A 72089-nucleotide genomic window follows, 5' to 3' on the forward strand; every position below is an offset into this window, starting at 1 on the left:
TTTCCTGTTGCCGCTTTGAAGTTCCTGCAGTTTTCACTGTAAAACCGAGTTGGAGCTAGTACCTCCCCATATATATGTGTGGATTGGAGTTTGCAACTGAAAAGAAACTTTGTGTTCCCAACAAGCTAGGTGAAGGACGGCTTTCACACACACTTATCTCTCAGAACTGAGCATGTGGAGAGACGTTCGTTCATCTAGCACAAAGGGAACGGGTTGCAGGAGAAACTTTTACTCTGATTTCTCAGTCTGTTTCCTAGTGCCGGTTTGAAGTTCCTGCAGTTTTCACTGTAAAACCGATTTGGAGCTATTACCTCCCCATATATATGTATGGAGTGGAGTTTGCAACTGAAAAGAAACTTTGTGTTCCCAACAAGCTAGTTGAAGGACGACTTTCACACACACTTATCTCTCAGAACTGAGCATGTGGAGAGACGTTCGTTCATCTAGCACAAAGGGAACGGTTTGCAGGAGAAACTTTTACTCTGGTTTCTCAGTCTGTTTCCTAGTGCCGGTTTGAAATTCCTGCAGTTTTCACTGTAAAACCGCGTTGGAGCTAGTGTCTCCCCATATATATGTATGGAGTGGAGTTTGCAAGTGAAAAGAAACTTTGTGTTCCCAACAAGCTAGGGGAAGGACGGCTTTCACACACACTTATCTCTCAGAACTGAGCATGTGGAGAGACGTTCGTTCATCTAGCACAAAGTGAAAGGGTTGCAAGAGAAACTTTTACTCTGGTTTCTCAGTCTGTTTCCTAGTGACGATTTGAATTTTCTGCAGTTTTCACTGTAAAATCGAGTTGGAGCTAGTACCTCGTCATATATTTGTATGGAGTGGAGTTTGCAACTGAAACGAATCTTTGTGTTCCCAAGAAGCTATGTGAAGTACGGCTTTCACACACTCTTATTGCTCAGAACTGAGCATGTGGAGAGACGATCGTTCATCTAGCACAAAGGGAACGTTTTGTAGGAGAAACTTTTACTGTGGTTTCTCAGTCTGTTTCCTAGTGCCCGTTTTAAGTTCCTGCACTTTTCACTGTAAAACCGAGTTGGAGCCATTACCTCCCCATATATATGTATGGAGTGGAGTTTTCAAGTGAAAAGAAACTTTGTGTTCCCAACAAGCTTATTGAAGGGCGGCTTTCACACACACTTATCTCTCAGAACTGAGCATGTGGTGAGGCGTTCGTTCATCTAGCAAAAAGGGAAAGGGTTGCAAGAGAAACTTTTACTCTGGTTTCTCAGTCTGTTTCCTAGTGACGATTTGAATTTCCTGCAGTATTCACTGTAAAATCGAGTTGGAGCTAGTACCTCGTCATATATTTGTATGGAGTGGAGTTTGCAACAGAAAAGAAACTTTGTGTTCCCCACAAGCTAGTTGAAGGGCGGCTTTCACACACACTTATCTCTCAGAACTGAGCATGTGCAGATGCGTTCGTTCATCTAGCACAAAGGAACGGGTTGCAACAGAAACTTTTACTCTGGTTTCTCAGTCTGTTTCCTGTTGCCGCTTTGAAGTTCCTGCAGTTTTCACTGTAAAACCGAGTTGGAGCTAGTACCTCCCCATATATATGTGTGGATTGGAGTTTGCAACTGAAAAGAAACTTTGTGTTCCCAACAAGCTAGGTGAAGGACGGCTTTCACACACACTTATCTCTCAGAACTGAGCATGTGGAGAGACGTTCGTTCATCTAGCACAAAGGGAACGGGTTGCAGGAGAAACTTTTACTCTGATTTCTCTGTCTGTTTCCTAGTGCCGGTTTGAAGTTCCTGCAGTTTTCACTGTAAAACCGATTTGGAGCTATTACCTCCCCATATCTATGTATGGAGTGGAGTTTGCAACTGAAAACAAACTTTGTGTTCCCAACAAGCTAGTTGAAGGACGACTTTCACACACAATTATCTCTCAGAACTGAGCATGTGGAGAGACGTTCGTTCATCTAGCACAAAGGGAACGGGTTGCAGGAGAAACTTTTACTCTGGTTTCTCAGTCTGTTTCCTAGTGCCGGTTTGAAATTCCTGCAGTTTTCACTGTAAAAGAGAGTTGGAGCTAGTACATCCCCATATATATGTATGGAGTGGAGTTTGCAACTGAAAACAAACTTTGTGTTCCCAACAAGCTAGGTGAAGGACGGCTTTCACACACACTTATCTCTCAGAACTTAGCATGTGGAGAGACGATCGTTCATCTAGCACAAAGGGAACGGTTTGCAGGAGAAAGTTTTACTCTGATTTCTCAGTCTGTTTCCTAGTGCCGGTTTGAAGTTCCTGCAGTTTTCACTGTAAAACCGCGTTGGAGCTAGTGTCTCCCCATATATATGTATGGAGTGGAGTTTGCAAGTGAAAAGAAACTTTGTGTTCCCAACAAGCTAGGGGAAGGACGGCTTTCACACACACTTATCTCTCAGAACTGAGCATGTGGAGAGACGTTCGTTCATCTAGCACAAAGTGAAAGGGTTGCAAGAGAAACTTTTACTCTGGTTTCTCAGTCTGTTTCCTAGTGACCATTTGAATTTCCTGCAGTTTTCACTGTAAAATCGTGTTGGAGCTAGTACCTCGTCATATATTTGTATGGAGTGGAGTTTGCAACTGAAACGAATCTTTGTGTTCCCAAAAAGCTATGTGAAGTACGGCTTTCACACACTCTTATTGCTCAGAACTGAGCATGTGGAGAGACGATCGTTCATCTAGCACAAAGGGAACGTTTTGTAGGAGAAACTTTTACTCTGGTTTCTCAGTCTGTTTCCTAGTGCCCGTTTTAAGTTCCTGCACTTTTCACTGTAAAACCGAGTTGGAGCCATTACCTCCCCATATATATGTATGGAGTGGAGTTTTCAAGTGAAAAGAAACTTTGTGTTCCCAACAAGCTTATTGAAGGGTGGCTTTCACACACACATATCTCTCAGAACTGAGCATGTGGAGAGGCGTTCGTTCATCTAGCAAAAAGGGAAAGGGTTGCAAGAGAAACTTTTACTCTGGTTTCTCAGTCTGTTTCCTAGTGACGATTTGAATTTCCTGCAGTATTCACTGTAAAATCGAGTTGGAGCTAGTACCTCGTCATATATTTGTATGGAGTGGAGTTTGCAACTGAAACGAATCTTTGTGTTCCCAAGAAGCTATGTGAAGTCGGCTTTCACACACTCTTATTGCTCAGAACTGAGCATGTGGAGAGACGTTCGTTCATCTAGCACAAAGGAAACGGGTTGTAGGAGAAACTTAACTCTGGTTTCTCAGTCTGTTTCCTAGTGCCGGTTGGAAGTTCCTGCAGTTTTCAGTGTAATACCGAGTTGGAGCTAGTACCTCCGCATATATATGTATGGAGTGGAGTTTGCAACTGAAAAGAAACTTTGTGTTCCCCACAAGCTAGTTGAAGGGCGGCTTTCACACACACTTATCTCTCAGAACTGAGCATGTGTAGATGCGTTCGTTCATCTAGCACAAAGGAACGGGTTGCAACAGAAACTTTTACTCTGGTTTCTCAGTCTGTTTCCTAGTGCCGGTTTGAAGTTCCTGCAGTTTTCACTGTAAAACCGAGTTGGAGCTACTACCTCCCCATTTATATGTATGGAGTGGAGTTTGCTATTGAAAAGAAACTTTGTGTTCCCAACAAGCTAGTTGAAGGGCGGCTTTCACACACACTTATCTCTCAGAACTGAGCATGTGGAGAGACGTTCGTTCATCTAGCAAAAAGGAATAGGATGCAGTAGAAACTTTTACTCTGGTTTCTCAGTCTGTTTCCTAGTGCCGGTTTGAAGTTCCTGCAGTGTTCCCTGTAAAACCGGGTTGGAGATGGTACCTTCCCTTATATATGTATGGAGTGGAGTTTGCAAGTTAAAAGAAACTTTGTGTTCCCAACAAGCTAAGTGAAGGACGGCTTTCACACACACTTATCTCTCAGAACTTAGCATGTGGAGATAAGATCGTTCATCTAGCACAAAGGGAACGGGTTGCAGGAGAAACTTTACACTGGTTTCTCAGTCTGTTTCCTAGTGCCGTTTTGAAGTTCCTGCAGTTTTCACTGTATAACCGAGTTGGAGCTAGTACCTCCCCATATATATGTATGGAGTGGTGCTGCAACTGAAAAGAAACTTTGTGTTCCCAACAAGCTAGTTGAAGGGCGGCTTTCACACACACTTATCTCTCAGAACTGAGCATGTGTAGATGCGTTCGTTCATCTAGCACAAAGGAACGGGTTGCAACAGAAAATTTTACTCTGGTTTCTCAGTCTGTTTCCTAGTGCCGGTTTGAAGTTCCTGCAGTTTTCACTGTAAAACCGAGTTGGAGCTACTACCTCCCCATTTATATGTATGGAGTGGAGTTTGCAATTGAAAAGAAACTTTGTGTTCCCAACAAGCTAGTTGAAGGGCGGCTTTCACACACAATTATCTCTCTGAACTGAGCATGTGGAGAGACGCTCGTTCATCTAGCACAAAGGGAACGGGTTGCAACAGAAACTTTTACTCTGGTTTCTCAGTCTGTTTCCTAGTGCCGGTTTGAAGTTCCTTCAGTTTTCACTGTAAAACCGAGTTGGAGCTAGTACCTCCGCATATATATGTATGGAGTGGAGTTTGCAACTGATAAGAAACTTTGTGTTCCCCACAAGCTGGGTGAAGGGCGGCTTTCGCACACACTTATCTCTCAGAACTGAGCATGTGGAGAGACGTTCGTTCATCTAGCAAAAAGGGAATGGGTTGCAGTAGAAAATTTTACTCTGGTTTCTCAGTCTGTTTCCTAGTGCCGGTTTGAAGTTCCTGCAGTGGTCACTGTAAAACCGAGTTGGAGCTGGTACCTTCCCTTATATATGTATGGAGTGGAGTTTGCAATTTAAAAGAAACTTTGTGTTCCCAACAAGCTAAGTGAAGGACGGCTTTCACACACACTTAACACTCAGAACTGAGCATGTGGAGAGACGTTCGTTCATCTAACACAAAGTGAACCGTTTGCAGGGGAAACTTTTTCTCTGGGTTCTCAGTCTGTTTCCTAGTGCCGGTTTGAAGTTCCTGCAGTTTTCACTGTAAAACCGAGTTGGAGCTAGTACCTCCCCGTATATATGTATGGAGTGGGGTTTGCAACTGAAAAGAAACTTTGTGTTCCCAACAAGCTAGTTGAAGGGCGGCTTTCACACACACTTATCTCTCAGAAATGAGCATGTGGGGAGACGTTCGTTCATCTAGCACAAAGGGAACCTGTTGCAACAGAAACTTTTTCTCTGGATTCTCAGTCTGTTTCCTAGTGCCGGTTTGAAGTTCCTGCAGTTTTCACTGTAAAACCGTGTTGGAGTTAGTACCTCCCCGTATATATGTATGGAGTGGAGTTTGCAACTGAAAAGAAACTTTGTGTTCCCAACAAGCTAGTTGAAGTGCGGCTTTCACACACACTTATATCTCAGAACTGAGCATGTGGAGAGACGTTCGTTCATCTAGCACAAAGGGAACGGGTTGCAACAGAAACTTTTACTCTGGTTTCTCAGTCTGTTTCCTAGTGCCGGTTTGAAGTTCCTGCAGTTTTCACTGTAAAACCGAGTTGGAGCTAGTACCTCCCCATGTATATTTATGGAGTGGAGTTTGCAAGTGAAAAGAAACTTTGTGTTCCCAACAAGCTAGGTGAAGTACGGCTTTCACACACACTTACATCTCAGAACTGAGCATGTGGAGAGACGTTCGTTCATCTAGCACAAAGGGAACGGGTTGCAACAGAAACATTTACTCTGGTTTCTCAGTCTGTTTCCTAGTGCCGGTTTGAAGTTCCTGCAGTTTTCACTGTAAAACCGAGTTGGAGCTAGTACCTCCCCATATATATGTATGGAGTGGGTTTGCAACTGAAAAGAAACTTTGTGTTCCCAACAAGCTAGGTGAAGGACGGCTTTCACACACACTTATCTCTCAGAACTTAGCATGTGGAGAGACGTTCGTTCATCTAGCACAAAGGGAATGGGTTGCAGGAGAATATTTTACTCTGGATTCTCAGCCTGTTTCCTGTTGCCGCTTTGAAGCTCCTGCAGTTTTCACTGTAAAACCGAGTTGGAGCTAGTACCTCCCCATATATATATATGGAGTGGAGTTTGCAAGTGAAAAGAAACTTTGTGTTCCCAACAAGCTAAGTGAAGGACGGCTTTCACACACACTTATCTCTTAGAACTTAGCATGTGGAGAGATGATCGTTCATTTAGAACAAAGGGAACGGGTTGCAGGAGAAACTTTTACACTGGTTTCTCAGTCTGTTTCCTAGTGCCGGGTTGAAGTTCCTGCAGTTTTCAGTATATAACCGAGTTGGAGCTAGTACCTCCCCATATATATGTATGGAGTGGAGTTGCAAGTGAAAAGAAACTTTGTGTTCCCAACAAGCTAGTTGAAGGGCGGCTTTCCACACACTTATCTCTCAGAACTGAGCATGTGTTTAGGCGTTCGTTCACCTAGCACAAAGGAACGGGTTGCAAACGAAATTTTACTCTGGTTTCTCAGTCTTTTTCCTAGTGCCGGTTTGAATTTCCTGCACTTTTCACTGTAAAAACGAGTTGGAGCTACTACCTCCCCATATATATGTATGAAGTGGATTTTGCACCTGAAAAGAAACTTTGTGTTCCCAACAAGCTAGTTGAAGTGCGGCTTCACACACAATTATCTCTCAGAACTGAGCATGTGGAGAGACGTTCGTTCATCTAGCACAAAGGGAACGGGTTGCAACAGAAACTTTTACTCTTTTTTCTCAGTCTGTTTCCTAGTGCCGGTTTGAAGTTCCTGCAGTTTTCACTGTAAAACCGTGTTGGAGCTAGTGCCTCCCCATATATATGTATGGAGTGGAGTTTGCAAGTGAAAAGAAACTTTGTGTTCCCAACAAGCTAGGTGAAGGACGGCTTTCATACACAATTATCTCTCAGAACTGAGCATGTGGAGAGACGTTCGTTCATTTGGCACAAATGGAACGTCTTACAGGATAACTTATACTCTGGTTTCTCAATCTGTTTCCTAGTGCCGGTTTGAAGTTCCTGCAGTTTTCACTGTAAAATCGAGTTGGATCTAGTACCTCGTCATATATTTGTATGGAGTGGAGTTTGCAACTGAAACGAATCTTTGTGTTCCCAAGAAGCTAGGTGAAGTACGGCTTTCACACACTCTTATTGCTCAGAACTGAGCATGTGGAGAGACGTTCGTTCATCTAGCACAAAGGAAACGGGTTGTAGGAGAAACTTAACTCTGGTTTCTCAGTCTGTTTCCTAGTGCCGGTTGGAAGTTCCTGCAGTTTTCAGTGTAAAACCGAGTTGGAGCTAGTACCTCCGCATATATATGTATGGAGTGGAGTTTGCAACTGAAAAGAAACTTTGTGTTCCCCACAAGCTAGTTGAAGGGCGGCTTTCACACACACTTATCTCTCAGAACTGAGCATGTGTAGATGCGTTCGTTCATCTAGCACAAAGGAACGGGTTGCAACAGAAACTTTTACTCTGGTTTCTCAGTCTGTTTCCTAGTGCCGGTTTGAAGTTCCTGCAGTTTTCACTGTAAAACCGAGTTGGAGCTGCTACCTCCCCATTTATATGTATGGAGTGGAGTTTGCAATTGAAAAGAAACTTTGTGTTCCCAACAAGCTAGTTGAAGCGCGGCTTTCACACACACTTATCTCTCAGAACTGAGCATGTGGAGAGACGTTCGTTCATCTAGCAAAAAGGAATAGGATGCAGTAGAAACTTTTACTCTGGTTTCTCAGTCTGTTTCCTAGTGCCGGTTTGAAGTTCCTGCAGTGTTCCCTGTAAAACCGAGTTGGAGCTGGTACCTTCCCTTATATATGTATGGAGTGGAGTTTGCAAGTTAAAAGAAACTTTGTGTTCCCAACAAGCTAAGTGAAGGACGGCTTTCACACACACTTATCTCTCAGAACTTAGCATGTGGAGATACGATCGTTCATCTAGCACAAAGGGAACAGGTTGCTGGAGAAACTTTACACTGGTTTCTCAGTCTGTTTCCTAGTGCCGTTTTGAAGTTCCTGCAGTTTTCACTGTATAACCGAGTTGGAGCTAGTACCTCCCCATATATATGTATGGAGTGGTGTTGCAACTGAAAAGAAACTTTGTGTTCCCAACAAGCTAGTTGAAGGGCGGCTTTCACACACACTTATCTCTCAGAACTGAGCATGTGTAGATGCGTTCGTTCATTTAGCACAAAGGAACGGGTTGCAACAGAAACTTTTACTCTGGTTTCTCAGTCTGTTTCCTAGTGCCTTTTTGAAGTTCCTGCAGTTTTCACTGTAAAACCGAGTTGGAGCTACTACCTCCCCATTTATATGTATGGAGTGGAGTTTGCAATTGAAAAGAAACTTTGTGTTCCCAACAAGCTAGTTGAAGGGCGGCTTTCACACACAATTATCTCTCTGAACTGAGCATGTGGAGAGACGTTCGTTCATCTAGCACAAAGGGAACGAGTTGCAACAGAAACTTTTACTCTGGTTTCTCAGTCTGTTTCCTAGTGCCGGTTTGAAGTTCCTTCAGTTTTCACTGTAAAACCGAGTTGGAGCTAGTACCTCCCCATATATATGTATGGAGTGGATTTTTCAAGTGAAAAGAAACTTTGTGTTCCCAACAAGCTTAGTGAAGTACGGCTTTCACACACACTTATCTCTCAGAACTGAGCATGTGGAGAGGCGTTCGTTCATCTAGCACAAAGGGAAAGGGTTGCAAGAGAAACTTTTACCCTGGTTTCTCAGTCTGTTTCCTAGTGACGATTTGAATTTCCTGCAGTTTTCACTGTAAAATCGAGTTGGAGTTAGTACCTCGTCATATATTTGTATGGAGTGGAGTTTGCAACTGAAAAGAAACTTTGTGTTCCCAAGAAGCTATGTGAAGTACGGCTTTCACACACTCTTATTGCTCAGAACTGAGCATGTGGAGAGACGTTCGTTCATCTAGCACCAAAGAAACGGGTTGTAGGAGAAACTTAACTCTGGTTTCTCAGTCTGTTTCCTCGTGCCGGTTGGAAGTTCCTGCAGTTTTCAGTGTAAAACAGAGTTGGAGCTAGTACCTCCGCATATATATGTATGGAGTGGAGTTTGCAACTGAAAAGAAACTTTGTGTTCCCCACAAGCTGGGTGAAGGGCGGCTTTCGCACACACTTATCTCTCAGAACTGAGCATGTGGAGAGACGTTCGTTCATCTAGCAAAAAGGGAATGGGTTGCAGTAGAAAATTTTACTCTGGTTTCTCAGTCTGTTTCCTAGTGCCGGTTTGAAGTTCCTGCAGTGGTCACTGTAAAACCGAGTTGGAGCTGGTACCTTCCCTTATATATGTATGGAGTGGAGTTTGCAAGTTAAAAGAAACTTTGTGTTCCCAACAAGCTAAGTGAAGGACGGCTTTCACACACACTTAACTCTCAGAACTGAGCATGTGGGGAGACGTTCGTTCATCTAGCACAAAGGGAACCTGTTGCAACAGAAACTTTTTCTCTGGATTCTCAGTCTGTTTCCTAGTGCCGGTTTGAAGTTCCTGCAGTTTTCACTATATAACCGAGTTGGAGCTAGTACCTCCCCATATATATGTATGGAGTGGAGTTGCAAGTGAAAAGAAACTTTGTGTTCCCAACAAGCTAGTTGAAGGGCGGCTTTCACACACACTTATCTCTCAGAACTGAGCATGTGTTTAGGCGTTCGTTCACCTAGCACAAAGGAACGGGTTGCAAACGAAATTTTACTCTGGTTTCTCAGTCTTTTTCCTAGTGCCGGTTTGAATTTCCTGCACTTTTCACTGTAAAAACGAGTTGGAGCTACTACCTCCCCATATATATGTATGGAGTGGAGTTTGCACCTGAAAAGAAACTTTGTGTTCCCAACAAGCTAGTTGAAGGGCGGCTTCACACACAATTATCTCTCAGAACTGAGCATGTGGAGAGACGTTCGTTCATCTAGCACAAAGGGAACGGGTTGCAACAGAAACTTTTACTCTTTTTTCTCAGTCTGTTTCCTAGTGCCGGTTTGAAGTTCCTGCAGTTTTCACTGTAAAACCGTGTTGGTGCTAGTGCCTCCCCATATATATGTATGGAGTGGAGTTTGCAAGTGAAAAGAAACTTTGTGTTCCCAACAAGCTAGGTGAAGGACGGCTTTCATACACAATTATCTCTCAGAACTGAGCATGTGGAGAGACGTTCGTTCATCTAGCACAAAGGGAAAGTCTTACAGGATAACTTATACTCTGGTTTCTCAATCTGTTTCCTAGTGCCGGTTTGAAGTTCCTGCAGTTTTCACTGTAAAACCGAGTTGGAGCTAGTACCTCCCCATATATATGTATGGAGTGGAGTTTGCAAGTGAAAAGAAACTTTGTTTTCCCAACAAGATAGGTGAAGGACGGCTTTCACACACACTTATCTCTCAGAACTTAGCATGTGGAGAGACGATCGTTCATCTAGCACAAATGGAACGTCTTACAGGATAACTTATACTCTGGTTTCTCAGTCTGTTTCCTAGTGCCGGTTTGAAGTTACTGCAGTTTTCACTGTATAACCGAGTTGGAGCTAGTAACTCCCCATATATATGTATGGAGTGGAGTTGCAACTTAAAAGAAACTTTGTGTTCCCAACAAGCTAGTTGAAAGGCGGCTTTCACACACACTTATCTCTCAGAACTGAGCATGTGTAGAGGCGTTCGTTCATGTAGCACAAAGGAATGGGTTGCAAAAAGAACTTTTACTCTGGTTTCTCAGTCTGTTTCCTAGTGCCGGTTTGAATTTCCTGCAATTTTCACTGTAAAACGGCGTTGGAGCTAGTGCCTCCCCATATATATTTATGGAGTGGAGTTTGCAAGTGAAAAGAAACTTTGTGTTCCCAACAAGCTAGGTGAAAGACGGCTTTCACACACAATTATCTCTCATAACTTAGCATGTGGAGAGACGTTCGTTCATCTAGCACAAAAGGAACGGGTTGTAGGGAAAGTTTTACTCTGGTTTCTCAGTCTGTTTCCTAGTGACGATTTGAATTTCCTGCAGTTTTCACTGTAAAATCGATTTGGAGCTAGTACCTCGTCATATATTTGTATGGAGTGGAGTTTGCACCTGAAACGAATCTTTGTGTTCCCAAGAAGCTATGTGAAGTACGGCTTTCACACACTCTTATTGCTCAGAACTGAGCATGTGGAGAGACGTTCGTTCATCTAGCACAAAGGAAACGGGTTGTAGGAGAAACTTAACTCTGGTTTCTCAGTCTGTTTCCTAGTGCCGGTTGGAAGTTCCTGCAGTTTTCAGTGTAAAACCGAGTTGGAGCTAGTACCTCCGCATATATATGTATGGAGTGGAGTTTGCAACTGAAAAGAAACTTTGTGTTCCCCACAAGCTAGTTGAAGGGCGGCTTTCACACACACTTATCTCTCAGAACTGAGCATGTGTAGATGCGTTCGTTCATCTAGCACAAAGGAACGGGTTGCAACAGAAACTTTTACTCTGGTTTCTCAGTCTGTTTCCTAGTGCCGGTTTGAAGTTCCTGCAGTTTTCACTGTAAAACCGATTTGGAGCTACTACCTCCCCATTTATATGTATGGAGTGGAGTTTGCAATTGAAGAGAAACTTTGTGTTCCCAACAAGCTAGTTGAAGGGCGGCTTTCACACACACTTATCTCTCAGAACTGAGCATGTGGAGAGACGTTCGTTCATCTAGCAAAACGGAATAGGATGCAGTAGAAACTTTTACTCTGGTTTCTCAGTCTGTTTCCTAGTGCCGGTTTGAAGTTCCTGCAGTGTTCCCTGTAAAACCGAGTTGGAGCTGGTACCTTCCCTTATATATGTATGGAGTGGAGTTTGCAAGTTAAAAGAAACTTTGTGTTCCCAACAAGCTAAGTGAAGGACGGCTTTCACACACACTTATCTCTCAGAACTTAGCATGTGGAGATACGATCGTTCATCTAGCACAAAGGGAACGGGTTGCAGGAGAAACTTTACACTGGTTTCTCAGTCTGTTTCCTAGTGCCGTTTTGAAGTTCCTGCAGTTTTCACTGTATAACCGAGTTGGAGCTAGTACCTCCCCATATATATGTATGGAGTGGAGTTTGCAACTGAAAAGAAACTTTGTGTTCCCAACAAGCTAGTTGAAGTGCGGCTTTCACACACACTTATCTCTCAGAACTGAGCATGTGTAGATGCGTTCGTTCATCTAGCACAAAGGAACGGGTTGCAACAGAAACTTTTACTCTGGTTTCTCAGTCTGTTTCCTAGTGCCGGTTTGAAGTTCCTGCAGTTTTCACTGTAAAACCGAGTTGGAGCTACTACGTCCCCATTTATATGTATGGTGTGGAGTTTGCAATTGAAAAGAAACTTTGTGTTCCCAACAAGCTAGTTGAAGGGCGGCTTTCACACACAATTATCTCTCTGAACTGAGCATGTGGAGAGACGTTCGTTCATCTAGCACAAAGGGAACGGGTTGCAACAGAAACTTTTACTCTGGTTTCTCAGTCTGTTTCTTAGTGCTGGTTTGAAGTTCCTTCATTTTTCACTGTAAAACCGAGTTGGAGCCTGTACCTCCCCATATATATGTATGGAGTGGATTTTTGAAGTGAAAAGAAACTTTGTGTTCCCAACAAGCTTAGTGAAGTACGGCTTTCACACACACTTATCTCTCAGAACTGAGCATGTGGAGAGGCGTTCGTTCATCTAGCACAAAGGGAAAGGGTTGCAAGAGAAACTTTTACCCTGGTTTCTCAGTCTGTTTCCTAGTGACGATTTGAATTTCCTGCAGTTTTCACTGTAAAATCGAGTTGGAGTTAGTACCTCGTCATATATTTGTATGGAGTGGAGTTTGCAACTGAAAAGAAACTTTGTGTTCCCAAGAAGCTATGTGAAGTACGGCTTTCACACACTCTTATTGCTCAGAACTGAGCATGTGGAGAGACGTTCGTTCATCTAGCACCAAAGAAACGGGTTGTAGGAGAAACTTAACTCTGGTTTCTCAGTCTGTTTCCTCGTGCCGGTTGGAAGTTCCTGCAGTTTTCAGTGTAAAACAGAGTTGGAGCTAGTACCTCCGCATATATATGTATGGAGTGGAGTTTGCAACTGAAAAGAAACTTTGTGTTCCCCACAAGCTCGGTGAAGGGCGGCTTTCGCACACACTTATCTCTCAGAACTGAGCATGTGGAGAGACGTTCGTTCATCTAGCAAAAAGGGAATGGGTTGCAGTAGAAAATTTTACTCTGGTTTCTCAGTCTGTTTCCTAGTGCCGGTTTGAAGTTCCTGCAGTGGTCACTGTAAAACCGAGTTGGAGCTGGTACCTTCCCTTATATATGTATGGAGTGGAGTTTGCAAGTTAAAAGAAACTTTGTGTTCCCAACAAGCTAAGTGAAGGACGGCTTTCACACACACTTAACTCTCAGAACTGAGCATGTGGAGAGACGTTCGTTCATCTAACACAAAGTGAACCGTTTGCAGGGGAAACTTTTTCTCTGGTTTCTCAGTCTGTTTCCTAGTGCCGGTTGGAAGTTCCTGCAGTTTTCACTGTAAAACCGAGTTGGAGCTAGTACCTCCCCGTATATATGTATGGAGTGGGGTTTGCAACTGAAAAGAAACTTTGTGTTCCCAACAAGCTAGTTGAAGGGCGGCTTTCACACACACTTATCTCTCAGAAATGAGCATGTGGGGAGACGTTCGTTCATCTAGCACAAAGGGAACCTGTTGCAACAGAAACTTTTTCTCTGGATTCTCAGTCTGTTTCCTAGTGCCGGTTTGAAGTTCCTGCAGTTTTCACTATATAACCGAGTTGGAGCTAGTACCTCCCCATATATATGTATGGAGTGGAGTTGCAAGTGAAAAGAAACTTTGTGTTCCCAACAAGCTAGTTGAAGGGCGGCTTTCACACACACTTATCTCTCAGAACTGAGCATGTGTTTAGGCGTTCGTTCACCTAGCACAAAGGAACGGGTTGCAAACGAAATTTTACTCTGGTTTCTCAGTCTTTTTCCTAGTGCCGGTTTGAATTTCCTGCACTTTTCACTGTAAAAACGAGTTGGAGCTAATACCTCCCCATATATATGTATGGAGTGGAGTTTGCACCTGAAAAGAAACTTTGCGTTCCCAACAAGCTAGTTGAAGGGCGGCTTCACACACCATTATCTCTCAGAACTGAGCATGTGGAGAGACGTTCGTTCATCTAGCACAAAGGGAACGGGTTGCAACAGAAACTTTTACTCTTTTTTCTCAGTCTGTTTCCTAGTGCCGGTTTGAAGTTCCTGCAGTTTTCACTGTAAAACCGTGTTGGAGCTAGTGCCTCCCCATATATATGTATGGAGTGGAGTTTGCAAGTGAAAAGAAACTTTGTGTTCCCAACAAGCTAGGTGAAGGACGGCTTTCATACACAATTATCTCTCAGAACTGAGCATGTGGAGAGACGTTCGTTCATCTAGCACAAAGGGAACGTCTTACAGGATAACTTATACTCTGGTTTCTCAATCTGTTTCCTAGTGCCGGTTTGAAGATCCTGCAGTTTTCACTGTAAAACCGAGTTGGAGCTAGTACCTCCCCATATATATGTATGGAGTGGAGTTTGCAAGTGAAAAGAAACTTTGTTTTCCCAACAAGATAGGTGAAGGACGGCTTTCACACACACGTATCTCTCAGAACTTAGCATGTGGAGAGACGATCGTTCATCTAGCACAAATGGAACGTCTTACAGGATAACTTATACTCTGGTTTCTCAGTCTGTTTCCTAGTGCCGGTTTGAAGTTACTGCAATATTCACTGTATAACCGAGTTGGAGCTAGTAACTCCCCATATATATGTATGGAGTGGACTTGCAACTTAAAAGAAACTTTGTTTTCCCAACAAGCTAGTTGAAAGGCGGCTTTCACACACACTTATCTCTCAGAACTGAGCATGTGTAGAGGCGTTCGTTCATGTAGCACAAAGGAATGGGTTGCAAAAGGAACTTTTACTCTGGTTTCTCAGTCTGTTTCTTAGTGCCGGTTTGAATTTCCTGCAATTTTCACTGTAAAACGGCGTTGGAGCTAGTGCCTCCCCATATATATGTATGGAGTGGAGTTTGCAAGTGAAAAGAAACTTTGTGTTCCCAACAAGCTAGGTGAAAGACGGCTTTCACACACAATTATCTCTCATAACTGAGCATGTGGAGAGACGTTCGTTCATCTAGCACAAAAGGAACGGGTTGTAGGGAAAGTTTTACTCTGGTTTCTCAGTCTGTTTCCTAGTGACGATTTGAATTTCCTGCAGTTTTCACTGTAAAATCGAGTTGGAGCTAGTACCTCGTCATATATTTGTATGGAGTGGAGTTTGCAACTGAAACGAATCTTTGTGTTCCCAAGAAGCTATGTGAAGTACGGCTTTCACACACTCTTATTGCTCAGAACTGAGCATGTGGAGAGACGATCGTTCATCTAGCACAAAGGGAACGTTTTGTAGGAGAAACTTTTACTCTGGTTTCTCAGTCTGTTTCCTAGTGCCCGTTTTAAGTTCCTGCACTTTTCACTGTAAAACCGAGTTGGAGCCATTACCTCCCCATATATATGTATGGAGTGGAGTTTTCAAGTGAAAAGAAACTTTGTGTTCCCAACAAGCTTATTGAAGGGTGGCTTTCACACACACATATCTCTCAGAACTGAGCATGTGGAGAGGCGTTCGTTCATCTAGCAAAAAGGGAAAGGGTTGCAAGAGAAACTTTTACTCTGGTTTCTCAGTCTGTTTCCTAGTGACGATTTGAATTTCCTGCAGTATTCACTGTAAAATCGAGTTGGAGCTAGTACCTCGTCATATATTTGTATGGAGTGGAGTTTGCAACTGAAACGAATCTTTGTGTTCCCAAGAAGCTATGTGAAGTACGGCTTTCACACACTCTTATTGCTCAGAACGGAGCATGTGGAGAGACGTTCGTTCATCTAGCACAAAGGAAACGGGTTGTAGGAGAAACTTAACTCTGGTTTCTCAGTCTGTTTCCTAGTGCCGGTTGGAAGTTCCTGCAGTTTTCAGTGTAAAACCGAGTTGGAGCTAGTACCTCCGCATATATATGTATGGAGTGGAGTTTGCAACTGAAAAGAAACTTTGTGTTCCCCACAAGCTAGTTGAAGGGCGGCTTTCACACACACTTATCTCTCAGAACTGAGCATGTGTAGATGCGTTCGTTCATCTAGCACAAAGGAACGGGTTGCAACAGAAACTTTTACTCTGGTTTCTCAGTCTGTTTCCTAGTGCCGGTTTGAAGTTCCTGCAGTTTTCACTGTAAAACCGAGTTGGAGCTACTACCTCCCCATTTATATGTATGGAGTGGAGTTTGCTATTGAAAAGAAACTTTGTGTTCCCAACAAGCTAGTTGAAGGGCGGCTTTCACACACACTTATCTCTCAGAACTGAGCATGTGGAGAGACGTTCGTTCATCTAGCAAAAAGGAATAGGATGCAGTAGAAACTTTTACTCTGGTTTCTCAGTCTGTTTCCTAGTGCCGGTTTGAAGTTCCTGCAGTGTTCCCTGTAAAACCGGGTTGGAGATGGTACCTTCCCTTATATATGTATGGAGTGGAGTTTGCAAGTTAAAAGAAACTTTGTGTTCCCAACAAGCTAAGTGAAGGACGGCTTTCACACACACTTATCTCTCAGAACTTAGCATGTGGAGATACGATCGTTCATCTAGCACAAAGGGAACGGGTTGCAGGAGAAACTTTACACTGGTTTCTCAGTCTGTTTCCTAGTGCCGTTTTGAAGTTCCTGCAATTTTCACTGTATAACCGAGTTGGAGCTAGTACCTCCCCATATATATGTATGGAGTGGTGCTGCAACTGAAAAGAAACTTTGTGTTCCCAACAAGCTAGTTGAAGGGCGGCTTTCACACACACTTATCTCTCAGAACTGAGCATGTGTAGATGCGTTCGTTCATCTAGCACAAAGGAACGGGTTGCAACAGAAAATTTTACTCTGGTTTCTCAGTCTGTTTCCTAGTGCCGGTTTGAAGTTCCTGCAGTTTTCACTGTAAAACCGAGTTGGAGCTACTACCTCCCCATTTATATGTATGGAGTGGAGTTTGCAATTGAAAAGAAACTTTGTGTTCCCAACAAGCTAGTTGAAGGGCGGCTTTCACACACAATTATCTCTCTGAACTGAGCATGTGGAGAGACGCTCGTTCATCTAGCACAAAGGGAACGGGTTGCAACAGAAACTTTTACTCTGGTTTCTCAGTCTGTTTCCTAGTGCCGGTTTGAAGTTCCTTCAGTTTTCACTGTAAAACCGAGTTGGAGCTAGTACCTTCCCATATATATGTATGGAGTGGATTTTTCAAGTGAAAAGAAACTTTGTGTTCCCAACAAGCTTAGTGAAGTACGGCTTTCACACACACTTATCTCTCAGAACTGAGCATGTGGAGAGGCGTTCGTTCATCTAGCACAAAGGGAAAGGGTTGCAAGAGAAACTTTTACCCTGGTTTCTCAGTCTGTTTCCTAGTGACGATTAGAATTTCCTGCAGTTTTCACTGTAAAATCGAGTTGGAGTTAGTACCTCGTCATATATTTGTATGGAGTGGAGTTTGCAACTGAAAAGAAACTTTGTGTTCCCAAGAAGCTATGTGAAGTACGGCTTTCACACACTCTTATTGCTCAGAACTGAGCATGTGGAGAGACGTTCGTTCATCTAGCACCAAAGAAACGGGTTGTAGGAGAAACTTAACTCTGGTTTCTCAGTCTGTTTCCTCGTGCCGGTTGGAAGTTCCTGCAGTTTTCAGTGTAAAACAGAGTTGGAGCTAGTACCTCCGCATATATATGTATGGAGTGGAGTTTGCAACTGAAAAGAAACTTTGTGTTCCCCACAAGCTGGGTGAAGGGCGGCTTTCGCACACACTTATCTCTCAGAACTGAGCATGTGGAGAGACGTTCGTTCATCTAGCAAAAAGGGAATGGGTTGCAGTAGAAAATTTTACTCTGGTTTCTCAGTCTGTTTCCTAGTGCCGGTTTGAAGTTCCTGCAGTGGTCACTGTAAAACCGAGTTGGAGCTGGTACCTTCCCTTATATATGTATGGAGTGGAGTTTGCAAGTGAAAAGAAACTTTGTGTTCCCAACAAGCTAGGTGAAGGACGGCTTTCACACACACTTACATCTCAGAACTGAGCATGTGGAGAGACGTTCGTTCATCTAGCACAAAGGGAACGGGTTGCAACAGAAACATTTACTCTGGTTTCTCAGTCTGTTTCCTAGTGCCGGTTTGAAGTTCCTGCAGTTTTCACTGTAAAACCGAGTTGGAGCTAGTACCTCCCCATATATATGTATGGAGTGGGTTTGCAACTGAAAAGAAACTTTGTGTTCCCAACAAGCTAGGTGAAGGACGGCTTTCACACACACTTATCTCTCAGAACTTAGCATGTGGAGAGACGTTCGTTCATCTAGCACAAAGGGAATGGGTTGCAGGAGAATATTTTACTCTGGATTCTCAGCCTGTTTCCTGTTGCCGCTTTGAAGCTCCTGCAGTTTTCACTGTAAAACCGAGTTGGAGCTAGTACCTCCCCATATATATGTATGGAGTGGAGTTTGCAAGTGAAAAGAAACTTTGTGTTCCCAACAAGCTAAGTGAAGGACGGCTTTCACACACACTTATCTCTTAGAACTTAGCATGTGGAGAGATGATCGTTCATCTAGAACAAAGGGAACGGGTTGCAGGAGAAACTTTTACACTGGTTTCTCAGTCTGTTTCCTAGTGCCGGGTTGAAGTTCCTGCAGTTTTCACTATATAACCGAGTTGGAGCTAGTACCTCCCCATATATATGTATGGAGTGGAGTTGCAAGTGAAAAGAAACTTTGTGTTCCCAACAAGCTAGTTGAAGGGCGGCTTTCACACACACTTATCTCTCAGAACTGAGCATGTGTTTAGGCTTTCGTTCACCTAGCACAAAGGAACGGGTTGCAAACGAAATTTTACTCTGGTTTCTCAGTCTTTTTCCTAGTGCCGGTTTGAATTTCCTGCACTTTTCACTGTAAAAACGAGTTGGAGCTACTACCTCCCCATATATATGTATGAAGTGGATTTTGCACCTGAAAAGAAACTTTGTGTTCCCAACAAGCTAGTTGAAGGGCGGCTTCACACACAATTATCTCTCAGAACTGAGCATGTGGAGAGACGTTCGTTCATCTAGCACAAAGGGAACGGGTTGCAACAGAAACTTTTACTCTTTTTTCTCAGTCTGTTTCCTAGTGCCGGTTTGAAGTTCCTGCAGTTTTCACTGTAAAACCGTGTTGGAGCTAGTGCCTCCCCATATATATGTATGGAGTGGAGTTTGCAAGTGAAAAGAAACTTTGTGTTCCCAACAAGCTAGGTGAAGGACGGCTTTCATACACAATTATCTCTCAGAACTGAGCATGTGGAGAGACGTTCGTTCATTTGGCACAAATGGAACGTCTTACAGGATAACTTATACTCTGGTTTCTCAATCTGTTTCCTAGTGCCGGTTTGAAGTTCCTGCAGTTTTCACTGTAAAATCGAGTTGGAGCTAGTACCTCGTCATATATTTGTATGGAGTGGAGTTTGCAACTGAAACGAATCTTTGTGTTCCCAAGAAGCTAGGTGAAGTACGGCTTTCACACACTCTTATTGCTCAGAACTGAGCATGTGGAGAGACGTTCGTTCATCTAGCACAAAGGAAACGGGTTGTAGGAGAAACTTAACTCTGGTTTCTCAGTCTGTTTCCTAGTGCCGGTTGGAAGTTCCTGCAGTTTTCAGTGTAAAACCGAGTTGGAGCTAGTACCTCCGCATATATATGTATGGAGTGGAGTTTGCAACTGAAAAGAAACTTTGTGTTCCCCACAAGCTAGTTGAAGGGCGGCTTTCACACACACTTATCTCTCAGAACTGAGCATGTGTAGATGCGTTCGTTCATCTAGCACAAAGGAACGGGTTGCAACAGAAACTTTTACTCTGGTTTCTCAGTCTGTTTCCTAGTGCCGGTTTGAAGTTCCTGCAGTTTTCACTGTAAAACCGAGTTGGAGCTACTACCTCCCCATTTATATGTATGGAGTGGAGTTTGCAATTGAAAAGAAACTTTGTGTTCCCAACAAGCTAGTTGAAGCGCGGCTTTCACACACACTTATCTCTCAGAACTGAGCATGTGGAGAGACGTTCGTTCATCTAGCAAAAAGGAATAGGATGCAGTAGAAACTTTTACTCTGGTTTCTCAGTCTGTTTCCTAGTGCCGGTTTGAAGTTCCTGCAGTGTTCCCTGTAAAACCGAGTTGGAGCTGGTACCTTCCCTTATATATGTATGGAGTGGAGTTTGCAAGTTAAAAGAAACTTTGTGTTCCCAACAAGCTAAGTGAAGGACGGCTTTCACACACACTTATCTCTCAGAACTTAGCATGTGGAGATACGATCGTTCATCTAGCACAAAGGGAACAGGTTGCAGGAGAAACTTTACACTGGTTTCTCAGTCTGTTTCCTAGTGCCGTTTTGAAGTTCCTGCAGTTTTCACTGTATAACCGAGTTGGAGCTAGTACCTCCCCATATATATGTATGGAGTGGTGTTGCAACTGAAAAGAAACTTTGTGTTCCCAACAAGCTAGTTGAAGGGCGGCTTTCACACACACTTATCTCTCAGAACTGAGCATGTGTAGATGCGTTCGTTCATTTAGCACAAAGGAACGGGTTGCAACAGAAACTTTTACTCTGGTTTCTCAGTCTGTTTCCTAGTGCCTTTTTGAAGTTCCTGCAGTTTTCACTGTAAAACCGAGTTGGAGCTACTACCTCCCCATTTATATGTATGGAGTGGAGTTTGCAATTGAAAAGAAACTTTGTGTTCCCAACAAGCTAGTTGAAGGGCGGCTTTCACACACAATTATCTCTCTGAACTGAGCATGTGGAGAGACGTTCGTTCATCTAGCACAAAGGGAACGGGTTGCAACAGAAACTTTTACTCTGGTTTCTCAGTCTGTTTCCTAGTGCCGGTTTGAAGTTCCTTCAGTTTTCACTGTAAAACCGAGTTGGAGCTAGTACCTCCCCATATATATGTATGGAGTGGATTTTTCAAGTGAAAAGAAACTTTGTGTTCCCAACAAGCTTAGTGAAGTACGGCTTTCACACACACTTATCTCTCAGAACTGAGCATGTGGAGAGGCGTTCGTTCATCTAGCACAAAGGGAAAGCGTTGCAAGAGAAACTTTTACCCTGTTTTCTCAGTCTGTTTCCTAGTGACGATTTGAATTTCCTGCAGTTTTCACTGTAAAATCGAGTTGGAGTTAGTACCTCGTCATATATTTGTATGGAGTGGAGTTTGCAACTGAAAAGAAACTTTGTGTTCCCAAGAAGCTATGTGAAGTACGGCTTTCACACACTCTTATTGCTCAGAACTGAGCATGTGGAGAGACGTTCGTTCATCTAGCACCAAAGAAACGGGTTGTAGGAGAAACTTAACTCTGGTTTCTCAGTCTGTTTCCTCGTGCCGGTTGGAAGTTCCTGCAGTTTTCAGTGTAAAACAGAGTTGGAGCTAGTACCTCCGCATATATATGTATGGAGTGGAGTTTGCAACTGAAAAGAAACTTTGTGTTCCCCACAAGCTGGGTGAAGGGCGGCTTTCGCACACACTTATCTCTCAGAACTGAGCATGTGGAGAGACGTTCGTTCATCTAGCAAAAAGGGAATGGGTTGCAGTAGAAAATTTTACTCTGGTTTCTCAGTCTGTTTCCTAGTGCCGGTTTGAAGTTCCTGCAGTGGTCACTGTAAAACCGAGTTGGAGCTGGTACCTTCCCTTATATAGGTATGGAGTGGAGTTTGCAAGTTAAAAGAAACTTTGTGTTCCCAACAAGCTAAGTGAAGGACGGCTTTCACACACACTTAACTCTCAGAACTGAGCAAGTGGGGAGACGTTCGTTCATCTAGCACAAAGGGAACCTGTTGCAACAGAAACTTTTTCTCTGGATTCTCAGTCTGTTTCCTAGTGCCGGTTTGAAGTTCCTGCAGTTTTCACTATATAACCGAGTTGGAGCTAGTACCTCCCCATATATATGTATGGAGTGGAGTTGCAAGTGAAAAGAAACTTTGTGTTCCCAACAAGCTAGTTGAAGGGCGGCTTTCACACACACTTATCTCTCAGAACTGAGCATGTGTTTAGGCGTTCGTTCACCTAGCACAAAGGAACGGGTTGCAAACGAAATTTTACTCTGGTTTCTCAGTCTTTTTCCTAGTGCCGGTTTGAATTTCCTGCACTTTTCACTGTAAAAACGAGTTGGAGCTACTACCTCCCCATATATATGTATGGAGTGGAGTTTGCACCTGAAAAGAAACTTTGTGTTCCCAACAAGCTAGTTGAAGGGCGGCTTCACACACAATTATCTCTCAGAACTGAGCATGTGGAGAGACGTTCGTTCATCTAGCACAAAGGGAACGGGTTGCAACAGAAACTTTTACTCTTTTTTCTCAGTCTGTTTCCTAGTGCCGGTTTGAAGTTCCTGCAGTTTTCACTGTAAAACCGTGTTGGTGCTAGTGCCTCCCCATATATATGTATGGAGTGGAGTTTGCAAGTGAAAAGAAACTTTGTGTTCCCAACAAGCTAGGTGAAGGACGGCTTTCATACACAATTATCTCTCAGAACTGAGCATGTGGAGAGACGTTCGTTCATCTAGCACAAAGGGAAAGTCTTACAGGATAACTTATACTCTGGTTTCTCAATCTGTTTCCTAGTGCCGGTTTGAAGTTCCTGCAGTTTTCACTGTAAAACCGAGTTGGAGCTAGTACCTCCCCATATATATGTATGGAGTGGAGTTTGCAAGTGAAAAGAAACTTTGTTTTCCCAACAAGATAGGTGAAGGACGGCTTTCACACACACTTATCTCTCAGAACTTAGCATGTGGAGAGAAGATCGTTCATCTAGCACAAATGGAACGTCTTACAGGATAACTTATACTCTGGTTTCTCAGTCTGTTTCCTAGTGCCGGTTTGAAGTTACTGCAGTTTTCACTGTATAACCGAGTTGGAGCTAGTAACTCCCCATATATATGTATGGAGTGGAGTTGCAACTTAAAAGAAACTTTGTGTTCCCAACAAGCTAGTTGAAAGGCGGCTTTCACACACACTTATCTCTCAGAACTGAGCATGTGTAGATGCGTTCGTTCATCTAGCACAAAGGAACGGGTTGCAACAGAAACTTTTACTCTGGTTTCTCAGTCTGTTTCCTAGTGCCGGTTTGAAGTTCCTGCAGTTTTCACTGTAAAACCGATTTGGAGCTACTACCTCCCCATTTATATGTATGGAGTGGAGTTTGCAATTGAAAAGAAACTTTGTGTTCCCAACAAGCTAGTTGAAGGGCGGCTTTCACACACACTTATCTCTCAGAACTGAGCATGTGGAGAGACGTTCGTTCATCTAGCAAAACGGAATAGGATGCAGTAGAAACTTTTACTCTGGTTTCTCAGTCTGTTTCCTAGTGCCGGTTTGAAGTTCCTGCAGTGTTCCCTGTAAAACCGAGTTGGAGCTGGTACCTTCCCTTATATATGTATGGAGTGGAGTTTGCAAGTTAAAAGAAACTTTGTGTTCCCAACAAGCTAAGTGAAGGACGGCTTTCACACACACTTATCTCTCAGAACTTAGCATGTGGAGATACGATCGTTCATCTAGCAAAAAGGGAACGGGTTGCAGGAGAAACTTTACACTGGTTTCTCAGTCTGTTTCCTAGTGCCGTTTTGAAGTTCCTGCAGTTTTCACTGTATAACCGAGTTGGAGCTAGTACCTCCCCATATATATGTATGGAGTGGAGTTTGCAACTGAAAAGAAACTTTGTGTTCCCAACAAGCTAGTTGAAGTGCGGCTTTCACACACACTTATCTCTCAGAACTGAGCATGTGTAGATGCGTTCGTTCATCTAGCACAAAGGAACGGGTTGCAACAGAAACTTTTACTCTGGTTTCTCAGTCTGTTTCCTAGTGCCGGTTTGAAGTTCCTGCAGTTTTCACTGTAAAACCGAGTTGGAGCTACTACGTCCCCATTTATATGTATGGAGTGGAGTTTGCAATTGAAAAGAAACTTTGTGTTCCCAACAAGCTAGTTGAAGGGCGGCTTTCACACACAATTATCTCTCTGAACTGAGCATGTGGAGAGACGTTCGTTCATCTAGCACAAAGGGAACGGGTTGCAACAGAAACTTTTACTCTGGTTTCTCAGTCTGTTTCCTAGTGCCGGTTTGAAGTTCCTTCAGTTTTCACTGTAAAACCGAGTTGGAGCCTGTACCTCCCCATATATATGTATGGAGTGGATTTTTCAAGTGAAAAGAAACTTTGTGTTCCCAACAAGCTTAGTGAAGTACGGCTTTCACACACACTTATCTCTCAGAACTGAGCATGTGGAGAGGCGTTCGTTCATCTAGCACAAAGGGAAAGGGTTGCAAGAGAAACTTTTACCCTGGTTTCTCAGTCTGTTTCCTAGTGACGATTTGAATTTCCTGCAGTTTTCACTGTAAAATCGAGTTGGAGTTAGTACCTCGTCATATATTTGTATGGAGTGGAGTTTGCAACTGAAAAGAAACTTTGTGTTCCCAAGAAGCTATGTGAAGTACGGCTTTCACACACTCTTATTGCTCAGAACTGAGCATGTGGAGAGACGTTCGTTCATCTAGCACCAAAGAAACGGGTTGTAGGAGAAACTTAACTCTGGTTTCTCAGTCTGTTTCCTCGTGCCGGTTGGAAGTTCCTGCAGTTTTCAGTGTAAAACAGAGTTGGAGCTAGTACCTCCGCATATATATGTATGGAGTGGAGTTTGCAACTGAAAAGAAACTTTGTGTTCCCCACAAGCTCGGTGAAGGGCGGCTTTCGCACACACTTATCTCTCAGAACTGAGCATGTGGAGAGACGTTCGTTCATCTAGCAAAAAGGGAATGGGTTGCAGTAGAAAGTTTTACTCTGGTTTCTCAGTCTGTTTCCTAGTGCCGGTTTGAAGTTCCTGCAGTGGTCACTGTAAAACCGAGTTGGAGCTGGTACCTTCCCTTATATATGTATGGAGTGGAGTTTGCAAGTTAAAAGAAACTTTGTGTTCCCAACAAGCTAAGTGAAGGACGGCTTTCACACACACTTAACTCTCAGAACTGAGCATGTGGAGAGACGTTCGTTCATCTAACACAAAGTGAACCGTTTGCAGGGGAAACTTTTTCTCTGGTTTCTCAGTCTGTTTCCTAGTGCCGGTTGGAAGTTCCTGCAGTTTTCACTGTAAAACCGAGTTGGAGCTAGTACCTCCCCGTATATATGTATGGAGTGGGGTTTGCAACTGAAAAGAAACTTTGTGTTCCCAACAAGCTAGTTGAAGGGCGGCTTTCACACACACTTATCTCTCAGAAATGAGCATGTGGGGAGACGTTCGTTCATCTAGCACAAAGGGAACCTGTTGCAACAGAAACTTTTTCTCTGGATTCTCAGTCTGTTTCCTAGTGCCGGTTTGAAGTTCCTGCAGTTTTCACTATATAACGGAGTTGGAGCTAGTACCTCTCCATATATATGTATGGAGTGGAGTTGCAAGTGAAAAGAAACTTTGTGTTCCCAACAAGCTAGTTGAAGGGCGGCTTTCACACACACTTATCTCTCAGAACTGAGCATGTGTTTAGGCGTTCGTTCACCTAGCACAAAGGAACGGGTTGCAAACGAAATTTTACTCTGGTTTCTCAGTCTTTTTCCTAGTGCCGGTTTGAATTTCCTGCACTTTTCACTGTAAAAACGAGTTGGAGCTACTACCTCCCCATATATATGTATGGAGTGGAGTTTGCACCTGAAAAGAAACTTTGCGTTCCCAACAAGCTAGTTGAAGGGCGGCTTCACACACAATTATCTCTCAGAACTGAGCATGTGGAGAGACGTTCGTTCATCTAGCACAAAGGGAACGGGTTGCAACAGAAACTTTTACTCTTTTTTCTCAGTCTGTTTCCTAGTGCCGGTTTGAAGTTCCTGCAGTTTTCACTGTAAAACCGTGTTGGAGCTAGTGCCTCCCCATATATATGTATGGAGTGGAGTTTGCAAGTGAAAAGAAACTTTGTGTTCCCAACAAGCTAGGTGAAGGACGGCTTTCATACACAATTATCTCTCAGAACTGAGCATGTGGAGAGACGTTCGTTCATCTAGCACAAAGGGAACGTCTTACAGGATAACTTATACTCTGGTTTCTCAATCTGTTTCCTAGTGCCGGTTTGAAGATCCTGCAGTTTTCACTGTAAAACCGAGTTGGAGCTAGTACCTCCCCATATATATGTATGGAGTGGAGTTTGCAAGTGAAAAGAAACTTTGTTTTCCCAACAAGATAGGTGAAGGACGGCTTTCACACACACTTATCTCTCAGAACTTAGCATGTGGAGAGACGATCGTTCATCTAGCACAAATGGAACGTCTTACAGGATAACTTATACTCTGGTTTCTCAGTCTGTTTCCTAGTGCCGGTTTGAAGTTACTGCAGTTTTCACTGTATAACCGAGTTGGAGCTAGTAACTCCCCATATATATGTATGGAGTGGACTTGCAACTTAAAAGAAACTTTGTTTTCCCAACAAGCTAGTTGAAAGGCGGCTTTCACACACACTTATCTCTCAGAACTGAGCATGTGTAGAGGCGTTCGTTCATGTAGCACAAAGGAATGGGTTGCAAAAAGAACTTTTACTCTGGTTTCTCAGTCTGTTTCCTAGTGCCGGTTTGAATTTCCTGCAATTTTCACTGTAAAACGGCGTTGGAGCTAGTGCCTCCCCATATATATGTATGGAGTGGAGTTTGCAAGTGAAAAGAAACTTTGTGTTCCCAACAAGCTAGGTGAAAGACGGCTTTCACACACAATTATCTCTCATAACTGAGCATGTGGAGAGACGTTCGTTCATCTAGCACAAAAGGAACGGGTTGTAGGGAAAGTTTTACTCTGGTTTCTCAGTCTGTTTCCTAGTGACGATTTGAATTTCCTGCAGTTTTCACTGTAAAATCGAGTTGGAGCTAGTACCTCGTCATATATTTGTATGGAGTGGAGTTTGCAACTGAAACGAATCTTTGTGTTCCCAAGAAGCTATGTGAAGTACGGCTTTCACACACTCTTATTGCTCAGAACTGAGCATGTGGAGAGACGTTCGTTCATCTAGCACAAAGGAAACGGGTTGTAGGAGAAACTTAACTCTGGTTTCTCAGTCTGTTTCCTAGTGCCGGTTGGAAGTTCCTGCAGTTTTCAGTGTAAAACCGAGTTGGAGCTAGTACCTCCGCATATATATGTATGGAGTGGAGTTTGCAACTGAAAAGAAACTTTGTGTTCCCCACAAGCTAGTTGAAGGGCGGCTTTCACACCCACTTATCTCTCAGAACTGAGCATGTGGAGAGACGTTCGTTCATCTAGCAAAAAGGAATAGGATGCAGTAGAAACTTTTACTCTGGTTTCTCAGTCTGTTTCCTAGTGCCGGTTTGAAGTTCCTGCAGTGTTCCCTGTAAAACCGAGTTGGAGCTGGTACCTTCCCTTATATATGTATGGATTGGAGTTTGCAAGTTAAAAGAAACTTTGTGTTCCCAACAAGCTAAGTGAAGGACGGCTTTCACACACACTTATCTCTCAGAACTTAGCATGTGGAGATACGATCGTTCATCTAGCACAAAGGGAACGGGTTGCATGGGAAACTTTACACTGGTTTCTCAGTCTGTTTCCTAGTGCCGTTTTGAAGTTCCTGCAGTTTTCACTGTATAACCGAGTTGGAGCTAGTACCTCCCCATATATATGTATGGAGTGGTGTTGCAACTGAAAAGAAACTTTGTGTTCCCAACAAGGTAGTTGAAGGGCGGCTTTCACACACACATATCTCTCAGAACTGAGCATGTGTAGATGCGTTCGTTCATCTAGCACAAAGGAACGGGTTGCAACAGAAACTTTTACTCTGGTTTCTCAGTCTGTTTCCTAGTGCCGGTTTGAAGTTCCTGCAGTTTTCACTGTAAAACCGAGTTGGAGCTACTACCTCCCCATTTATATGTATGGAGTGGAGTTTGCAATTGAAAAGAAACTTTGTGTTCCCAACAAGCTAGTTGAAGGGCGGCTTTCACACACAATTATCTCTCTGAACTGAGCATGTGGAGAGACGTTCGTTCATCTAGCACAAAGGGAACGGGTTGCAACAGAAACTTTTACTCTGGTTTCTCAGTCTGTTTCCTAGTGCCGGTTTGAAGTTCCTTCAGTTTTCACTGTAAAACCGAGTTGGAGCTAGTACCTCCCCATATATATGTATGGAGTGGATTTTTCAAGTGAAAAGAAACTTTGTGTTCCCAACAAGCTTAGTGAAGTACGGCTTTCACACACACTTATCTCTCAGAACTGAGCATGTGGAGAGGCGTTCGTTCATCTAGCACAAAGGGAAAGGGTTGCAAGAGAAACTTTTACCCTGGTTTCTCAGTCTGTTTCCTAGTGACGATTTGAATTTAGTGCAGTTTTCACTGTAAAATCGAGTTGGAGTTAGTACCTCGTCATATATTTGTATGGAGTGGAGTTTGCAACTGAAAAGAAACTTTGTGTTCCCAAGAAGCTATGTGAAGTACGGCTTTCACACACTCTTATTGCTCAGAACTGAGCATGTGGAGAGACGTTCGTTCATCTAGCACCAAAGAAACGGGTTGTAGGAGAAACTTAACTCTGGTTTCTCAGTCTGTTTCCTCGTGCCGGTTGGAAGTTCCTGCAGTTTTCAGTGTAAAACAGAGTTGGAGCTAGTACCTCCGCATATATATGTATGGAGTGGAGTTTGCAACTGAAAAGAAACTTTGTGTTCCCCACAAGCTGGGTGAAGGGCGGCTTTCGCACACACTTATCTTTCAGAACTGAGCATGTGGAGAGACGTTCGTTCATCTAGCAAAAAGGGAATGGGTTGCAGTAGAAAATTTTACTCTGGTTTCTCAGTCTGTTTCCTAGTGCCGGTTTGAAGTTCCTGCAGTGGTCACTGTAAAACCGAGTTGGAGCTGGTACCTTCCCTTATATATGTATGGAGTGGAGTTTGCAAGTTAAAAGAAACTTTGTGTTCCCAACAAGCTAAGTGAAGGACGGCTTTCACACACACTTAAATCTCAGATCTGAGCATGTGGAGAGACGTTCGTTCATCTAACACAAAGTGAACCGTTTGCAGGGGAAACTTTTTCTCTGGTTTCTCAGTCTGTTTCCTAGTGCCGGTTTGAAGTTCCTGCAGTTTTCACTGTAAAACCGAGTTGGAGCTAGTACCTCCCCGTATATATGTATGGAGTGGGGTTTGCAACTGACAAGAAACTTTGTGTTCCCAACAAGCTAGTTGAAGGGCGGCTTTCACACACACTTATCTCTCAGAAATGAGCATGTGGGGAGACGTTCGTTCATCTAGCACAAAGGGAACCTGTTGCAACCGAAACTATTTCTCTGGATTCTCAGTCTGTTTCCTAGTGCCGGTTTGAAGTTCCTGCAGTTTTCACTGTAAAACCGTGTTGGAGTTAGTACCTCCCCGTATATATGTATGGAGTGGAGTTTGCAACTGAAAAGAAACTTTGTGTTCCCAACAAGCTAGTTGAAGTGCGGCTTTCACACACACTTATATCTCAGAACTGAGCCTGTGGAGAGACGTTCGTTCATCTAGCACAAAGGGAACGGGTTGCAACAGAAACCTTTACTCTGGTTTCTCAGTCTTTTTCCTACTGCCGGTTTGAATTTCCTGCACTTTTCACTGTAAAAACGAGTTGGAGCTACTACCTCCCCATATATATGTATGAAGTGGAGTTTGCCCCTGAAAAGAAACTTTGTGTTCCCAACAAGCTAGTTGAAGGGCGGCTTCACACACAATTATCTCTCAGAACTGAGCATGTGGAGAGACGTTCGTTCATCTAGCACAAAGGGAACGGGTTGCAACAGAAACTTTTACTCTTTTTTCTCAGTCTGTTTCCTAGTGACGGTTTGAAGTTCCTGCAGTTTTCACTGTAAAACCGTGTTGGAGCTAGTGCCTCCCCATATATATGTATGGAGTGGAGTTTGAAAGTGAAAAGAAACTTTGTGTTCCCAACAAGCTAGGTGAAGGACGGCTTTCATACACAATTATCTCTCAGAACTGAGCATGTGGAGAGACGTTCGTTCATCTAGCACAAAGGGAACGTCTTACAGGATAAATTATACTCTGGTTTCTCAATCTGTTTCCTAGTGCCGGTTTGAAGTTCCTGCAGTTTTCACTGTAAAACCGAGTTGGAGCTAGTACCTCCCCATATATATGTATGGAGTGGAGTTTGCAAGTGAAAAGAAACTTTGTTTTCCCAACAAGATAGGTGAAGGACGGCTTTCACACACACTTATCTCTCAGAACTTAGCATGTGGAGAGACGATCGTTCATCTAGCACAAAGGGAACGTCTTACAGGATAACTTATACTCTGGTTTCTCAGTCTGTTTCCTAGTGCCGGTTTGAAGTTCCTGCAGTTTTCACTGTATAACCGAGTTGGAGCTAGTAACTCCCCATATATATGTATGGAGTGGAGTTGCAACTTAAAAGAAACTTTGTGTTCCCAACAAGCTAGTTGAAAGTCGGCTTTCACACACACTTATCTCTCAGAACTGAGCATGTGTAGAGGCGTTCGTTAATGTAGCACAAAGGAATGGGTTGCAAAAGGAACTTTTACTCTGGTTTCTCAGTCTGTTTCCTAGTGCCGGTTTTAATTTCCTGCAATTTTCACTGTAAAACGGCGTTGGAGCTAGTGCCTCCCCATATATATGTATGGAGTGGAGTTTGCAAGTGAAAAGAAACTTTGTGTTCCCAACAAGCTAGGTGAAAGACGGCTTTCACACACACTTATCTCTCATAACTGAGCATGTGGAGAGACGTTCGTTCATCTAGCACAAAAGGAACGGGTTGTAGGGAAAGTTTTACTCTGGTTTTTCAGTCTTTTTCCTAGTGCCGCTTTTAAGATCCTGCAGTTTTCACTGTAAAATAGTTTTGGAGCTAGTGCCTCCCCATATATATGTATGGAGTGGAGTTTGCAAGTGAAAAGAAACTTTGTGTTCCCAACAAGCTAGGTGAAGGACGACTTTCACACACAATTATCTCTCAGAACTGAGCATGTGGATAGACGTTCATTCATCTAGCACAAAGGGAATGTCTTACAGGATAACTTATACTCTGGTTTCTCAGTCTGTTTCCTAGTGCCCGTTTGAAGTTCCTGCAGATTTCACTGTAAAACCGAGTTGGAGCTAGTACCTCCCCATATATATGTATGGAGTGGAGTTTTCAAGTGAAAAGAAACTTTGTGTTCCCAACAAGCTTATTGAAGTACGGCTTTCACACACACTTATCTCTCAGAACTGAGCATGTGGAGAGGTGTTCGTTCATCTAGCACAAAGGGAAATGGTTGCAAGAGAAACTTTTACTCTGGTTTCTCAGTCTGTTTCCTAGTGACGATTTGTTTCCTGCAGTTTTCACTGTAAAATCGAGTTGGAGCTAGTACCTCGTCATATATTTGTATGGAGTGGAGTTTGCAACTGAAAAGAATCTTTGTGTTCCCAAGAAGCAATGTGAAGTACGGCTTTCACACACTCTTATTGCTCAGAACTGAGCATGTGGAGAGACGTTCGTTCATCTAGCACAAAGGAAACGGGTTGTAGGAGAAACTTAACTCTGGTTTCTCAGTCTGTTTCCTAGTGCCGGTTGGAAGTTCCTGCAGTTTTCAGTGTAAAACCGAGTTGGAGCTAGTACCTCCGCATATATATGTATGGAGTGGAGTTTGCAACTGAAAAGAAACTTTGTGTTCCCCACAAGCTAGTTGAAGGGCGGCTTTCGCACACACTTATCTCTCAAAACTGAGCATGTGGAGAGACGTTGGTTCATCTAGCAAAAAGGGAATGGGATGCAGTAGAAACTTTTACTCTGGTTTCTCAGTCTGTTTCCTAGTGCCGGTTTGAAGTTCCTGCAGTGTTCACTGTAAAACCGAGTTGGAGCTGGTACCTTCCCTTATATATGTATGGAGTGGAGTTTGCAAGTTAAAAGAAACTTTGTGTTCCCAACAAGCTAATTGAAGGACGGCTATCACACACACTTATCTCTCAGAACTTAGCATGTGGAGATACTATCGTTCATCTAGCACAAAGGAACGGTTTGCAGGAGAAACTTTACACTGGTTTCTCAGTCTGTTTCCTAGTGACGTTTTGAAGTTCCTGCAGTTTTCACTGTAAAACCGAGTTGGAGATAGTACCTCCCCATATATATGTATGGAGTGGATTTTTCAAGTTAAAAGAAACTTTGTGTTCCCAACAAGCTAGTTGAAGGGCGGATTTCACACACAATTATCTCTCTGAACTGAGCATGTGGAGAGACGTTCGTTCATCTAGCACAAAGGGAACGGATTGGAACAGAAACTTTTACTCTGGTTTCTCAGTCTGTTTCCTAGTGCCGGTTTGAAGTTCCTTCAGTTTTCACTGTAAAACCGAGTTGGAGATAGTACCCCCCCATATATATGTATGGAGTGGATTTTTCAAGTGAAAAGAAACTTTGTGTTCCCAACAAGCTTAATGAAGTACGGCTTTCACACACAATTATCTCTCAGAACTGAGCATGTGGAGAGGCGTTCGTTCATCTAACACAAAGGGAAAGGGTTGCAAGAGAAACTTTTACTCTGGTTTCTCAGTCTGTTTCCTAGTGACGATTTGAATTTCCTGCAGTTTTCACTGTAAAATCGAGTTGGAGCTAGTACCTCGTCATATATTTGTATGGATTGGAGTTTGCAAATGAAAAGAAACTTTGTGTTCCCAAGAAGCTATGTGAAGTACGGCTTTCACACACTCTTATTGCTCAGAACTGAGCATGTGGAGAGACGTTCGTTCATTTAGCACAAAAGAAACGGGTTGTAGGAGAAACTTAACTCTGGTTTCTCAGTCTGTTTCCTAGTGCCGGTTGGAAGTTCCTGCAGTTTTCACTGTAAAACCGAGTTGGAGCTAGTAGTTCCCCATATATGTGTATGGATTGGAATTTGCAAGTGAAAGAAACTTTCTGTTCCCAACAAGATAGTTGAAGGACGGCTTTCACACACACTTATCTCTCAGAACTGAGCATGTGGAGAGACGTTCGTTCATCTAGCACAAAGGAAACGGGTTGCAGGAGAAACTTTTACTCTGGTTTCTCTGTCTGTTTCCTAGTACTGGTTTGAAGTTCCTGCAGTTTTCACTGTAAAACTGAGTTGGAGCTAGTGCCTCCCCATATATATGTATGGAGTGGAGTTTGCAAATGAAAAGAAACTTTGTGTTCCCAAGAAGCTATGTGAAGTACGGCTTTCACACACTCTTATTGCTCAGAACTGAGCATGTGGAGAGACGTTCGTTCATCTAGCACAATAGGAAAGGGTTGCAGGAGAAACTTTTACTCTGGTTTCTCAGTCTGTTTCCTAGTGCCGGTTGGAAGTTCCTGCAGTTTTCACTGTAAAACCGAGTTGGAGCTAGTACCTCCCCATATATATGTATGGAGTGGAGTTTGCAACTGAAAAGAAACTTTGTGTTCCCAACAACCTAGGTGAAGTACAGCTTTCACACACACTTATCTCTCAGAACTGAGCATGTGGAGAGACGTTCTTTCATCTAGCACAAAGGGAACGGGATGCTGGAGAAACTTTTACTCTGTTTTCTCAGTCTGTTTCCTAGTGCCGGTTTGAAGTTCCTGCAGTTTTCACAGTAAAACCGAGTTGGAGCTTGTACCTCCCCTTATATATGTATGGAATGGAGTTTGCAAATGAAAAGAAACTTTGTGTTCCCAACAAGCTAGTTGAAGGACGGCTTCCACACACACTTATCTCTCAGAACTGAGCATGTGTAGAGACGTTCGTTCATCTAGCACAAAGGGAACGGGTTGCAGGAGAAACTTTTACTCTGGTTTCTCAGTCTGTTTCTTAGTGCCGGTTTGAAGTTCCTGGAGTTTTCACTGTAAAACCGAGTTGGAGCTAGTACCTCCCCATATATATGTATGGAGTGGAGTTTGCAAGTGAAAAGAAACTTTGTGTTCCCAACAAGCTTCGTGAAGGACGGCTTTCACTCACACTTATTTCTCAGAACTGAGCATGTGTAGAGACTTTCGTTCATCTAGCACAAAGGGAACGGTTTGCAGGAGAAACTTTTACTCTGGTTTCTCAGTCTGTTTCCTAGTGCCGGTTTGAAGTTCCTGCAGTTTTCAATGCAAAACCGAGTTGGAGCTAGTACCTCCCCTTATATATATATGGAGTGGAGTTTGCAACTGAAAAGAAACTTTGTGTTCCCAACAAGCTAGATGAAGGACGGCTTTAACACACACTTATCTCTCAGAACTGAGCATGTGGAGAGGCTTTCTTTCATCTAGCACAAAGGGAACGGGGTGCAGGAGAAACTTTTACTCTGGTTTCTCAGTCTGTTTCCTAGTGTCGGTTTGAAGTTCCTGCAGTTTTCACTGTAAAACCGAGTTGGAGCTTGTACCTCCCCTTACATATGTATGGAGAGGAGTTTGCAAATGAAAAGAAACTTTGTGTTCCCAACAACCTAGGTGAAGTACGGCTTTCACAAACACTTATCTCTCAGAACTGAGCATGTGGGGAAACTTTCGTTCATCTAGCACAAAGGGAACGGGTTGCAGGAGAAACTTTTCCTCTGGTTTCTCAGTCTGTTTCCTAGTGCCGGTTTGAAGTTCCTGAAGTTTACACCGTAAAACCGAGTTGGAGCTAGTACCTCCCCATATATATGTATGGAGTGGAGTTTGCAAGTTAAAAGAAACTTTGTGTTCCCAACAAGCTTCGTGAAGGACGGCTTTCACTCACACTTATCTCTCAGATCTGAGCATGTGGAGAGACGTTCGTTTATCTAGCACAAAGGGAACGGGTTGCAGGAGAAACTTTTACTCTGGTTTCTCAGTCTGTTTCTTGTGCCGGTTTGAAGTTCCTGCAGTTTTCACTGTAAAACCGAGTTGGAGATAGTACCCCCCCATATATATGTATGGAGTGGATTTTTCAAGTGAAAAGAAACTTTGTGTTCCCAACAAGCTTAGTGAAGTACGGCTTTCACACACAATTATCTCTCAGAACTGAGCATGTGGAGAGGCGTTCGTTCATCTAGCACAAAGGGAAAGGGTTGCATGAGAAACTTTTACTCTGGTTTCTCAGTCTGTTTCCTAGTGACGATTTGAAATTCCTGCAGTTTTCACTGTAAAATCGAGTTGGAGCTAGTACCTCGTCATATATTTGTATGGATTGGAGTTTGCAAATGAAAAGAAACTTTGTGTTCCCAAGAAGCTATGTGAAGTACGGCTTTCACACACTCTTATTGCTCAGAACTGAGCATGTGGAGAGACGTTCGTTCATCTAGCACAAAAGAAACGGGTTGTAGGAGAAACTTAACTCTGGTTTCTCAGTCTGTTTCCTAGTGCCGGTTGGAAGTTCCTGCAGTTTTCACTGTAAAACCGAGTTGGAGCTAGTAGTTCCCCATATATGTGTATGGATTGGAATTTGCAAGTGAAAGAAACTTTCTGTTCCCAACAAGATAGTTGAAGGACGGCTTTCACACACACTTATCTCTCAGAAATGAGCATGTGGAGAGACGTTCGTTCATCTAGCACAAAGGAAACGGGTTGCAGGAGAAACTTTTACTCTGGTTTCTCAGTCTGTTTCCTAGTGCCGGTTGGAAGTTCCTGCAGTTTTCACTGTAAAACCGAGTTGGAGCTAGTACCTCCCCATATATATGTATGGAGTGGAGTTTGCAACTGGAAAGAAACTTTGTGTTTCCAACAAGCTAGGTGAAGGACGGCTTTCACACAAACTTATCTCTCAGAACTGAGCATGTGGAGAGACGTTCGTTCATCTATCACAAAGGGAACGGGTTGCAGGAGAAACTTTTACTCTGGTTTCTCAGTCTGTTTCTTGTGCCGGTTTGAAGTTCCTGCAGTTTTCACTGTAAAACCGAGTTGGAGCTATTACCTCCCCATATATATTTATGGAGTGGAATTTGCAACTGAAAAGAAACTTTGTGTTCCCAACAAGCTAGGTGAAGGACGGCTTTCACACACACTTATTTCTCAGAACTGAGCATGTGTAGAGACTTTCGTTCATCTAGCACAAAGGGAACGGTTTGCAGGAGAAACTTTTACTCTGGTTTCTCAGTCTGTTTCCTAGTGCCGGTTTGAAGTTCCTGCAGTTTTCAATGCAAAACCGAGTTGGAGCTAGTACCTCCCCTTATATATATATGGAGTGGAGTTTGCAACTGAAAAGAAACATTGTGTTCCCAACAAGCTAGATGAAGGACGGCTTTAACACACACTTATCTCTCAGAACTGAGCATGTGGAGAGGCTTTCTTTCATCTAGAACAAAGGGAACGGGTTGCAGGAGAAACTTTTACTCTGGTTTCTCAGTCTGTTTCCTAGTGCCGGTTTGAAGTTCCTGCAGTTTTCACTGTAAAACCGAGTTGGAGCTTGTACCTCCCCTTATATATGTATGGAGAGGAGTTTGCAAATGAAAGGAAACTTTGTGTTCCCAACAACCTAGGTGAAGTACGGCTTTCACAAACACTTATCTCTCAGAACTGAGCATGTGGGGAGACTTTCGTTCATCTAGCACAAAGGGAACGGGTTGCAGGAGAAACTTTTCCTCTGGTTTCTCAGTCTGTTTCCTAGTGCCGGTTTGAAGTTCCTGAAGTTTACACCGTAAAACCGAGTTGGAGCTAGTACCTCCCCATATATATGTATGGAGTGGAGTTTGCAAGTTAAAAGAAACTTTGTGTTCCCAACAAGCTAGGTGAAGGACGGCTTTCACACACACATATCTCTCAGAACTAAGCATGTGGAGAGACGTTCGTTCATCTAGCACAAAGGGATCGGGAATCATGGGAAACTTATACTCTGGTTTCTCAGTCTGTTTCCTAGTGCCGGTTTGAAGTTCCTGCATTTTTCACTGTAAAACTGAGTTGGAGCTAGTACCTAACCATATATATGTATGGATTGGAGTTTGCAAGTGAAAAGAAACTTTGTGTTCCCAACAAGCTAGGTGAAGGACGGCTTTCACACACACATATCTCTCAGAACTGAGCATGTTTAGAGACATTCGTTCATCTAGCACAAAGGGAACGGGTTGCAGGGGAAACTTTTACTCTGGATTCTCAGTCTGTTTCTTAGTGCCGGTTTGAATTTCCTGCAGTTTTCACTATAAAACCGAGTTGGAGCTAGTACCTCCCCATATATATGTATGGAGTGGAGTTTGCAAGTGAAAAAAAACTTTGTGTTCCCAACAAGCTAGGTGAAGTACGGCTTTCACACACACTTATCTCTCAGATCTGAGCATGTGGAGAGACTTTCATTCATCTAGCACAAAGGGAACGGGTTGCAGAAGAAATTTTACTCTGGTTTCTCAGTCTGTTTCCTAGTGCCGGTTTGAAATTCCTGCAGTTTTCACTGTAAAACATATTTGGAGCTATTACCTCCCCATATATATGTATGGAGTGGGGTTTGCAACTGAAACGAAACTTTGTGTTCCCAACAAGCTAGGTTAAGGACGGCTTTAAAACACACTTATCTCTCAGAACTGAGCATGTGGAGAGAATTAAGTTCATCTAGCACAAAGGGAACAGGTTTCACGAGAAACATTTACTCTGGTTTCTCAGTCTGTTTCCTAGTGCCGGTTTCAAGTTCCTGCAGTTTTCACTGTAAAACAGAGTTCGAACTAGTACTTCCCCATATATATGTATGGAGTGGAGTTTGCAACTTAAAAGAATCTTTGTGTTCCCAACAAGGTAGGTGAAGGACGGCTTTCATACACACTTGTCTCTCAGAACTGAGCATGTGGAGAAACGTTCGTTCATCTTGCACAAAGGGAACGGTTTGCAGGAGAAACTTTTACTCTGGTTTCTCAGTCTGTTTCCTAGTGCCGGTTTGAAGTTCCTGCAGTTATCACTGTAAAACCGAGTTGGAGCTATTACCTCCCCATATATATGTATGGAGTGGGGTTTGCAACTGAATAGAAACTTTGTGTTCCCAACAAGCTAGGTTAAGGACGGCATTCACACACAAATATCTCTTAGAAGTGAGCAAGTGGAGAGACGTTCGTTCATCTAGCACAATAGGAAAGGTTTGCAGGAGAAACTTTTACTCTGGTTTCTAAGTCTGTTTCTAAGTGCCGGTTTGAAGTTCCTTCAGTTTTCACAGTAAAACCGAGTTGGAGCTAGTACCTCCTCATATATGTGTATGGATTGGAATTTGCAAGTGAAAGAAACTTTCTGTTCCCAACAAGATAGTTGAAGGACGGCTTTCACACACACTTATCTCTCAGAACTGAGCATGTGGAGAGTCGTTCGTTCATCTAGCACAAAGGGAACGGGTTGCAGGAGAAACTTTTACTGCGGTTTCTCTGACTGTTTCCTAGTACCGGTTTGAAGTTCCTGCAGTTTTCACTGTAAAACCGAGTTGGAGCTAGTGCCTCCCCATATATATGTATGGAGTGGAGTTTGAAATGTAAAGAAAGTTTGTTTTCCCAACAAGATAGATGAAGGACGGCTTTCACACACAAATATCTCTTAGAAGTGAGCATGTGGAGAGACGTTCGTTCATCTAGCAAAATAGGAAAGGGTTGCAGGAGAAACTTTTACTCTGGTATCTCAGTCTGTTTCCTAGTGCCGGTTGGAAGTTCCTGCAGTTTTCACTGTAAAACCGAGTTGGAGCTAGTACCTCCCCATATATATGTATGGAGTGGTGTTTGCAACTGAAAAGAAACTTTGTGTTCCCAACAACCTAGGTGAAGGACGGCTTTCACACACACTTATCTCTCAGAACTGAGCATGTGGAGAGACGTTCGTTCATCTAGCACAAAGGGAACGGATTGCAACAGAAACTTTTACTCTGGTTTCTCAGTCTGTTTCCTAGTGCCGGTTTGAAGTTCCTGCAGTTTTCACTGTAAAACCGAGTTGGAGCTAGTACCTCCCCATGTATATTTATGGAGTGGAGTTTGCAAGTGAAAAGAAACTTTGTGTTCCCAACAAGCTAGGTGAAGGACGGCTTTCACACACACTTACCTCTCAGAACTGAGAATGTGGAGAGACGTTCGTTCATCTAGCACAAAGGGAACGGGTTGCAACAGAAACCTTTACTCTGGTTTCTCAGTCTTTTTCCTAGTGCCGGTTTGAAGTTCCTGCAGTTTTCACTGTAAAACCGAGTTGGAGCTAGTATCTCCCCATATATATGTATGGAGTGGGTTTGCAACTGAAAAGTAACTTTGTGTTCCCAACAAGCTAGGTGAAGGACGGCTTTCACACACACTTATCTCTCAGAACTTAGCATGTGGAGAGACGTTCGTTCATCTAGCACAAAGGGAATGGGTTGCAGGAGAATATTTTACTCTGGATTCTCAGCCTGTTTCCTGTTGCCGCTTTGAAGCTCCTGCAGTTTTCACTGTAAAACCGAGTTGGAGCTAGTACCTCCCCATATATATGTATGGAGTGGAGTTTGCAAGTGAAAAGAAACTTTGTGTTCCCAACAAGCTAAGTGAAGGACGGCTTTCACACACACTTATCTCTTAGAACTTAGCATGTGGAGAGATGATCGTTCATCTAGAACAAAGGGAACGGGTTGCAGGAGAAACTTTTACACTGGTTTCTCAGTCTGTTTCCTAGTGCCGGGTTGAAGTTCCTGCAGTTTTCACTATATAACCGAGTTGGAGCTAGTACCTCCCCATATATATGTATGGAGTGGAGTTGCAAGTGAAAAGAAACTTTGTGTTCCCAACAAGCTAGTTGAAGGGCGGCTTTCACACACACTTATCTCTCAGAACTGAGCATGTGTTTAGGCGTTCGTTCACCTAGCACAAAGGAACGGGTTGCAAACGAAATTTTACTCTGGTTTCTCAGTCTTTTTCCTAGTGCCGGTTTGAATTTCCTGCACTTTTCACTGTAAAAACGAGTTGGAGCTACTACCTCCCCATATATATTTATGGAGTGGAGTTGCAACTTAAAAGAAACTTTGTGTTCCCAACAAGCTAGTTGAAAGGCGGCTTTCACACACACTTATCTCTCAGAACTGAGCATGTGTAGAGGCGTTCGTTCATGTAGCACAAAGGAATGGGTTGCAAAAGGAACTTTTACTCTGGTTTCTCAGTCTGTTTCCTAGTGCCGGTTTGAATTTCCTGCAATTTTCACTGTAAAACGGCGTTGGAGCTAGTGCCTCCCCATATATATGTATGGAGTGGGGTTTGCAAGTGAAAAGAAACTTTGTGTTCCCAACAAGCTAGGTGAAAGACGGCTTTCACACACACTTATCTCTCATAACTGAGCATGTGGAGAGACGTTCGTTCATCTAGCACAAAAGGAACGGGTTGTAGGGAAAGTTTTACTCTGGTTTCTCAGTCTTTTTCCTAGTGCCGCTTTTAAGATCCTGCAGTTTTCACTGTAAAATAATTTTGGAGCTAGTGCCTCCCCATATATATGTATGGAGTGGAGTTTGCAAGTGAAAAGAAACTTTGTGTTCCCAACAAGCTAGGTGAAGGACGACATTCACACACAATTATCTCTCAGAACTGAGCATGTGGAGAGACGTTCATTCATCTAGCACAAAGGGAATGTCTTACAGGATAACTTATACTCTGGTTTCTCAGTCTGTTTCCTAGTGCCCGTTTGAAGTTCCTGCAGTATTCACTGTAAAACCGAGTTGGAGCTAGTACCTCCCCATATATATGTATGGAGTGGAGTTTTCAAGTGAAAAGGAACTTTGTGTTCCCAACAAGCTTATTGAAGTACGGCTTTCACACACACTTATCTCTCAGAACTGAGCATGTGGAGAGACGTTCGTTCATCTAGCACAATGGAAACGGTTTGTAGGAGAAACTTAACTCTGGTATCTCAGTCTGTTTCCTAGTGCCGGTTGGAAGTTCCTGCAGTTTTCAGTGTAAAACCGAGTTGGAGCTAGTACCTCCACATATATATGTATGGAGTGGAGTTTGCAACTGAAAAGAAACTTTGTGTTCCCCACAAGCTAGTTGAAGGGCGGCTTTCGCACACACTTATCTCTCAGAACTGAGCATGTGGAGAGACGTTGGTTCATCTAGCAAAAAGGGAATGGGATGCAGTAGAAACTTTTACTCTGGTTTCTCAGTCTGTTTCCTAGTGCCGGTTTGATGTTCCTGCAGTGTTCACTGTAAAACCGAGTTAGAGCTGGTACCTTCCCTTATATATGTATGGAGTGGAGTTTGCAAGTTAAAAGAAACTTTGTGTTCCCAACAAGCTAAGTGAAGGACGGCTATCACACACACTTATCTCTCAGAACTTAGCATGTGGAGATACTATCGTTCATCTAGGACAAAGGGAACGGTTTGCAGGAGAAACTTTACACTGGTTTCTCAGTCTGTTTCCTAGTGACGTTTTGAAGTTCCTGCAGTTTTCACTGTAAAACCGAGTTGGAGATAGTACCACCCCATATATATGTATGGAGTGGATTTTTCAAGTTAAAAGAAACTTTGTGTTCCCAGCAAGCTAGTTGAAGGGCGGCTTTCACACACAATTATCTCTCTGAACTGAGCATGTGGAGAGACGTTCGTTCATCTAGCACAAAGGGAACGGATTGCAACAGAATCTTTTACTCTGGTTTCTCAGTCTGTTTCCTAGTGCCGGTTTGAAGTTCCTTCAGTTTTCACTGTAAAACCGAGTTGGAGATAGTACCCCCCCATATATATGTATGGAGTGGATTTTTCAAGTGAAAAGAAACTTTGTGTTCCCAACAAGCTTAGTGAAGTACGGCTTTCACACACAATTATCTCTCAGAACTGAGCATGTGGAGAGGCGTTCGTTCATCTAGCACAAAGGGAAAGGGTTGCAAGAGAAACTTTTACTCTGGTTTCTCAGTCTGTTTCCTAGTGACGATTTGAATTTCCTGCAGTTTTCACTGTAAAATCGAGTTGGAGCTAGTACCTCGTCATATATTTGTATGGATTGGAGTTTGCAAATGAAAAGAAACTTTGTGTTCCCAAGAAGCTATGTGAAGTACGGCTTTCACACACTCTTATTGCTCAGAACTGAGCATGTGGAGAGACGTTCGTTCATCTAGCACAAAAGAAACGGGTTGTAGGAGAAACTTAACTCTGGTTTATCAGTCTGTTTCCTAGTGCCGGTTGGAAGTTCCTGCAGTTTTCAGTGTAAAACCGAGTTGGAGCTAGTACCTCCGCATATATATGTATGGAGTGGAGTTTGCAACTGAAAAGAAACTTTGAGTTCCCCACAAGCTAGGTGAAGTGCGGCTTTCGCACACACTTATCTGTCAGAACTGAGCATGTGGAGAGACGTTCTTTCATCTAGCAAAAATGGAATGGGTTGCAGTAGAAAATTTTACTCTGGTTTCTCAGTCTGTTTCCTAGTGCCGGTTTGAAGTTCCTGCAGTTTTCACTGTAAAACCGTGTTGGAGCTAGTAGTTCCCCATATATGTGTATGGATTGGAATTTGCAAGTGAAAGAAACTTTCTGTTCCCAACAAGATAGTTGAAGGACGGCTTTCACACACACTTATCTCTCAGAACTGAGCATGTGGAGAGACGTTCGTTCATCTAGCACAAAGAAACGGGTTGCAGGAGAAACTTTTACTCTGGTTTCTCTGTCTGTTTCCTAGTACTGGTTTGAAGTTCCTGCAGTTTTCACTGTAAAACTGAGTTGGAGCTAGTGCCTCCCCATATATATGTATGGAGTGGAGTTTGCAAATGAAAAGAAACTTTGTTTTCCCAACAAGCTAGAAGAAGGACGGCTTTCACACACAAATATCTCTTAGAAGTGAGCATGTGGAGAGACGTTCGTTCATCTAGCACAATAGGAAAGGGTTGCAGGAGAAAATTTACTCTGGTTTCTCAGTCTTTTTCCTAGTGCCGGTTGGAAGTTCCTGCAGTTTTCACTGTAAAACCGAGTTGGAGCTAGTACCTCCCCATATATATGTATGGAGTGGAGTTTGCAACTGAAAAGAAACTTTGTGTTCCCAACAACCTAGGTGAAGTACGGCTTTCACACACACTTATCTCTCAGAACTGAGCATGTGGAGAGACGTTCTTTCATCTAGCACAAAGGGAACGGGATGCTGGAGAAACTTTTACTCTGTTTTCTCAGTCTGTTTCCTAGTGCCGGTTTGAAGTTCCTGCAGTTTTCACTGTAAAACCGAGTTGGAGCTTGTACCTCCCCTTATATATGTATGGAATGGAGTTTGCAAATGAAAAGAAACTTTGTGTTCCCAACAAGCTAGTTGAAGTACGGCTTCCACACACACTTATCTCTCAGAACTGAGCATGTGTAGAGACGTTCGTTCATCTAGCACAAAGGGAACGGTTTGCAGGAGAAACTTTTACTCTGGATTCTCAGTCTGTTTCTTAGTGCCGGTTTGAAGTTCCTGGAGTTTCACTGTAAAACCGAGTTGGAGCTAGTACCTCCCCATATATATGTATGGAGTGGAGTTTGCAAGTGAAAAGAAACTTTGTGTTCCCAACAAGCTTCGTGAAGGACGGCTTTCACTCACACTTATCTCTCAGATCTGAGCATGTGGAGAGACGTTCGTTCATCTAGCACAAAGGGAAAGGGTTGCAGGAGGAACTTTTACTATGGTTTCTCAGTCTGTTTCTTGTGCCGGTTTGAAGTTCCTGCAGTTTTCACTGTAAAACCGAGTTGGAGCTATTACCTCCCCATATATATTTATGGAGTGGAATTTGCAACTTAAAAGAAACTTTGTGTTCCCAACAAGCTAGGTGAAGGACGGCTTTCACACACACTTATTTCTCAGAAGTGAGCATGTGTAGAGACTTTCGTTCATCTAGCACAAAGGGAACGGTTTGCAGGAGAAACTTTTACTCTGGTTTCTCAGTCTGTTTCCTAGTGCCGGTTTGAAGTTCCTGCAGTTTTCAATGCAAAACCGAGTTGGAGCTAGTACCTCCCCTTATATATATATGGAGTGGAGTTTGCAACTGAAAAGAAACTTTGTGTTCCCAACAAGCTAGATGAAGGACGGCTTTAACACACACTTATCTCTCAGAACTGAGCATGTGGAGAGGCTTTCTTTCATCTAGCACAAAGGGAACGGGTTGCAGGAGAAACTTTTACTCTGGTTTCTCAGTCTGTTTCCTAGTGCCGGTTTGAAGTTCCTGCAGTTTCACTGTAAAACCGAGTTGGAGCTTGTACCTCCCCTTATATATGTATGGAGAGGAGTTTGCAAATGAAAAGAAACTTTGTGTTCCCAACAAGCTAGGTGAAGGACGGCATTCACACACAAATATCTCTTAGAAGTGAGCAAGTGGAGAGACGTTCGTTCATCTAGCACAATAGGAAAGGTTTGCAGGAGAAACGTTTACTCTGGTTTCTAAGTCTTTTTCTAAGTGCCGGTTTGAAGTTCCTTCAGTTTTCACAGTAAAACCGAGTTGGAGCTAGTGCCTCCCCATATATGTGTATGGATTGGAATTTGCAAGTGAAAGAAACTTTCTGTTCCCAACAAGATAGTTGAAGGACGGCTTTCACACACACTTATCTCTCAGAACTGAGCATGTGGAGAGTCGTTCGTTCATCTAGCACAAAGGGAACGGGTTGCAGGAGAAACATTTACTGCGGTTTCTCTGACTGTTTCCTAGTACCGGTTTGAAGTTCCTGCAGTTTTCACTGTAAAACCGAGTTGGAGCTAGTGCCTCCCCATATATATGTATGGAGTGGAGTTTGAAATGTAAAGAAACTTTGTTTTCCCAACAAGCTAGATGAAGGACGGCTTTCACACACAAATATCTCTTAGAAGTGAGCATGTGGAGAGACGGTCGTTCATCTAGCACAATAGGAAAGTTTTGCAGGAGAAACTTTTACTCTGGTTTCTCAGTCTGTTTCCTAGTACCGGTTGGAAGTTCCTGCAGTTTTCACTGTAAAACCGAGTTGGAGCTAGTACCTCCCCATATATATGTATGGAGTGGTGTTTGCAACTGAAAAGAAACTTTGTGTTCCCAACAACCTAGGTGAAGGACGGCTTTCACACACACTTATCTCTCAGAACTGAGCATGTGGAGAGACGTTCTTTCATCTAGCACAAAGGGAACAGGTTGCTGGAGAAACTTTTACTCTGTTTTCTCAGTCTGTTTCCTAGTGCCGGTTTGAAGTTCCTGCAGTTTTCACTGTAAAACCGAGTTGGAGCTTGTACCTCCCCTTATATATGTATGGAATGGAATTTGCAAATGAAGAGAAACTTTGTGTTCCCAACAAGCTAGTTGAAGGACGGCTTCCACACACACTTATCTCTCAGAACTAAGCATGTTTAGAGACGTTCGTTCATCTAGCACAAAGGGAACGGGTTGCAGGAGAAACTTTTACTCTGGTTTCTCAGTCTGTTTCCTAGTGCCGGTTTGAAGTTCCTGCAGTTTTCACTGTAAAACCGAATTGGGGCTAGTACCACCCCATATATATGTATGGAGTGGAGTTTGCAATTGAAAAGAAACTTTGTGTTCCCAAAAAGCTAGGTGAAGTACGGCTTTCACACACACTTATCCCTCAGAACTGAGCTTGTGTAGAGACGTTCGTTCAACTAGTGCAAACGGAACGGTTTGCAGGAGAAACTTTTACTCTGGTTTCTCAGTCTGTTTCCTAGTGCCGGTTTGAAGTTTCTGGAGTTTTCACTGTAAAACCGAGTTGGAGCTAGTACCTCCCCATATATATGTATGGAGTGGAGTTTGCAAGTGAAAAGAAACTTTGTGTTCCCAACAAGCTAGGTGAAGGACGGCTTTCACACACACTTATTTCTCAGAACTGGGCATGTGTAGAGACTTTCGTTCATCTAGCACAAAGGGAACGGTTTGCAGGAGAAAATTTTACTCTGGTTTCTCAGTCTGTTTCTTAGTGCCGGTTTGAAGTTCCTGCAGTTTTCACTGTAAACCCGAGTTGGAGCTAGTACCTCCCCTTATATATATATGGAGTGGAGATTGCAACTGAAAAGAAACTTTGACTTCCCAACAAGCTAGATGAAGGACGGCTTTAACACACACTTATCTCTCAGAACTGAGCATGTGGAGAGGCTTTCTTTCATCTAGCACAGAGGGAACTGGTTGCAGGAGAAACTTTTACTCTGGTTTCTCAGTCTGTTTCCTAGTGCCGGTTTGAAGTTCCTGCAGATTTCACTGTAAAACCGAGTTGGAGCTAGGACCTCCCCATATATATATATGGAGAGGAGTTTGCAAATGAAAAGATAATTTGTGTTCCCAACAAGCTAGGTGAAGTATGGCTTTCAAAAACACTTATCTCTCAGAACTGAGCATGTGGGGAGACTTTCGTTCATCTAGCACAAAGGGAACGGGTTGCAGGAGAAACTTTTACTCTGGTTTCTCAGTCTGTTTCCTAGTGCCGGTTTGAAGTTCCTGAAGTTTACACCGTAAAACCGAGTTGGAGCTAGTACATCCCCATATATATGTATGGAGTGGAGTTTGCAAATTAAAAGAAACTTTGTGTTCCCAACAAGCTAGGTGAAGGACGGCTTTCACACACACATATCTCTCAGAACTAAGCATGTGGAGAGACGTTCGTTCATCTAGCACAAAGGGATCGGGAATCATGGGAAACTTATACTCTGGTTTCTCAGTCTGTTTCCTAGTGCAGGTTTGAAGTTCCTGTAGTTTTCACTGTAAAACAGAGTGGGAGCTTGTACATCCCCATATATATGTATGGAGTGGAGTTTGCATGTGAAAAGAAACTTTGTGTTCCCAACAAGCTAGGTGAAGGACGGCTTTCACACACACTTATCTCTCAGAACTGAGCATGTGGAGAGAATTAAGTTCATCTAGCACAAAGGGAACGGGTTGCACGAGAAACATTTACTCTGGTTTCTCAGTCTGTTTCCTAGTGCCGGTTTGAAATTCCTGCAGTTTTCACTGTAAAACAGAGTTGGAGCTAGTACTTCCCCATATATATGTTTGGAGTGGAGTTTGCAACTGAAAAGAATCTTTGTGTTCCCAACAAGGTAGGTGAAGGACGGCTTTCATACACACTTGTCTCTCAGAACTGAGCATGTGGAGAGACGTTCGTTCATCTAGCACAAAGGGAAAGGTTTGCAGGAGAAATTTTTCCTCTGGTATCTCAGTCTGTTTCTAAGTGCCGGTTTGAAGTTCCTGCAGTTTTCACTGTAAAACCGAGTTGGAGCTAGTAGTTCCCCATATATGTGTATGGATTGGGATATGCAAGTGAAAGAAACTTTCTGTTCCCAACAAGATAGTTGAAGGACGGCTTTCACACACACTTATCTCTCAGAACTGAGCATGTGGAGAGACGTTCGTTCATCTAGCACAAAGGGAACGGGTTGCAGGAGAAACTTTTACTCTGGTTTCTCAGTCTGTTTCCTAGTACCGGTTGGAAGTTCCTGCAGTTTTCACTGTAAAACCGAGTTGGAGCTAGTACCTCCCCATATATATGTATGGAGTGGTGTTTGCAACTGAAAAGAAACTTTGTGTTCCCAACAACCTAGGTGAAGGACGGCTTTCACACACACTTATCTCTCAGAACTGAGCATGTGGAGAGACGTTCTTTCATCTAGCACAAAGGGAACAGGTTGCTGGAGAAACTTTTACTCTGTTTTCTCAGTCTGTTTCCTAGTGCCGGTTTGAAGTTCCTGCAGTTTTCACTGTAAAACCGAGTTGGAGCTTGTACCTCCCCTTATATATGTATGGAATGGAATTTGCAAATGAAGAGAAACTTTGTGTTCCCAACAAGCTAGTTGAAGGACGGCTTCCACACACACTTATCTCTCAGAACTAAGCATGTTTAGAGACGTTCGTTCATCTAGCACAAAGGGAACGGGTTGCAGGAGAAACTTTTACTCTGGTTTCTCAGTCTGTTTCCTAGTGCCGGTTTGAAGTTCCTGCAGTTTTCACTGTAAAACCGAATTGGGGCTAGTACCACCCCATATATATGTATGGAGTGGAGTTTGCAATTGAAAAGAAACTTTGTGTTCCCAAAAAGCTAGGTGAAGTACGGCTTTCACACACACTTATCCCTCAGAACTGAGCTTGTGTAGAGACGTTCGTTCAACTAGTGCAAACGGAACGGTTTGCAGGAGAAACTTTTACTCTGGTTTCTCAGTCTGTTTCCTAGTGCCGGTTTGAAGTTTCTGGAGTTTTCACTGTAAAACCGAGTTGGAGCTAGTACCTCCCCATATATATGTATGGAGTGGAGTTTGCAAGTGAAAAGAAACTTTGTGTTCCCAACAAGCTAGGTGAAGGACGGCTTTCACACACACTTATTTCTCAGAACTGGGCATGTGTAGAGACTTTCGTTCATCTAGCACAAAGGGAACGGTTTGCAGGAGAAAATTTTACTCTGGTTTCTCAGTCTGTTTCTTAGTGCCGGTTTGAAGTTCCTGCAGTTTTCACTGTAAACCCGAGTTGGAGCTAGTACCTCCCCTTATATATATATGGAGTGGAGATTGCAACTGAAAAGAAACTTTGACTTCCCAACAAGCTAGATGAAGGACGGCTTTAACACACACTTATCTCTCAGAACTGAGCATGTGGAGAGGCTTTCTTTCATCTAGCACAGAGGGAACGGGTTGCAGGAGAAACTTTTACTCTGGTTTCTCAGTCTGTTTCCTAGTGCCGGTTTGAAGTTCCTGCAGATTTCACTGTAAAACCGAGTTGGAGCTAGGACCTCCCCATATATATATATGGAGAGGAGTTTGCAAATGAAAAGATAATTTGTGTTCCCAACAAGCTAGGTGAAGTATGGCTTTCAAAAACACTTATCTCTCAGAACTGAGCATGTGGGGAGACTTTCGTTCATCTAGCACAAAGGGAACGGGTTGCAGGAGAAACTTTTACTCTGGTTTCTCAGTCTGTTTCCTAGTGCCGGTTTGAAGTTCCTGAAGTTTACACCGTAAAACCGAGTTGGAGCTAGTACATCCCCATATATATGTATGGAGTGGAGTTTGCAAATTAAAAGAAACTTTGTGTTCCCAACAAGCTAGGTGAAGGACGGCTTTCACACACACATATCTCTCAGAACTAAGCATGTGGAGAGACGTTCGTTCATCTAGCACAAAGGGATCGGGAATCATGGGAAACTTATACTCTGGTTTCTCAGTCTGTTTCCTAGTGCAGGTTTGAAGTTCCTGTAGTTTTCACTGTAAAACAGAGTGGGAGCTTGTACATCCCCATATATATGTATGGAGTGGAGTTTGCATGTGAAAAGAAACTTTGTGTTCCCAACAAGCTAGGTGAAGGACGGCTTTCACACACACTTATCTCTCAGAACTGAGCATGTGGAGAGAATTAAGTTCATCTAGCACAAAGGGAACGGGTTGCACGAGAAACATTTACTCTGGTTTCTCAGTCTGTTTCCTAGTGCCGGTTTGAAATTCCTGCAGTTTTCACTGTAAAACAGAGTTGGAGCTAGTACTTCCCCATATATATGTTTGGAGTGGAGTTTGCAACTGAAAAGAATCTTTGTGTTCCCAACAAGGTAGGTGAAGGACGGCTTTCATACACACTTGTCTCTCAGAACTGAGCATGTGGAGAGACGTTCGTTCATCTAGCACAAAGGGAAAGGTTTGCAGGAGAAATTTTTCCTCTGGTATCTCAGTCTGTTTCTAAGTGCCGGTTTGAAGTTCCTGCAGTTTTCACTGTAAAACCGAGTTGGAGCTAGTAGTTCCCCATATATGTGTATGGATTGGGATATGCAAGTGAAAGAAACTTTCTGTTCCCAACAAGATAGTTGAAGGACGGCTTTCACACACACTTATCTCTCAGAACTGAGCATGTGGAGAGACGTTCGTTCATCTAGCACAAAGGGAACGGGTTGCAGGAGAAACTTTTACTCTGGTTTCTCTGTCTGTTTCCTAGTACCGGTTTGAAGTTCCTGCAGTTTTCACTGTAAAACTGAGTTGGAGCTAGTGCCTCCCCATATATATGTGTGGAGTGGAGTTTGTAAAAGAAAAGAAACTTTGTTTTCCCAACAAGCTAGAAGAAGGACGGCTTTCACACACAAATATCTCTTAGAAGTGAGCATGTGGAGCGACGTTCGTTCATCTAGCACAATAGGAAAGGGTTGCAGGAGAAACTTTTACTCTGGTTTCTCAGTCTGTTTCCTAGTGCCGGTTGGAAGTTCCTGCAGTTTTCACTGTAAAACCGAGTTGGAGCTAGTACCTCCCCATATATATGTATGGAGTGGAGTTTGCAACTGAAAAGAAACTTTGTGTTCCCAACAACCTAGGTGAAATACGGCTTTCACACACACTTATCTCTCAGAACCTAGCATGTGGAGAGACGTTCTTTCATCTAACACAAAGGGAACGGGTTGCTGGAGAAACTTTTACTCTGTTTTCTCAGTCTGTTTCCTAGTGCCGGTTTGAAGTTCCTGCAGTTTTCACTGTAAAACCGAGTTGGAGCTTGTACCTCCCCTTATATATGTATGGAATGGAGTTTGCAAATGAAAAGAAACTTTGTGTTCCCAACAAGCTAGGTGAAGGACGGCTTCCACACACACTTATCTCTCAGAAATGAGCATGTGTAGAGACGTTCGTTCATCTAGCACAAAGGGAACGGGTTGCAGGAGAAACTTTTACTCTGGTTTCTCAGTCTGTTTCTTAGTGCCGGTTTGAAGTTCCTGGAGTTTTCACTGTAAAACCGAGTTGTAGCTAGTACATCCCCATATATATGTATGGAGTGGAGTTTGCAAGTGAAAAGAAACTTTGTGTTCCCAACAAGCTTCGTGAAGGACGGCTTTCACTCACACATATCTCTCAGATCTGAGCATGTGGAGAGACGTTCGTTCATCTAGCACAAAGGGAACGGGTTGCAGGAGAAAGTTTTACTCTGGTTTCTCAGTCTGTTTCCTAGTGCCGGTTTGAACTTCCTGCAGTTTTCACTGTAAAACCGAGTTGGAGCTTGTACCTCCCCTTATATATGTATGGAGAGGAGTTTGCAAATGAAAAAAACTTTGTGTTCCCAACAACCTAGGTGAAGTACGGCTTTCACAAACACTTATCTCTCAGAACTGAGCATGTGGGGAGACTTTCGTTCATCTAGCACAAAGTGAACGGGTTGCAGGATAAACTTTTCCTCTGGTTTCTCAGTCTGTTTCCTAGTGCCGGTTTGAAGTTCCTGAAGTTTACACCGTAAAACCGAGTTGGAGCTAGTACCTCCCCATATATATGTATGGAGTGGAGTTTGCAAGTTAAAAGAAACTTTGTGTTCCCAACAAGCTAGGTGAAGTACGGCTTTCACACACACATATCTCTCAGAACTGAGCATGTGGAGAGATATTCGTTCATCTAGCACAAAGGGAACTGGTTGCAGGGGAAACTTTTACTCTGGTTTCTCAGTCTGTTTCCTAGTGCCGGTTTGAATTTCCTGCAGTTTTCACTATAAAACCGAGTTGGAGCTAGTACCTCCCCATATATATGTATGAAGTGGAGTTTGCATGTGAAAAGAAACTTTTTGTTCCCAACAAGCTAGGTGAAGGACGGCTTTCACACACACTTATCTCTCAGATCTGAGCATGTGGAGAGACTTTCATTCATCTAGCACAAAGGGAACGGGTTGCAGAAGAAATTTTACTCTGGTTTCTCAGTCTGTTTCCTAGTGCCGGTTTGAAATTCCTGCAGTTTTCACTGTAAAACTTATTTGGAGCTAGTACCTCCCCATATATATGTATGTAGTGGAGTTGGCAAGTGAAAAGAAACTTTGTGTTCCCAACAAGCTAGGTGAAGTACGGCTTTCAAACACACTTATCTCTTAGAAGTGAGCATGTGCTGAGACTTTCGTTCATCTAGCACAAATGGAACGGTTTGCAGGAGAAACTTTTACCCTGGTTTCTCAGTCTGTTTCCAAGTGCCGGTTTGAAGTTCCTTCAGATTTCACTGTAAAATCGAGTTGGAGCTAGAATCTCCCCATATATATGTATGGAGTGGAGTTTGCAAATAAAAAGAAACTTTGTGTTACCAACAAGCTAAGTGAAGGACGGCTTTCACACACACTTATCTCTCAGAAATGAGCATGTGGAGAGACGTTCTTTCATCTAGCACAAATGGAACCTGTTGCAGGAGAAACTTTTATCTGGTTTCTCAGTCTGTTTCCTAGTGCCGGTTTGAAGTTCCTGCAGTTTTCATTGTAAAACCGTGTTGGAGATAGTACCTCCCCATATATATATATGGAGCGTAGTTTGCAACTGAAAAGAAACTTTGTTTTCCCAACAAGCTAGGTGAAGGACGGCTTTCACACACAATTATCTCTCAGAAATGAGCATGTGGAGAGACGTTCTTTCATCTAGCACAAACGGAACGTTTTGCAGGAGAAACTTTTACTCTGGTTTCTAAGTCTGTTTCCTACTGCCGGTTTGAAGTTCTTGCATTTTTCTCTGTAAAATCCGTTTGGAGCTAGTACATCCCCATATATATGTATGTGGTGGAATTTGCATCTGAAAAGAAACTTTGTGTTCTCAACAACCTAGGTGAAGTACGGCTTTCACACACACTTATCTCTCCAGAACTGAGCATGTGAAGAGACGTTCGTTCATCTAGCAAAAATGGAACGGGTTGCATGAGAAACTTTTACTCTGGTTTCTCAGTCTGTTTCCTAGTGCCGGTTTGAAGTTCCTGCAGTTTTCACTGTAAAACCGATTTGGAGCTAGTACCTCCCCATATATATGTATGGACTGGAGTTTGCAACTGAAAAGAATCTTTGTGTTCCCAACAAGCTATGTGAAGGACGGCTTTCACACACAATTCTCTCTCAGAAATGAGCATGTGGAGAGACTTTCGTTCATCTAGCACAAAGGGAACGGGTTGCAGGAGAAACTTTTACTCTGTGTTCTCATTCTGTTTCCTAGTGCCGGTTTGAATTTCCTGCAGTTTTCACTGTAAAACCGAGTTGGAGCTAGTACCTCCCCATATATATGTATGGAGTGGAGTTTGCAACTGAAAAGAAACTTTGTGTTCCCAACAAGCTAGGTGAAGGACGGCATTCACACACACTTTTCACTCAGATCGGAGCATGTGGAGAGACGATCATTCATCTAGCACAAAGGGAACGGGTTGCAGGGGAAACTTTTGCTCTGCTTTCTCACTCTGTTTCCTAGTGCCGGTTTGAAGTTCCTGCAGTTTTCACTGTAATACCGAGTTGGTGCTAGTACCTCCCCATATATATTTATGGAGTGGAGTTTGCAAGTGAAAAGAAACTTTGTGTTCCCAACAAGCTAGGTGAAGGACGGCTTTCACACACACATATCTCTCAGAACTGAGCATGTGGAGAGACATTCCTTCATCTAGCACAAAGGGAACGGTTTGCAGGGGAAACTTTTACTCTGGATTCTCAGTCTGTTTCCTAGTGCCGGTTTGAATTTCCTGCAGTTTTCACTATAAAACCGAGTTGGAGCTAGTATCACCCCATATATATGTATGGAGTGCAGTTTGCAAGTGAAAAGAAACTTTGTGTTCCCAACAAGCTAAGTGAAGTACGGCTTTCACACACACTTATCTCTCAGAAATGAGCATGTGGAGAGACGTTCTTTCATCTAGTGCAAATGGAACCTGTTGCTGGGGAAACATTTATCTGGTTTCTCAGTCTGTTTCCTAGTGCCGGTTTGAAGTTCCTGCAGTTTTCATTGTAAAACCGGGTTGGAACTAGTACCTCCCCATATATATGTATGGAGCGGAGTTTGCAAATGAAAAGTAACTTTGTTTTCCCAACAAGCTAGGTGAAGGACGGCTTTCACACACAATTATCTCTCAGAACTGAGCATGAGGAGAGACGATCATTCATCTAGCACAAAGAGAACGGGTTGCAGGAGAAACTTTTACTCTGCTTTCTCAGTCTGTTTCCTAGTGCCGGTTTGAAGTTCCTGCAGTTTTCACTGTAATACCGAGTTGGAGCTAGAACATCCCCATATATATTTATGGAGTGGAGTTTGCAAGTGAAAAGAAACTTTGTGTTCCCAACAAGCTAGGTGAAGGAAGGCCTTCTCACACACATATCTTTCAGAACTTAGCATGTGGAGAGACGTTCGTTCATCTAGCACAAAGGGAACTGGTTGCAGGGTAAACTTATACTATGGTTTCTCAGTCTTTTTCCTAGTGCCGGTTTGAATTTCCTGCAGTTTTCACTATAAAACCGAGTTGGAGCTAGTATCTACCCATATATATGTATGGAGTGGAGTTTGCAACTGAAAAGAAATTTTGTGTTCCCAACAAGTTAGGTGAAGGATGGCTTTCACACACACTTATCTCTCAAACCTGAGCATGTTGAGAGAATTTCGTTCATCTAGCACAAAGGGAACCTGTTGCAGGAGAAATTTTTACTCTGGTTTCTCAGTCTGTTTCTTAATGCCGGTTTGAAATTCATGCAGTTTTCACTGTAAAACCGAGTTGGGTCTAGTACCTCCCATATATATTTATGGAGTGAAGTTTGCAAGTGAAAGAATCTTTTGTTCCCAAAAAGCTAGGTGAAGGACGGCTTTCACACACACTTATCTCTCAGAACTGAGCATGTGGAGAGACGTTCGTTCATCTAGCACAAATGGAACGGGTTGCAGGAGAAACGTTTACTCTGGTTTCTCAGTCTGTTTCCTAGTGCCGGTTGGAAGTTCCTGCAGTTTTCACTGTAAAACCGAGTTGGAGCTAGTACCTCCCCATATATATGTATGGAGTGGAGTTTGCAACTGAAAAGAAACTTTGTGTTCCCAACAACCTAGGTGAAATACGGCTTTCACACACACTTATCTCTCAGAACCTAGCATGTGGAGAGACGTTCTTTCATCTAGCACAAAGGGAACGGGTTGCTGGAGAAACTTTTACTCTGTTTTCTCAGTCTGTTTCCTAGTGCCGGTTTGAAGTTCCTGCAGTTTTCACTGTAAAACCGAGTTGGAGCTTGTACCTCCCCTTATATATGTATGGAATGGAGTTTGCAAATGAAAAGAAACTTTGTGTTCCCAACAAGCTAGTTGAAGGACGGCTTCCACACACACTTATCTCTCAGAACTGAGCATGTGTAGAGACGTTCGTTCATCTAGCACAAAGGGAACGGGTTGCAGGAGAAACTTTTACTCTGGTTTCTCAGTCTGTTTCTTAGTGCCGGTTTGAAGTTCCTGGAGTTTTCACTGTAAAACCGAGTTGTAGCTAGTACATCCCCATATATATGTATGGAGTGGAGTTTGCAAGTGAAAAGAAACTTTATGTTCCCAACAAGCTTAGTGAAGGACGGCTTTCACTCACACATATCTCTCAGATCTGAGCATGTGGAGAGACGTTCGTTCATCTAGCACAAAGGGAACGGGTTGCAGGAGAAAGTTTTACTCTGGTTTCTCAGTCTGTTTCCTAGTGCCGGTTTGAACTTCCTGCAGTTTTCACTGTAAAACCGAGTTGGAGCTTGTACCTCCCCTTATATATGTATGGAGAGGAGTTTGCAAATGAAAAGAAACTTTGTGTTCCCAACAACCTAGGTGAAGTACGGCTTTCACAAACACTTATCTCTCAGAACTGAGCATGTGGGGAGACTTTCGTTCATCTAGCACAAAGTGAACGGGTTGCAGGATAAACTTTTCCTCTGGTTTCTCAGTCTGTTTCCTAGTGCCGGTTTGAAGTTCCTGAAGTTTACACCGTAAAACCGAGTTGGAGCTAGTACCTCCCCATATATATGTATGGAGTGGAGTTTGCAAGTTAAAAGAAACTTTGTGTTCCCAACAAGCTAGGTGAAGTACGGCTTTCACACACACATATCTCTCAGAACTGAGCATGTGGAGAGATATTCGTTCATCTAGCACAAAGGGAACTGGTTGCAGGGGAAACTTTTACTCTGGTTTCTCAGTCTGTTTCCTAGTGCCGGTTTGAATTTCCTGCAGTTTTCACTATAAAACCGAGTTGGAGCTAGTACCTCCCCATATATATGTATGAAGTGGAGTTTGCATGTGAAAAGAAACTTTTTGTTCCCAACAAGCTAGGTGAAGGACGGCTTTCACACACACTTATCTCTCAGATCTGAGCATGTGGAGAGACTTTCATTCATCTAGCACAAAGGGAACGGGTTGCAGAAGAAATTTTACTCTGGTTTCTCAGTCTGTTTCCTAGTGCCGGTTTGAAATTCCTGCAGTTTTCACTGTAAAACTTATTTGGAGCTAGTACCTCCCCATATATATGTATGTAGTGGAGTTGGCAAGTGAAAAGAAACTTTGTGTTCCCAACAAGCTAGGTGAAGTACGGCTTTCAAACACACTTATCTCTTAGAAGTGAGCATGTGGTGAGACTTTCGTTCATCTAGCACAAAGGGAACGGTTTGCAGGAGAAACTTTTACCCTGGTTTCTCAGTCTGTTTCCAAGTGCCGGTTTGAAGTTCCTTCAGATTTCACTGTAAAATCGAGTTGGAGCTAGAATCTCCCCATATATATGTATGGAGTGGAGTTTGCAAATAAAAAGAAACTTTGTGTTACCAACAAGCTAAGTGAAGGACGGCTTTCACACACACTTATCTCTCAGAAATGAGCATGTGGAGAGACGTTCTTTCATCTAGCACAAACGGAACGTTTTGCAGGAGAATCTTTTACTCTGGTTTCTAAGTCTGTTTCCTACTGCCGGTTTGAAGTTCTTGCATTTTTCTCTGTAAAATCCGTTTGGAGCTAGTACATCCCCATATATATGTATGTGGTGGAATTTGCATCTGAAAAGAAACTTTGTGTTCTCAACAACCTAGGTGAAGTACGGCTTTCACACACACTTATCTCTCCAGAACTGAGCATGTGAAGAGACGTTCGTTCATCTAGCAAAAATGGAACGGGTTGCATGAGAAACTTTTACTCTGGTTTCTCAGTCTGTTTCCTAGTGCCGGTTTGAAGTTCCTGCAGTTTTCACTGTAAAACCGATTTGGAGCTAGTACCTCCCCATATATATGTATGGACTGGAGTTTGCAACTGAAAAGAATCTTTGTGTTCCCAACAAGCTATGTGAAGGACGGCTTTCACACACAATTCTCTCTCAGAAATGAGCATGTGGAGAGACTTTCGTTCATCTAGCACAAAGGGAACGGGTTGCAGGAGAAACTTTTACTCTGTGTTCTCATTCTGTTTCCTAGTGCCGGTTTGAATTTCCTGCAGTTTTCACTGTAAAACCGAGTTGGAGCTAGTACCTCCCCATATATATGTATGGAGTGGAGTTTGCAACTGAAAAGAAACTTTGTGTTCCCAACAAGCTAGGTGAAGGACGGCTTTCACACACACTTTTCACTCAGATCGGAGCATGTGGAGAGACGATCATTCATCTAGCACAAAGGGAACGGGTTGCAGGGGAAACTTTTGCTCTGCTTTCTCACTCTGTTTCCTAGTGCCGGTTTGAAGTTCCTGCAGTTTTCACTGTAATACCGAGTTGGTGCTAGTACCTCCCCATATATATTTATGGAGTGGAGTTTGCAAGTGAAAAGAAACTTTGTGTTCCCAACAAGCTAGGTGAAGGACGGCTTTCACACACACATATCTCTCAGAACTGAGCATGTGGAGAGACATTCGTTCATCTAGCACAAAGGGAACGGTTTGCAGGGGAAACTTTTACTCTGGATTCTCAGTCTGTTTCCTAGTGCCGGTTTGAATTTCCTGCAGTTTTCACTATAAAACCGAGTTGGAGCTAGTATCACCCCATATATATGTATGGAGTGCAGTTTGCAAGTGAAAAGAAACTTTGTGTTCCCAACAAGCTAAGTGAAGTACGGCTTTCACACACACTTATCTCTCAGAAATGAGCATGTGGAGAGACGTTCTTTCATCTAGTGCAAATGGAACCTGTTGCTGGGGAAACTTTTATCTGGTTTCTCAGTCTGTTTCCTAGTGCCGGTTTGAATTTCCTGCAGTTTTCATTGTAAAACCGGGTTGGAACTAGTACCTCCCCATATATATGTATGGAGCGGAGTTTGCAAATGAAAAGTAACTTTGTTTTCCCAACAAGCTAGGTGAAGGACGGCTTTCACACACAATTATCTCTCAGAACTGAGCATGTGGAGAGACGATCATTCATCTAGCACAAAGAGAACGGGTTGCAGGAGAAACTTTTACTCTGCTTTCTCAGTCTGTTTCCTAGTGCCGGTTTGAAGTTCCTGCAGTTTTCACTGTAATACCGAGTTGGAGCTAGAACATCCCCATATATATTTATGGAGTGGAGTTTGCAAGTGAAAAGAAACTTTGTGTTCCCAACAAGCTAGGTGAAGGAAGGCCTTCTCACACACATATCTTTCAGAACTTAGCATGTGGAGAGACGTTCGTTCATCTAGCACAAAGGGAACTGGTTGCAGGGTAAACTTATACTATGGTTTCTCAGTCTTTTTCCTAGTGCCGGTTTGAATTTCCTGCAGTTTTCACTATAAAACCGAGTTGGAGCTAGTATCTACCCATATATATGTATGGAGTGGAGTTTGCAACTGAAAAGAAATTTTGTGTTCCCAACAAGTTAGGTGAAGGATGGCTTTCACACACACTTATCTCTCAAACCTGAGCATGTTGAGAGAATTTCGTTCATCTAGCACAAAGGGAACCTGTTGCAGGAGAAATTTTTACTCTGGTTTCTCAGTCTGTTTCTTAATGCCGGTTTGAAATTCATGCAGTTTTCACTGTAAAACCGAGTTGGGTCTAGTACCTCCCATATATATTTATGGAGTGAAGTTTGCAAGTGAAAGAATCTTTTGTTCCCAAAAAGCTAGGTGAAGGACGGCTTTCACACACACTTATCTCTCAGAACTGAGCATGTGGAGAGACGTTCGTTCATCTAGCACAAATGGAACGGGTTGCAGGAGAAACGTTTACTCTGGTTTCTCAGTCTGTTTCCTAGTGCCGGTTTGATGTTCCTGCAGTTTTCACTGTAAAACCGAGTTGGAGCTAGTACCTCCCCATATATATGTATGGAGTGGAGTTTGCAAGTGAAAAGAAACTTTCTGTTCATAACAAGCTAGTTGAAGGACGGCTTTCACACACACTTATCTCTGAGAACTGAGAATGTGGAGAGACGTTCGTTCATCTAGCACAAATGGAACGGGTTGCAGTAGAAACTTTTATTCTGGTTTCTCAGTCTGTTTCCTAGTGCCGGTTTGAAGTTCCTGCAGTTTTCTCTGTAAAACCGAGTTGGAGCTAGTACCTCCCCATATATATGTATGGAGTGAAATTTGCAAGTGAAAAGAAACTTTGTTTTCCCAACAAGCTATGTGAAGGGCGGCTTTCAAACTCACTTATCTCTCAAAACTGAGCATGTGGAGAGAATTTCGTTCATCTAGCACAAAGGGAACGGGTTGCAAGAGAAACTTTTACTCTGGTTTCTCAGTCTATTTCCTAGTGCCGGTTTGATGTTCCTGCAATTTTCACTGTAAAACCGAGTTGGAGCTTGTACCTCCCCATATATATGTATGGAATGGAGTTTGCAAGTGAAAAGAAACTTTCTGTTCACAACAACCTAGTTGAAGGACGGCTTTCACACACACTTAACTCTCAGAACTGAGCACGTGGAGAGACGTTCGTTCATCTAGCACAAAGGAACGGGTTGCAGGAGAAACTTTTACTCTGGTTTCTCAGTCTGTTTCCTAGTGCCGGTTAGAATTTCATGCAGTTGTCACTGTAAAACCGAGTTGGAGCTAGTACTTCCAAATATATATGTATGGAGTGGAGTTTGCAACTGAAAAGAATCTTTGTGTTCCCAACAAGCTAAGTGAAGGACGGCTTTCACACACACATATCTCAGGACTGAGCATGTGGAGAGACGTTCGTTAATCTAGCACAAAGGGAATGGGTTGCGGGAGAAACTTATACTCTGGTTTCTAAGTCTGTTTCCTAGTGCCGGTTTGAAGTTCCCGCAGTTTTCACTGTAAAACCGAGTTGGAGCTAGTACCTCCCCATATATATATATGGAGTGGAGTTTGCAAGTGAAAAGAAACTTTGTTTTCCCAACAAGATATGTTAAGGACGGGTTTCACACACACTTAACTCTCAGAACTGAGCATGTGGAGAGACGTTCGTTCATCTAGCACAAAGTGATCGGGTTGCAGGTGAAACTTATACTCTGGTTTCTCAGACTGTTTCCTAGTGCCGGTTTTAATTTCCTGCATTTTTCACTGTAAAACTGAGTTGGAGCTAGTACCTCCCCATATATATGTATGGAGTGGAGTTTGCAAGTGAAAAGAAACTTTGTGTTCCCAACAAGCTAGGTGAAGGACGGCTTTCACACACACATATCTCTCAGAACTGAGCATGTGGAGAGACGTTCTTTCATCTAGCAAAAAGGGAACGGGTTGCAGTGGTAACTTTTACTCTTGTTTCTCAGTCTGTTTCCTAGTGTCGGTTTGAAGTTTTGCAGTTTTCACTGTAAAATTGAATTAGAGCTCGTACCTCCCCATATATATGTATGGAGTGGATTTTGCAACTGAAAAGAAACTTTGTGTTCCCGACAAGCTAGGTGAAGGACGGCTTTCACACACACTTAACTCTCAGAACTGAGCATGTGGGAGACGTTCGTTCATCTAGCACAAAGGGAACGGGTTGCAGGAGAAACTTTTACTCTGTTTTCTCAGTCTGTTTCCTAGTGCCGGTTTGAATTTCCTGCAGTTTTCACTGTAAAACCGTGTTGGAGCTAGTACCTCCCCTTATATATGTATGGAGTGGAGTTTACAAGTGAAAAGAAACTTTGTGTTCCCAACAAGGTAAGTGAAGGACGGCTTTAAAACACACTTATCTCTCAGAACTGAGCATGTGGAGAGAATTAAGTTCATCTAGCACAAAGGGAACGGGTTGCACGAGAAACATTTACTCTGGTTTCTCAGTCTGTTTCCTAGTGCCGGTTTGAAGTTCCTGCAGTTTTCACTGTAAAACAGAGTTGGAGCTAGTACTTCCCCATATATATGTTTGGAGTGGAGTTTGCAACTGAAAAGAATCTTTGTGTTCCCAAAAAGGTAGGTGAAGGACGGCTTTCATACACACTTGTCTCTCAGAACTGAGCATGTGGAGAGACGTTCGTTCATCTTGCACAAAGGGAACGGGTTGCAGGAGAAACTTTTACACTGGTTTCTCAGTCTGTTTCCTAGTGCCGGTTTGAAGTTCCTGCAGTTATCACTGTAAAACAGAGTTGGAGCTATTACCTCCCCATATATATGTATGGAGTGGGGTTGGCAACTGAAAAGAAACTTTGTGTTCCCAACAAGCTAGGTGAAGGACGGCTTTCACACACAATTATCTCTTAGAAGTGAGCATGTGGGGAGACTTTCGTTCATCTAGCACAATAGGAAAGGTTTGCAGGAGAAACTTTTACTCTGGTTTCTCAGTCTGTTTCTAAGTGCCGGTTTGAAGTTCCTGCAGTTTTCACTGTAAAACCGAGTTGGAGCTAGTAGTTCCCCATATATGTGTATGGATTGGGATATGCAAGTGAAAGAAACTTTCTGTTCCCAACAAGATAGTTGAAGGACGGCTTTCACACACACTTATCTCTCAGAACTGAGCATGTGGAGAGACGTTCGTTCATGTAGCACAAAGGGAACGGGTTGCAGGAGAAACTTTTACTCTGGTTTCTCTGTCTGTTTCCTAGTACCGGTTTGAAGTTCCTGCAGTTTTCACTGTAAATCTGAGTTGGAGCTAGTGCCTCCCCATATATATGTATGGAGTGGAGTTTGTAAATGAAAAGAAACTTTGTTTTCCCAACAAGCTAGAAGAAGGACGGCTTTCACACACAAATATCTCTTAGAAGTGAGCATGTGGAGAGACGTTCGTTCATCTAGCACAATAGGAAAGGGTTGCAGGAGAAACTTTTACTCTGGTTTCTCAGTCTGTTTCCTAGTGCCGGTTGGAAGTTCCTGCAGTTTTCACTGTAAAACCGAGTTGGAGCTAGTACCTCCCCATATATATGTATGGAGTGGAGTTTGCAACTGAAAAGAAACTTTGTGTTCCCAACAACCTAGGTGAAATACGGCTTTCACACACACGTATCTCTCAGAACCTAGCATGTGGAGAGACGTTCTTTCATCTAGCACAAAGGGAACGGGTTGCTGGAGAAACTTTTACTCTGTTTTCTCAGTCTGTTTCCTAGTGCCGGTTTGAAGTTCCTGCAGTTTTCACTGTAAAACCGAGTTGGAGCTATTACCTCCCCATATATATTTATGGAGTTGAATTTGCAACTGAAAAGAAACTTTGTGTTCCCAACAAGCTAGGTGAAGGACGGCTTTCACACACACTTATTTCTCAGAACTGAGCATGTGTAGAGACTTTCGTTCATCTAGCACAAAGGGAACGGTTTGCAGGAGAAACTTTTACTCTGGTTTCTCAGTCTGTTTCCTAGTGCCGGTTTGAATTTCCTGCAGTTTTCAATGCAAATCCGAGTTGGAGCTAGTACCTCCCCTTATATATATATGGAGTGGAGTTTGCAACTGAAAAGAAACTTTGTGTTCCCAACAAGTTAGATGAAGGACGGCTTTAACACACACTTATCTCTCAGAACTGAGCATGTGGAGAGGCTTTCTTTCATCTAGCACAAAGGGAACAGGTTGCAGGAGAAACTTTTACTCTGGTTTCTCAGTCTGTTTCCTAGTGCCGGTTTGAACTTCCTGCAGTTTTCACTGTAAAACCGAGTTGGAGCTTGTACCTCCCCTTATATATGTATGGAGAGGAATTTGCAAATGAAAAGAAACTTTGTGTTCCCAACAACCTAGGTGAAGTACGGCTTTCACAAACACTTATCTCTCAGAACTGAGCATGTGGGGAGACTTTCGTTCATCTAGCACAAAGGGAACGGGTTTCAGGATAAACTTTTCCTCTGGTTTCTCAGTCTGTTTCCTAGTGCCGGTTTGAAGTTCCTGAAGTTTACACCGTAAAACCGAGTTGGAGCTAGTACCTCCCCATATATATGTATGGAGTGGAGTTTGCAAGTTAAAAGAAACTTTGTGTTCCCAACAACCTAGGTGAAGTACGGCTTTCACACACACATATCTCTCAGAACTGAGCATGTGGAGAGATATTCGTTCATCTAGCACAAAGGGAACGGGTTGCAGGGGAAACTTTTACTCTGGTTTCTCAGTCTGTTTCCTAGTGCCGGTTTGAATTTCCTGCAGTTTTCACTATAAAACCGAGTTGGAGCTAGTACCTCCCCATATATATGTATGAAGTGGAGTTTGCATGTGAAAAGAAACTTTTTGTTCCCAACAAGCTAGGTGAAGGACGGCTTTCACACACACTTATCTCTCAGATCTGAGCATGTGGAGAGACTTTCATTCATCTAGCACAAAGGGAACGGGTTGCAGAAGAAATTTTACTCTGGTTTCTCAGTCTGTTTCCTAGTGCCGGTTTGAAATTCCTGCAGTTTTCACTGTAAAACTTATTTGGAGCTAGTACCTACCCATATATATGTATGTAGTGGAGTTGGCAAGTGAAAAGAAACTTTGTGTTCCCAACAAGCTAGGTGAAGTACGGCTTTCACACACACTTATCTCTTAGAAGTGAGCATGTGGAGAGACTTTCGTTCATCTAGCACAAAGGGAACGGTTTGCAGGAGAAACTTTTACCCTGGTTTCTCAGTCTGTTTCCAAGTGCCTGTTTGACGTTCCTTCAGATTTCACTGTAAAATCGAGTTGGAGCTAGAATCTCCCCATATATATGTATGGAGTGGAGTTTGCAAATAAAAAGAAACTTTGTGTTACCAACAAGCTAAGTGAAGGACGGCTTTCACACACACTTATCTCTCAGAAATGAGCATGTGGAGAGACTTTCTTTCATCTAGCACAAACGGAACGGGTTGCAGGAGAAACTTTTACTCTGTGTTCTCATTCTGTTTCCTAGTGCCGGTTTGAAGTTCTTGCATTTTTCTCTGTAAAATCCGTTTGGAGCTAGTAAATCCCCATATATATGTATGTGGTGGAATTTGCATCTGAAAAGAAACTTTGTGTTCCCAACAACCTAGGTGAAGTACGGCTTTCACACACACTTATCTCTCCAGAACTGAGCATGTGAAGAGACGTTCGTTCATCTAGCAAAAATGGAACGGGTTGCATGAGAAACTTTTACTCTGGTTTCTCAGTCTGTTTCCTAGTGCCGGTTTGAAGTTCCTGCAGTTTTCACTGTAAAACCGATTTTGAGCTAGTACCTCCCCATATATATGTATGGACTGGAGTTTGCAACTGAAAAGAAACTTTGTGTTCCCAACAAGCTAGGTGAAGGACGGGTTTCACACACACTTATCACTCAGATCGGAGCATGTGGAGAGACGATCATTCATCTAGCACAAAGGGAACGGGTTGCAGGGGAAACTTTTGCTCTGCTTTCTCACTCTGTTTCCTAGTGCCGGTTTGAAGTTCCTGCAGTTTTCACTGTAATACCGAGTTGGTGCTAGTACCTCCCCATATATATTTATGGAGTGGAGTTTGCAAGTGAAAAGAAACTTTGTGTTCCCAACAAGCTAGGTGAAGGACGGCTTTCACACACATATATCTTTCAGAACTGAGCATGTGGAGAGACGTTCGTTCATCTAGCACAAAAGGAACGGGTTGCAGAAGAAACGTTTACTCTGGTTTCTCAGTCTGTTTCCTAGTGCTGGTTTGAATTTCCTGCAGTTTTCACTGTAAAACCGAGTTGGTGCTAGTACCTCCCCATATATATGTATGGATTGGAGTTTGCAAGTGAAAAGAATCTTTCTGTTCCCAACAAGCTAGTTGAAGGACGGCTTTCACACACACTAATCTCTCAGAACTGAGCATGTGGAGAGACTTTTGTTCATATAGCACAAAGGGAACGGGTTGCAGGAGAAACATTTCCTCTTGTTTCTCAGTCTGTTTCCTAGTGCCGGTTTGAAGTTCCTGCAGTTTTCTCTGTAAAACAGAGTTGGAGCTAGTACCTCCCCATATATATATATGGAGTGGAGTTTGCAAATGAAAAGAAACTTTCTGTTCATAACAAGCTAGTTGAAGGACGGCTTTCACACACACTTTTCTCTCAGAACTGAGCATGTGGAGAGACGTTCGTTCATCTAGCACAAAGGGAACGGGTTGCATTAGAAACTTTTACTCTGGTTTCTCAGTCTGTTTCCTAGTGCCGGTTTGAAGTTCATGCAGATTTCACTGTAAAACCGAGTTTGAGCTAGTACCTCCCCATATATATTTATGGAGTGGAGTTTGCAAATGAAAAGAAACTTTGTATTTCCAACAAGTTAGGTGAAGGACGGCATTCACACACAATTATCTCTCAGAACTGAGCATGTGGAGAGACGTTCGTTCATCTTGCACAAAGGGAACGGTTTGCAGGAGAAACTTTTACTCTGGTTTCTCACTCTGTTTCCTAGTGCCGGTTTGAAGTTCCTGCAGTTTTCACTGTAAAACCGAGTTGGAGCTAGTACCTCCCCATATATATGTATGGAGTGGAATTTGCAAGTGAAAAGAAACTTTGTTTTCCCAACAAGCTAGGTGAAGGACGGCTTTCAAACACACTTATCTCTGAAAACTGAGCATGTGGAGAGAATTTCGTTCATCTAGCACAAAGGGAACGGGTTGCAGGAGAAATTTTACTCTGGTTTCTCAGTCTGTTTCCTAGTGCAGGTTTGAAGTTCCTGCAGTTTTCACTGTAAAACTGAGTTGGAGCTAGTACCTCCCCATATATATGTATGGAGTGAAGTTTGCAAGTGAAAGAATCTTTTGTTCCCAAAAAGCTAGGTGAAGGACGGCTTTCACACACACATATCTCTCAGAACTGAGCATGTGGAGAGACATTCGTTCATCTAGCACAAAGGGAACGGTTTGCAGGGGAAACTTTTACTCTGGATTCTCAGTCTGTTTACTAATGCCGGTTTGAATTTCCTGCAGTTTTCACTATAAAACCGAGTTGGAGCTAGTATCTCCCCATATATATGTATGGAGTGCAGTTTGCAAGTGGAAAGAAACTTTGTGTTCCCAACAAGCAAAGTGAAGTACGGCTTTCACACACACTTATCTCTCAGAAATGAGCATGTGGAGAGACGTTCTTTCATCTAGTGCAAATGGAACCTGTTGCTGGGGAAACTTTTATCTGGTTTCTCAGTCTGTTTCCTAGTGCCGGTTTGAAGTTCCTGCAGTTTTCATTGTAAAACCGGGTTGGAACTAGTACCTCCCCATATATATGTATGGAGCGGAGTTTGCAACTGAAAAGAAACTTTGTTTTCCCAACAAGCTAGGTGAAGGACGGCTTTCACACACAATTATCTCTCAGAACTGAGCATGTGGAGAGACGATCATTCATCTAGCACAAAGAGAACGGGTTGCAGGAGAAACTTTTACTCTGCTTTCTCAGTCTGTTTCCTAGTGCCGGTTTGAAGTTCCTGCAGTTTTCACTGTAATACCGAGTTGGAGCTAGAACCTCCCCATATATATTTATGGAGTGGAGTTTGCAAGTGAAAAGAAACTTTGTGTTCCCAACAAGCTAGGTGAAGGAAGGCTTTCACTCACACATATCTTTTAGAACTTAGCATGTGGAGAGACGTTCGTTCATCTAGCACAAAGGGAACGGGTTGCAGGATAAACTTATACTATGGTTTCTCAGTCTGTTTCCTAGTGCCGGTTTGAATTTCCTGCAGTTTTCACTATAAAACCGAGTTTGAGCTAGTATCTACCCATATATATGTATGGAGTGGAGTTTGCAACTGAAAAGAAATTTTGTGTTCCCAACAAGTTAGGTGAAGGATGGCTTTCACACACACTTATCTCTCAAACCTGAGCATGTGGAGAGAATTTCGTTCATCTAGCACAAAGGGAACCTGTTGCAGGAGAAATTTTTACTCTGGTTTCTCAGTCTGTTTCTTAATGCCGGTTTGAAATTCATGCAGTTTTCACTGTAAAACCGAGTTGGGTCTATTACCTCCCATATATATTTATGGAGTGAAGTTTGCAAGTGAAAGAATCTTTTGTTCCCAAAAAGCTAGGTGAAGGACGGCTTTCACACACACTTAACTCTCAGAACTGAGCATGTGGAGAGACGTTCGTTCATCTAGCACAAAGGGAACGGGTTGCAGGAGAAACGTTTACTCTGGTTTCTCAGTCTGTTTCCTAGTGCCGGTTTGATGTTCCTGCAGTTTTCACTGTAAAACCGAGTTGGAGCTTGTACCTCCCCATATATATGTATGGAGTGGAATTTGCAAGTGAAAAGAAACTTTGTTTTCCCAACAAGCTATGTGAAGGGCGGCTTTCAAACTCACTTATCTCTCAAAACTGAGCATGTGGAGAGAATTTCGTTCATCTAGCACAAAGGGAACTGGTTGCAAGAGAAACTTTTACTCTGGTTTCTCAGTCTATTTCCTAGTGCCGGTTTGAAGTTCCTGCAATTTTCACTGTAAAACCGAGTTGGAGCTTGTACCTCCCCATATATATGTATGGAGTGGAGTTTGCAAGTGAAAAGAAACTTTGTTTTCCCAACAAGATATGTTAAGTACGGGTTTCACACACACTTATCTCTCAGAACTGAGCATGTGGAGAGACGTTCGTTCATCTAGCACAAAGTGATCGGGTTGCAGGTGAAACTTATACTCTGGTTTCTCAGTCTGTTTCCTAGTGCCGGTTTTAATTTCCTGAATTTTTCACTGTAAAACTGAGTTGGAGCTAGTACCTCCCCATATATATGTATGGAGTGGAGTTTGCAAGTGAAAAGAAACTTTGTGTTCCCAACAAGCTAGGTGAAGGACGGCTTTCACACACACATATCTCTCAGAAATGAGCATGTGGGGAGACGTTCGTTCATCTAGCACAAAGGGAACGGGTTGCAGTGGTAACTTTTACTCTTGTTTCTCAGTCTGTTTCCTAGTGTCGGTTTGAAGTTTTGCAGTTTTCACTGTAATACCGAGTTGGAGCTAGTACCTCCCCATATATATGTATGGAGTGGAGTTTGCAACTGAAAAGAATCTTTGTGTTCCCAACAAGCTAAGTTAAGGACGGCTTTCACACACACTTATCTCTCAGGACTGAGCATGTGGAGAGACGTTCGTTCATCTAGCACAAAGGGAATGGGTTGCAGGAGAAACTTATACTCTGGTATTTAAGTCTATTTCCTAGTGCCGTTTTAAAGTTCCTGCAGTTTTCACTGTAAAACCGAGTTGGAGCTAGTACCTCCCCATATATATTTATGGAGTGGAGTTTGCAAGTGAAAAGAAACTTTGTGTTCCCAACAAGCTAGGTGAAGGACGGCTTTCACACACACATATCTTTCAGAACTGAGCATGTGGAGAGAAGTTCGGTCATCTAGCACAAAGGGAACGGGATGCAGGGGAAACTGTTACTCTGGTTTCTCAGTCTGTTTCCTAGAGCCGGTTTGAATTTCCTGCAGTTTTCACTATAAAACCGAGTAGGAGCTAGTATCTACCCATATATATGTATGGAGTGGAGTTTGCAACTGAAAAGAAGTTTTGTGTTCCCAACAAGTTAGGTAAAGTACGGCTTTCACACACACTTATCTCTCAAAACAGAGCATGTGGAGAAATTTCGTTCATCTAGCACAAAGGGAACGGGTGGCAGGAGAAACTTTTACTCTGGTTTCTCAGTCTGTTTCCTAATGCCGGTTTGAAGTTCATGCAGTTTTCACTGTAAAACCGAGTTGCAGCTAGTACCTCCCCATATATATGTATGGAGTGGAATTTTCAAGTGAAAACAAACTTTGTTTTCCCAACAAGCTAGGTGAAGGGCGGTTTTCACACACAATTATCTCTCAAAACTGAGCATGTGGAGAGAATTTCGTTCATCTAGCACAAAGTGAACGTGTTGCAGGGGAAAATTTACTCTGGATTCTCAGTCTGTTTCCTAGTGCCGGTATGAAATTCCTGCAGTTTTCACTGTAAAACCGAGTTGGGGCTAGTACCTCCCCATATATATGTATGGAGTGGAGTTGGCAAGTGAAAGAATCTACGTGTTCCCAAAAAGCTAGGTGAAGGACGGCTTTCACACACACTTATCTCTCAGAACTGAGCATGTGGAGAGACCTTCGTTCATCTAGCAAAATGGGAACGGGTTGCAGGAGAAACTTTTACTCTGGTTTCTCAGTCTATATCCCAGCGCCGGTTTGATGTTCCTGCACTTTTCACTGTAAAACCGAGTTGGAGCTAGTACCTCCCCATATATATGTATGGAGTGGAGTTTGCAAGTGAAAAGAAACTTTCTGTTCATAACAAGCTAGTTGAAGGACGGCTTTCACACACACTTATCTCTCAGAACTGATCATGTGGATAGACGTTTGTTCATCTAGCAAAAAGTGAACGGGTTGCAGGAGAAACTTTTACTCTGGTTTCTCATTCTGTTTCCTAGTGCCGGTTTGAAGTTCCTGCAGTTTTCACTGTAAAACCGAGTTGGAGCTAGTACCTCCCCATATATATGTATGGAGTGGAGTTTGCAACTGAAAAGAAACTTTGTGTTCCCAACAAGCTAGTTGAAGGACGGCTTTCACACACACTTATCTCTCAGATCGGAGCATGTGGAGAGACGATCGTTCATCTAGCACAAAGGGAACGGGTTGCAGGAGAAACTTTTACTCTGGTTTCTAAGTCTGTTTCCTAGTGTCGGTTTGAAGTTTTGCAGTTTTCACTGTAATACCGAGTTGGAGCTAGTACCTCCCCATATATATGTATGGAGTGGAGTTTGCAACGGAAAAGAATCTTTGTGTTCCCAACAAGCTAAGTTAAGGACGGCTTTCACACACACTTATCTCTCAGGACTGAGCATGTGGAGAGACGATCGTTCATCTAGCACAAAGGGAATGGTTTGCAGGAGACCTTATACTCTGGTTTTTAAGTCTATTTCCTAGTGCCGGTTTGAAGTTCCTGCAGTTTTCACTGTAAAACAGAGTTGGAGCTAGTACCTCCCCATATATATGTATGGAGTGGAGTTTGCAAGTGAAGAGAAACTTTGTGTTCCCAACAAGCTATGTGAAGGGCGGCTTTCACACACACATATCTCTCAGAACTGAGCATGTGGAGAGACATTCGTTCATCTAGCACAAAGGGAACGGGTTGCAGGGGAAACTTTTACTCTGGATTCTCAGTCTGTTTCCTAGTTCCGGTTTGAAGTTCCTGCAGTTTTCACTATAAAACCGAGTTGGAGCTAGTATCTCCCCATATATATGTATGGAGTGCAGTTTGCAAGTGAAAAGAAACTTTGTGTTCCCAACAAGCTAAGTGAAGGACGGCTTTCACACACACTTATCTCTCAGAAATGAGCATGTGGAGAGACGTTCTTTCATCTAGTGCAAATGGAACCTGTTGCAGGGGAAACTTTTATCTGGTATCTCAGTCTGTTTCCTAGTGCCGGTTTGAAGTTCCTGCAGTTTTCATTGTAAAACCAGGTTGGAACTAGTACCTCCCCATATATATGTATGGAACGTAGTTTGCAACTGAAAAGAAACTTTGTTTTCCCAACAAGCTAGGTGAAGGACGGCTTTCACACACAATTATCTCTCAGAAATGAGCATGTGGAGAGACGTTCTTTCATCTAGCACAAACGGAACTGTTTGCAGGAGAAACTTTTACTCTGGTTTCTAAGTCTGTTTCCTAGTGCCGGTTTGAAGTTCTTGCATTTTTTTCTGTAAAATCCTGTTGGAGCTAGTACATCCCCATATATATGTATGTGGTGGAATTTGCAACTGAAAAGAAACTTTGTGTTCCCCACAAGCTAGGTGAAGGACGGCTTTCACACACACTTATCTCTCAGAACGGAGCATGTGAAGAGACGTTCGTTCATCTAGCAAAAATGGAACGGGTTGCATGAGAAACTTTTACTCTGGTTTCTCAGTCTGTTTCCTAGTGCCGGTTTGAAGTTCCTGCAGTTTTCACTGTAAAACCGATTTGGAGCTAGTACCTCCCCATATATATGTATGGACTGGAGTTTGCAACTGAAAAGAATCTTTGTGTTCCCAACAAGCTATGTGAAGGACGGCTTTCACACACAATTCTCTCTCAGAAATGAGCATGTGGAGAGACTTTCGTTCATCTAGCACAAAGGGAACGGGTTGCAGGAGAAACTTTTACTCTGTGTTCTCATTCTGTTTCCTAGTGCCGGTTTGAATTTCCTGCAGTTTTCACTGTAAAACCGAGTTGGAGCTAGTACCTCCCCATATATATGTATGGAGTGGAGTTTGCAACTGAAAAGAAACTTTGTGTTCCCAACAAGCTAGGTGAAGGACGGCTTTCACACACACTTTTCACTCAGATCGGAGCATGTGGAGAGACGATCATTCATCTAGCACAAAGGGAACGGGTTGCAGGGGAAACTTTTGCTCTGCTTTCTCACTCTGTTTCCTAGTGCCGGTTTGAAGTTCCTGCAGTTTTCACTGTAATACCGAGTTGGTGCTAGTACCTCCCCATATATATTTATGGAGTGGAGTTTGCAACTGAAAAGAAACTTTGTGTTCCCAACAAGCTAGGTGAAGGACGGCTTTCACACACACATATCTCTCAGAACTGAGCATGTGGAGAGACATTCGTTCATCTAGCACAAAGGGAACGGTTTGCAGGGGAAACTTTTACTCTGGATTCTCAGTCTGTTTCCTAGTGCCGGTTTGAATTTCCTGCAGTTTTCACTATAAAACCGAGTTGGAGCTAGTATCACCCCATATATATGTATGGAGTGCAGTTTGCAAGTGAAAAGAAACTTTGTGTTCCCAACAAGCTAAGTGAAGTACGGCTTTCACACACACTTATCTCTCAGAAATGAGCATGTGGAGAGACGTTCTTTCATCTAGTGCAAATGGAACCTGTTGCTGGGGAAACTTTTATCTGGTTTCTCAGTCTGTTTCCTAGTGCCGGTTTGAATTTCCTGCAGTTTTCATTGTAAAACCGGGTTGGAACTAGTACCTCCCCATATATATGTATGGAGCGGAGTTTGCAAATGAAAAGTAACTTTGTTTTCCCAACAAGCTAGGTGAAGGACGGCTTTCACACACAATTATCTCTCAGAACTGAGCATGTGGAGAGACGATCATTCATCTAGCACAAAGAGAACGGGTTGCAGGAGAAACTTTTACTCTGCTTTCTCAGTCTGTTTCCTAGTGCCGGTTTGAAGTTCCTGCAGTTTTCACTGTAATACCGAGTTGGAGCTAGAACATCCCCATATATATTTATGGAGTGGAGTTTGCAAGTGAAAAGAAACTTTGTGTTCCCAACAAGCTAGGTGAAGGAAGGCCTTCTCACACACATATCTTTCAGAACTTAGCATGTGGAGAGACGTTCGTTCATCTAGCACAAAGGGAACTGGTTGCAGGGTAAACTTATACTATGGTTTCTCAGTCTTTTTCCTAGTGCCGGTTTGAATTTCCTGCAGTTTTCACTATAAAAC

The sequence above is a fragment of the Camelus dromedarius genome, unplaced genomic scaffold (genome assembly GCF_036321535.1).
Source record: "Camelus dromedarius isolate mCamDro1 unplaced genomic scaffold, mCamDro1.pat HAP1_SCAFFOLD_186, whole genome shotgun sequence".
Lineage (NCBI taxonomy): Eukaryota > Metazoa > Chordata > Mammalia > Artiodactyla > Camelidae > Camelus > Camelus dromedarius.